At 36.2% G+C, this 72089-nt stretch overlaps 1 protein-coding gene across 1 annotated transcript; it reads right to left on the bottom strand.

Annotated features, from left to right (window-relative positions):
• Nucleotides 1-14049: 14049 nt before the first annotated feature.
• Nucleotides 14050-70104, bottom strand: LOC149784906 (uncharacterized). Its single transcript, XM_089978502.1, has 10 exons — nt 69780-70104; nt 54225-56056; nt 48133-48280; nt 47427-47613; nt 44327-44420; nt 42137-42292; nt 38564-38670; nt 33170-33352; nt 25831-26071; nt 14050-23200 (listed from the first exon to the last, which is right to left on the bottom strand). The coding sequence occupies exons 1-10, from the start codon at nt 70101-70103 to the stop codon at nt 22969-22971; spliced, it is 3504 nt and encodes a 1167-aa protein (XP_089834628.1). The 5' UTR covers nt 70104; the 3' UTR covers nt 14050-22968.
• Between the last annotated feature and the right edge of the window lie 1985 nt (nt 70105-72089).

The raw sequence follows: 72089 nt of genomic DNA, 5'->3' as shown, positions 1-72089 counted from the left end.
TGGAAATAGATTCTACGTGGATGAACATTTGGACCACCTGAAGGAGGGGAAGACGTACCAAGTTCACCTGAAGGAAGGGAAGACATATCAAGTTAAGGTGGGTAAGGAAATCTATACCCAGATGGATGAACTGATGGGATGGATAAAGATGGGATGGACAAACATTGAACTTTGATCCAATTGATCAGAAAACCTGGATGATGTCAAAAGGAAATGAGATCTTTATTTCCTTTGACTAGAATGGAATGGATCATATGTTTCTGGAGTGTGTTGTTCAAATGTATTTCCTTGGAAATAAATGAAGTCATACAGAACAGGGATACAGTAAAGTGGAGTAGTTTTTAATAAAGGCCAATAGAATTATGTTCAAACCAGGTGAGAGCACAAAATTGGTTAATTTATTTGGTATGTTAACAGCAGGAATTTTTGTAAGTACAGATGGATGGGAACATGAAAATATGCATATGGCAGATTGAGAAAGATGCAAATTCATTCATCTGGATACATAGATTCTGAAAAATTTTCACCCCCACCCACTTCTCAATGAGTGTCTGGATATCTAGCCACAAAAGTTTTTTCTTACTAAGTCTGATGGTACTTCCATCAAGAATGGAAAGGAAGAAAGGGAAAGGGGTTGTCAAAATGAAAACCAAAGGACCTCTGAAGCAATGTGGATCACCCACTCACTTGGTGGAAAGAGATTGATCTGAAGAGTCAGCCTTGACTGGATGACTGCTGGTGGTCTTGGACATAAGTCAACGGCAAGAAAGCAGAAGCATGGGGCTGATGGTTTTAGTGCAGAGAGATGAAGTGGCAGTTTCTGGGCTTTTGCAATTCATCTATCTTCCCACCCAAGAGCAGAGGCGATCCAAAGGGAGGTTCTCAGGGTCTGCACAGGATGTGCATTTATGGCTTTGTCTGCAAACCTTAAACATTCGCCAGAGACACCAAGTCCAACAACGAAGACATGGCCACTATATTGCGAATGAGCTTCGAAGTGGTGTGCAGAATATCTTTATACTCTGTATAGAAGCAGGCGAGGTCAGATTGACTGCAGCATAGTTCTTGTTATGGGTCTTAATCCAGCATGATTGCAAAGAACACTGGAAATTGACTCACAGTAAAATATATTATTTGGAATTGTCATGGTCACTGATCTTGGCAGATAGACTCTCTGCAATTTCTTTTATATGTCCTGACTGTGGAGGAAGATGGAAGGAAGAACTTACTTCGTCATCATTAAAAACAAGCTTTGAAGCTTTGCCATTTATGCCAGTGCAGAGGGGGAGTAGAAGACATACTAATTTTGGCAAAAAAACCACATAAATTCCTCTTTTACTGCCTTAAAGCTATACTCAGTCTGCTTTATAGTGGTTTATGATTATGATGAAAACCAATCATTTTACTCTAAGAAATAAAAAAATTAATTTTTTTTTACATCTTAAAGACAAAGTCCCAACATGATCTTGAAAACAACCAATCGTTTTTTAAAATAATAGAACTTGTTTACGATGGTTGCTACAAATTTTGAAACAAGGTCAGGATTTAGATCAACACCTGGTGTTTATAACAGTTAAAGTCAAAAAAGTATCTTCTCTAGTGAAAACATTTACATCACAATATCATGTAATTAAAAATAATAAAAAAACTACTTAAAACTGATAAATTTAAATAAATATATATTAAATCATATATAATTAAATCAAATATACATAACACTTCCCCCCATAAAGAAAAAGAAAGATTTATACATAAAGCTTTATTTTACCACAGCCTAATATTACATGAGGTTAAAAAGAACTCATAAATTACACAGTGTTCATGAAATAATACATTGTTATACACAGGAAAGTGCATCTGCTATTAAATTATCTTTTCCCTGTAATAACAAACTCTACCTTAGTAGTCTTTGATTTTTATTTTTCAACTTGCCAATGAAAGTAAGGGGGTTGTGGTCACTAAATACAATAATCGAAGAAGGAGCTGAACTTAGGTAAACTTCAAAATGTTGTAATGCATAGCAACTGGATGATCAATACCATTTTCATTTTCTTGAATCAAAACTGATCCAACCCCAACATCACTTGCATCAACAGAGAGTTTAAAAGATTGGCTGAAATTTAGAGCTGTAAGAACTGGCGTACTTTTAAGTATGGTTTTCAACTTGTCAAAAGCCTTCTGACATTTTTCAGTCTTAAGGAACTTGTTTTTCTTACTCAAAAAATTTGTCAGGGGTTCAGCAATTACAGAAAAATTGGAACAAAATTTTCAATAGTATCCGGCCATACACAAAAATCACATCAGTTGCTTTTTAATAACAGGCACGGGAAATTAAGAGATAGCCTTGACCTTAGCATCCATGTCCCACGATATGTCCAAGGAAAGTTACACAAGCATGGAATAACTCACTTTTAGAAACATTGTCAAACATGCATCTGTGAGTCTGTCAAAGAATTTTCCAAACTGTTGCTAAATGTTCTTTCCAGGTGTTGTAGATGATGACATCATCAATGTAAGCATCACAATTGTCTAGACCAGAGGTAATCATATTCATGAGATGTTGAAATGTACTCGGTGACCCTTTCATCCCAAACAGCATTACTTTATATTGGTAAAGTCCATCTGGAATCACGAATGCTGAAATTTCCCTTTCTCTTTCTGTTAGAGGAATCTGCCAAAGTCCTTTCAGATGGTCAAATTTGGTAACATACTTGGCATTCCCGATCTTATCAATACAGTCATCTATTCTTGGTAATGGGAATGAATCTGCTTTTGTCACACTATTCACCTTCCTATAATTAGTACCCATACAGAAAGTTTTATCTGGTTTTGGAACAAGTATGCATGGTGAACTCCAGTCACTTTTACTGGGCTCTATAAAATCATTCTCCAGCAAATATTGAATTTCTTCAAGTATTCCTGTTTGAGAGGGCTTATCCTGTACGGGTGTTGTTTGACAGATTTTGAATTTACAATCAACACCATGGAAAATATTGTTTGACTTTGTAGGAACGTCTGGAAATAAGTGCTCATATTCAAATAATAACTGTTTAAGTTCATTTCTTTCTTGCTCTTGCAAATGCGAAAGTTTCTGGTCCATATCTTTCATACTTTCTGAATTCTGAAGATTTGTCACTCCAATGTCAGTAGAATCTGATGATATTCCTTCATGTAAATCTTCAGTGAGTGGGACAGGTACAACTAAATTAATTGCATGTTTAACCTGGCTATCTCTTTCAAAATACTGGTACTACTATAATTTATTTAGATCCCAGGAACACTAATATTATAATTTAACTCATTCGTTTTCTTCTTAACCTTGTATGGGCCATAATATCTAAACTGAAGAAAAATTCAAGAATGAGAAAGAGAGAACTCCATTATTACAAAACTCAAACGTTCTCTCCGCTATAGTTCTGTCAAGCCACAATTTCACTTTTGACTTGAATTGATGAATGCCAGATTCAAGCATAATAGGCTGGAAAGTTCCAGACCTAAAATGTGACCCTTGACCCGATTGGATAAATTTAGAAAGGCCAAATTGAGTAAAAGACTTTATCAAAGCTTTTACTATTATTTTAGATTTTAAATTCCTCAAGGGAATTGCCTCTGCAAGCCTTGTTGATGCACACATAATGGTCAACAGGTATTGGTTACCTCACTTCGTCTTAGGTAAAGGACCAACACAATCTACCATAATTCTACTGAGTGGTTCGTCAAAGGCAGGAATAGATTGTAGATGAGCCTTGGGAATTTTCTGAATCGCTTTTCCTACCATTTGACAGGTATGACAATATCTACGGTATTTACCAACATCACTTTTGATTTTTGACCAACAGAAGTGAGTTAAGATCTTGTGATAAGTTGTGATCCCTAAATGACCAGCCAGAGTTTCATGGGCCAGACTAAGTATTTTCTGTCTGTGAGGTTTCAGAACTAAAATGTGATAGTTCACTGACCATTCATCATCAGCAGGTACCTCGGGAGGTCTCCATTTTCTCATAAGAATTCCATTTTTAATGAAATAACAGACAGGAACTTCTGTAGCTTCAGTTTCACTAATGTCTTTCTGAAACAAACAGGAGATCTCAGGATCTTTTTCCTGTTCGACGACAAGTGATTGTTGTTTGTCACCCTGATTAGAATAAAGAGAATGAGTAGTTAAAAGAGGATCATTGTGATCAATACCTTCTGATTGACCCAAACAAGGAGTGAAAGTGACCTCATCAAAAGCCTGACCAATACATGTGTCAGCTAAAGAAATACATTCCTTGTCAACATCATTCTCAAGAGCTTTCTTTGCCATAGCTCTGGTAATGTCACAAGCTGGAAATACATCGGGGAATTCTTTTTCAATTGGATCGACTTTCTGATCCAAGCAAGGCTTGTCAGTTACAAGTGGATTAGCCACAACGATGTCTCCAGCTAGGTCGCTGCCTAGTAGTAAATGAATGCCCACAATGGGTAAAACAGACTGTTCTAACTGTCATGGGTCCTGAGACTAAGTCTGATGACAAATTTACACAATGGAGAGGAACATTAACAAAACCACAATCTACTCCCTGAATAAGAACACTCTCATTAGAAGAAGACTTCTCAGAAAAAGGCAAAGTACCTGACAATAAAAGATCTGAGAAGCTCCTGTATCCCTTAAAAATTTAATAGGGATAGGATTGGCAGAATCACCCAAGAGTGATATAGGACCTTCAATATGAATGGTTCATAATTCTTCATGATCAAATCAGACTGGGGTTTGTTAGACCCAACAAATATATTGGTTTCAATACACGACCATGACATTGACCTCTTAGAAATAAGAGCATTTGGAATAGGTCTGTCTTGATTCTGATGCCTATTTTTCAATTTGTAGCAATCAGAAATAACATGTCCTTTTTTCTTGCAATAGGTACACTTAGGAAGAGACATGGATCTTGAATCAAGCTTCTCCAAAGTTTGATTTTTAGAAGCTGTGCCAGTTTGAGTTTTAGAAGGGCTTGTATTAGGCTGAAATACTTTTCTGACAAAAGACTGTTGAGTAAAAGTCTTATTTACAAAAGGAACTTTATGAGTTAAAGCATAATTGTCAGTGGCATAAGTAGCATTTTCCAAGGTTTCGATCTTATGCTCATCAAGATAAACCCTAATGTTACTATGGACACAGTTGTTCTTAAACCCTTCAACCAATATGAGTTGTCTGAGACACTTTCGTAATCTTTATTAACCTTTCTAGAGGTGCACCACCTATCAAATTGTAATGCTTTTTTTTGACATAGGTCTGGTCAGCTTTTTTTATAGTTTCTGAATTTTTGCTGATAAGTCTCAGGGACTAGCTCATAACCCATCAAGTAGTGTCCTTAACTACATCATAACCAGCGCTCTGCTCTAGTGACAGTGAATTGTAAATATCACTAGCTTTACCAGTGAGTACACACTGCAATAATAGAGTCCAGTACTCTCCTGGCCACTTAAAACTCTCGACAATTATTTCAAAACCCCACAAATATCTGCTTCTTCTTCCAGAAAAGGAGGTACTAACTTGGTATTTCTTAAAACATCAAAAGAAGGGGTGTTTTCCCTTTGCCAGCTCTAATCCTTTTATTCGAATCTGAAATTCCCTCTCTTTCTTCCTTATCTAATTGCATTTGTTCTTTTTGTAACTGCATATGTTTTCTCTCTTTCTTCTGCTTGCAAATGCAATTGTGTTTCTTGCTCCTCCCTCTCTTTTTGTAACTCCATTAATCTTATTTGCATCTCTTTCTGAAACTGCATTCGTCTTGCATTCCAACTTTTTTAGTTGTACTTCCATTGTTAAAATTTCCAAACACGCCTGAGTAAAATTTAAGAAAAAATTATCTACTTTTGATGATAGTTTAGAAAAAGTTTGTTGATTTCACAAAAATTCAAAATTATCCCAGAAGAGCCCCCAGTTTCTTATGTCACTTGCTTAGGCTTGAATAAACAGCAACACAAAAAAGAGTGAAAACAACAAGCTTTGAAAAAATATAATAATTTATTTCCCTGGAAAAATTCTGTAAAAATGAAAAAATATGAACTTAGGTTTTATAGAATCAAATCCAAAAATAATTTGAGAATTATCCAAGAAAATAATTTTTGAAGTTCTAATAACAAAATGTTCTACTGATATCACGTTTGAATCTCCACGAAGAATTCAGGATGGAAGACGATGATGTATGCTGCTATCTGTAGTGTTGAAGTCTACAGTTCCTTGTAGAAACATGAATTATCGCTCCAGTTTCTGATAGCTGTATAAACTTTTATAAAAACTGTCCTTGTTCCACAATATTACATGAGCACACATATTTTCCAGAAATAGCAAATTTTTAGTAAATTATGTTTCTCCGAGAATACTTACCCGATCACATTAACATTAGGGATATAAGCCTGCTACCTCTCAAAACCAGCCCTACTAAGGTGGCGCTATACAGTTTCGCATTTTGCATAGGGTTAGGAATTTAAAGAAAAAGAATGCCCCCGGCTTTCCTCACTGGTTATACCGGCTATTTAAAAAAGACCTTGTATATCTTAGGTATAATGCAAAGAACCTTTAATTCCCTTTATTTTGGTGTATGATTGATGGGTGTACTATGGGTTATAGAGTATACAGCTTGGCCTTACTTCAAATGTGCACCTTTCAAAAAAGTGCTAGCTCTACTTGGTCATTTTCACTTCCTGAACTTCAGAGGTCAGTTGTATAAAAAAGAGCCGATAACTTTTTTTACATTTTATATATTTGGTAATTCATTCATTGCACTTTCAGAAGCTGGTATTGTCTAGTCTGGCAAAATTCATTTTCCCTATTTTAATAGCCGCTATGTATAGTGTACTTTAGACTAATTCAGACTGATTTTTTAACACAAGGGAGCAGTCATTTTAGTTAGCAGTGTGCTTAAATCGTGTAAAATTTCCAAAAGTACAATATCCAAAAGAAATATCATCCACATTACATTAATGTAGCATAGAGATATGCAAACATTCTCTCCACTGTGCATGTTTTAAATGCGAACTACTTCACCTTACATACGTCACTCTCTCAAAAGTACATATTATCTGGTGAGCGCCACCTAAAAGACGAAAATTCGTCTTTTCTGTCTATCTCATATAGACCAATGGGCAATAACTCTTGCCCCTTACCTCCTCTTGCTACCGCCAGGTGTCACTAGTTTTTTTTAAGCTGAGCGATACATATTATACGAGGATGCTCTCATAGCGGGGTGGTTGGGAGGGTTTTTAAGTAATGTGATCGGGTAAGTATTCTCGGAGAAACATAATTTACTAAAAAAATTGCTTTCTCCTTCAAATACGTTCCCCGATGACATTAACGTTATGAGAATAGGTAATAGGAGGAGGGAATGCTGAGCATCCTACCTCCACCCCGGGTACCTTCTAGGGAATGATGACTGGATTCCCCATTTGAAAGAGAACCCTTTCTCCTAATTTCATTAGCAACACAGCCTAGGGTCCCGTGATATGTGACCCCTACATACGGTTAAGAAGATAGTTAGTGAAATCTTCTTACCTACGAAATTTCACTGGCGAATCCAGCGAAGCTGATAGGCTGTGCTGATTGTTTTAAATGGGTCTGGTTGTCATCTGGGCTGCCGACACCGGACCTACCAGATTCAAGGTTTGCCTCTGCGAAGCCAAATCTCTGAGATAAAAACTGGAGAAGGTTGACTCTGCATGCCAGCCAACAGCTTCTATTATATCTCGGATCGAAACATTGCGTTCGAATGCAAGGCTTGCAGAGATTGCTTTAATCTCATGAGCTGTAATCTTCATGAGGCGACTCTGATCTTGTGAGACCTCAGAGTACGCTGAGCGTATAACCCACTTCAGCCATGAAGCAAGGGCTTGAGGGGTGATATCCCGTTTACCAGCTTTGACCGGAAGAAAGAGGCCCTTACGTGTGTCCCGACACGACTCTGTGCGTTTTAAATAGTGCTTGAGTGCACGAACAGGATATCTATGGAAGAGAGCGAGCGAATGACGATTCTTTGATTGCCAATGGATAGTAACCTATTTTTGGCTACAAAGCCTGGTTGCGTCAGGAGGACCACCGAACCATCTGATCTGAACTGAAGAAAGTTCGGGTCACTGGAAAGGGCATGTAACTCGCTCACCCTGCATGCTAAAGCTAAGGCTATCAAGAAACATGTTTTGTATGATAATAGCTTTAACGAAGTGTGGGTTAAAGGTTCAAATTTGTCCGAATTGAGCCATGTTAAAACCCAGGACAGATTCCATTTTAGAAACAGGGTGAGGGATTTTGGTCGATTGAAATCAAAATTGGCTAAAAGATCTGATAGATCTTTGTTATGCCCAATATCACATCTACCATGATGGCGGAATGTCTCTGATATCATGGAGTGGTAGCCTTTGATAGTAATTGGGGCCAACTGTTTCTCCTCGAAAAGCCAGAGAAAAAAGTCGGCCAGTTGAGGGATTGAGACACTCAAAGGGACGATGTTATTGATATGGCACCAGTCCCTGAAAACACGCCACTTTCCCTCGTAAGCCTTCAGAGTGGAGGGCCTTCTTGCTCTTTGAGATTCTTTCCACAATCGAAGGTTTAAATTATTTGTCTCGCAAGGCTGTCCGGACAAGAGCCAAGCGTGAAGAAGAAGACAGTCCGGGCAGGGGTGGAACACCCGTGACCGCGGTTGTTTGAGAAAATTTGGACTGGTTGGAATCTTCCTGGGGAGATATATCGCTAGATCGAGTAGATCGGTGACCCAGGACTTGTTCCATCTGAACAATCAGAATCATCCGACAGTTCTGACCCCTTAACCTCTGGATTATTTTCGGTACCAAAACCGTGGGAGGGTAGGCGAATGCCCACAACCCCTCCCAGCTGATTGACAGAGCGTCCACGGCCCAAGCCTCTGGGTCTGGAACCGGAGAGACGAAGATGGGCAACTTGCGATTCCACATTGTCGCAAAAAGATCGATCATCGGACGCCCGCAAAGTGTGCAAATCCGAAGAAAGACTGATTGATGGAGTGACCATTCCGTGTGATTGACTTGACCTTTCCTGGATAGAGTGTCGGCCAAGGCATTAAGTCTGCCGAGAATGTGTCTGATTTGTACGTTGATGTGGAGGTTTTCGCACCAACGTAGAAACTGTCAGATCAGAATGCACAGGTATGGCGATTTGGTGCCCCCTTGTTTGAGGAGGTAAGTCACCACCACAGAGTTGTCTGACATAATGAGGACAGTTTTTCCTGAGAGATGATCCTTCCAGAAATGAAAGGCATTGATGATAGCCCTCATTTCTAAAAGGTAGATGTGGAGAGGCCTCTCCCCTGGCTCCCACGTGCCGCTGACTGTAGCGAAGTCCGGCAACAGGTGGGCACCCCAACCGTAGGTACTGGCGTCGGTACATACCGTTATCTCCGCTTGGGGCATCTCCAGAGGAATCCCCGTTTACAGCCAACCGGGGTTGTGCCACTGACGCAGGAATGATCGTATTTCGGGTGTGATCATTATTGTTTGATTGAGGGGACTTGAAAAGGGGCACCATTGTGTCAGTAACGTCATTTGTAAGGGACGCATAAAAAGACGGCCAAGCGGGATCAAGTCCGCCGCTGCATTGAATAATCCGAGGAGTTGCAAGAATTCTCTCGCTGAAATCCACGTCCTGTTGGAAACGGACTCGACGAGTTCGACGATCCGGATTACGCGAACGCGAGGAAGCCGTACCAGATTCAGATCGGAGAGAAACTCCATACCCTGATGGACAAAACGCTAGGATGGACGAAGATCGGACTTTTTCCAGTTCACGAGAAAGCCTAAATGATCTAAAAGTGCTAAAAGATCGTTTCTGCCTTTGAGCAGAATAGAACTTACAATATGTTTCTGGAGGATGTCGTCCAAGTACACTGCCGTCCCTGTAGATGAAGTCGAGCGGAACAGGGTGACGACGCAATCCATAACCTTGGTAAAAGCCCAAAGGCTGATGCTGAGGCCAAAGGGTAGGACCTGGAACTGATAAACCGCGTCGCGATAAGCGAATCGGAGAAATTTCCGTGACGCGGGGTGGATAGGGACGTGAAAATATGTGTCAGTCATATCTAGACTGACGGCATACTCGTCCCGCCGGATGGAAAGACGGATTGATCTCGCCGTTTCCATCTTGAATTTCGGTGGTAAAATGTATTGGTTGAGGCGACTCAGGTCGATGATCGGCCTCAACTTGCCGTTTGCCTCCTGGATAAGAAACAGCCTGGAATAAAACCCCGGCGATTGCGGTTTTTTCCCAATCTCCACCGCCCGTTTTTCTATGAGCGACCGTTATCTCCTGTTGTAGAAAGGTATTCTTCTCCCGATCGGACGGTACGTCCGTGAAAAGGGGAGAGGGGGACAGGGGAGGGGGTTGTATAAATGAAATCCAAAGCCCCTCCGAAATGACCTGGATCACCCAATCGTTCTGAGGAGAAAAGGTGGTCCAGTGGTCCTGAAATTGCAGGAGGCGGCCGCCCACAGGTAGGTTGTCCGCGGGTAGTGGGGAGGGTATGTCAACTTTTAGAGTTAGGAAGCTTGAAGACGGAGAAACTTTGTTTCTTACCGCCTCTGTATGGTTGCCTCCATGCTTGATTAGACTGTTGTCTCCTGGCATTGGGTTGGGATCTATACTGCACATTTGATTGTAAGGATCCCTTGTCCATGGTCCGCCAATCATCCCTCCGCTGTGGCAGGGGATTTTTTCTAAACGCCTGCGAGGGTTGGGCGGCGAGTGGGAGGGGCAGTTCCTGAGCTGCCTGCTTCCGAACTTCTTCAATTTTTCCTCCAAAGAGAAAAGGCGACCCAAACGGATTCATCCGTAAAGCCAGAGTATGATGGGGCTTGAGCGACGTGGACCGCAGACATGCGTCACGTCGTATGAGGTCTAAGTTGGCAGAAGCAGCCAACGCATTAGCCATGGAATGGTGAGCTGCCCTGTTAATAACTCTAGCAATCCGGGCCGTCGCTTCCCAAGCGTGGTCATTGTCGGATTTTCCTGCGAGTCGGAAAATGGCTAATGAAGCCAAGTCTAACATTGAAGACGTAGCGACTACGTTCCGGACTAGCTTTGACGTGGCATGGACCACATTTTTGTCCACTTTATAAAACAGTGGAGCGGACATGTGAACTGCTGCCATATTTTTGTCCAGGGCCGGAAGATCCGTACTGAAGGCGTCTGAATGAGTTTTGTACCAGCGACACGAGAAAGTCGCTGATACTTGGCTTTCTGAAAAGAACGCCTTGGCATTCCCCTGATCACCTATTCGTCCTGATAGACAATCATTGATCTCCTTAATTTTTGCTGACTGGGGAAGGAGCCGGAAGGATGGTGTCTCTTCCTCCCCGTCAAGATCTACAGACGCCTTAACTTTGAAGTCTTGAGTGACGGTAGGAGGTGGAGGGCATTCTGAAGTTGCCAACAACCTTTAAATTTCTTCCACTGCCGCCTTGAAGCCAAACTCAGTCCGTTCCATGGTTGAATCTGTGTACGGCTGATTTGCAGGAGTTTCGTCACCCTCACTGTGTGCCGAGTCGTGTTCTGGAATAGCTTGCATTTCTGGATAGAGCATAGCAGGTGGCATAGATGATGCGATTCCGTCATCCTTGACACTGTCACTAACTCTCCCTCCTCGGCTGGTTTTTCTGGCTTGTGGTCGGCCTGAATGTTGGCGACGGTCCTTCTATCACCGGCACCGGCTGCTCCAATGGCCTGGCGGGACGGACAGATTTCTCACTAAAATCTCCGCCATAGTATTGGTATGTTGCCGGCGGTACAGTTTGATGGACGGATTTATCACTAAGATCCCCGTAAATCATATTTGGTCCGACCGTTTTAGCAATAGGGTCCCCATGCTGGGACAGCTGGACGGCCGGTGACATAGAGGTTGTATAATGAAATGGATCCGGTAAAAACCCCATGTGTCCTGACTTACAGGCCCGAAGGCCATGCTCGGACATGCGGGGGGACTTACGCCCACTGGGCAGCCTAAAATTGGGGGAACATTCCCCCAAAGAGTCAGAAAAAGCTGTGGAAGCGAGCGAGGGAAATAAGGGTAATATCTGGCCTGATGTCAATAGATGCGTCGTCGTTTCCTGGACCAAATGACGCATCTGTTCAAAGGTCGACTGTTGTACCCTGTCAACATTATTTTCCTCCATTGCCGATGATGTTACTGTGGCTGACGGTTGCAAACGACGAACTTTAGGTGGAAGGGGGACCCCAACGTCCCCCACAAGACTCGCAATGGAGGCTGTCTTCAGATGTATACTGAGGACATCAATGCTATCTTTCTTCGACTTATTCCGTCTATCCCTCTTATTCCGTCTATCCCTCCCTTTTGCTGCCTTCTGGACAACATCAGCCCACATTTGCTCTGTCCAAGTATTACACATGCTGCATGGTATAGATGATGTACACTTGGTACATACAATACAAGAGTCATGGTTGTCTTCTTTTGCTTTGAACTTTTTGCATTTCATGCGTTTGGTTGACATTTCTACTGAAACGACACAAGAAAAGAAAACAAAGCACAAATTAGCAATTCAGCATGTTATTAATTCACTAATACCACAACTGTTACTGAGTAAGTGAAATTTGTCAGTGTCGCATTAACTCTTAATTGACAACACGAGTTCAGCGATAGTGTGTGTAACATGGTCTTCAGTAGACGAAATCCATAAGGGTGACAAAGTCATTCAGTTTTGAAAAATTGTTAAAATAATGTATACAACCTGTAGAAGAATGATTGTCCAACGCAATAAATCCAAATTTAACTTTGGATGGTCCAATTTAACGCTAAGATGGCTTGGATTGTTTGGAGGTATAATGTACGTGTTATCAGTACAAGCGAAGCTTAAAAACTAGTGACACCTGGCGGTAGCAAGGGGAGGTAAGGGGCAAGAGTTATTGCCCTTTGGTCTATATGAGATAGACAGAAAAGACAAATTTTCATCTTTTAGTAGGGCTGGATTCGTGAGGTAGCAGGCTTATATCCCTAACGTTAATGTGATCGGGGAACGTATTTGAAGGAGAAATAACAGAATTAATCCCTTTGAATCCAAGTAATCTGAAATAACTCCAAACCAAGTAATCTGAAATAACTCCAAACAGCACAACATACAACTAACAGTTTAACAGCCCAGCTTCTACTGATAATAACTCTCCATAACAGAGATTATATGGTCTTGTAAAACGTAAACAAGGGGTCACATGATCATCTTCTAGAAGTTTATAGAAACTATGTATTTGTTAATGGTCATGTACACCCAGTGTGACCCTGATGAAAACCAATCATTTTACTATAAGAAATATAAAAAATTTAAATCTTTGTTTTTACATCTTAAAGACAAAGTCTCATCATGACCTCAAAAACATCCAATCATTTTAAAATAAAATAGAACTTGTTTACAATGGTTGCTACAAATTTTGAAACAAGGTCAGGATTTAGATAAACTAACAGTCTATCATCTCTAGTGACTAAATTTACATTACAATGTCATGTAATGAAAAATAAAAAAACAATTTAAAACTGACAAACAATTAAATTGAAATAAATATATATTAAATCATATATAGTTAAATCAAATATACATAACAATATTAAAAAGTGGATAAGATCGAAGGATGAGCGAGCTGACATTAATATAACCCCTTCCCCACCTTGTCTGCGGAGAGATGTAAAGAATAGGGTTATACTGATACTTGCAGAAGAGTGCTTGCATGGTATTAGCAATCCTCAGAAAGCATTTTGGGCTTCATGTCAATATACAAGTATGATTGATATGGACCTTAATATAATGTGAAAAATGGTCACGGTGACCTGTTATTTTAGGAATCCCTCAACTTGAATGTATCAAGTTTAATGACAATAAAGAAAATTGTGCAAGAGACATGCTCCAAAATAAATGATTTTGACAATGATAATAACAACAATTATGTTGATGCAGTGACAATAACTGTGATGGAATACTGAACAAACTTTCTGTACTTGTCTACTCATGAGTAATTAAAAAGTAATGACAACTGTACACATTTGGTGACATTATTTTATTACTGTACATACATTATTAAACTAGTATCAACAAGTAAATATAGCAAACTGCAAAATTGCAAAGTAATTTCCGACTATCACACTAATCTGTCAGATGATGAATATTGAAGAAAAACTTGAAAAGGAATTTTAATATGCTCCTTTGCCTTGGTAAGAAAATCAACAAGCTTAGCTTCTCAACAAACTTTGGCCAAACAAGAGATGTCATCCTCATGTATCTCTCAATCACATACTTAATACAATGACAAAGTCATTAGTTAGTTTGAAACTATTATAGTAACTGTACCTGTTACAAGAAATAGGTGCCATACATTTTTTTTTGGTAACCTTTGAATGAATGAAAGCGAGAAAACACTTTATCACTTCTTTCTGCAGTCTGCCAACAAAGCAAGAAATACCATATTAAAAAGATCCAACTGCAAACTGCATCGACCAAGATCTGTCATCACATACTGTATTGGCAGATTTGACTCGATATGGTTTGTTATAAGTAATCAGTGGAACAAGCAATATAGACCATGATCTGTCGATGCATTATGCGGTCTGATCAGGGTCTAAACTGCATGCAATTGGACCTTACCCTGGCATAGATCTCAAATACAAATTAAGTAAAGGTATATTGTATCAGCCTTCTTATCACCTTATCATCAGGTATGCTAATTAATCTAGACAAGTGACTCTCATTTGCCCACCTATTGGTGTTTGAGCAAACAGCCATTGAACATAGCAAACTTCATGCATCAAAATGATTGAAGGAAAAAAGCAAATAATATTCATTAACAGTCTGAAACAAGAATATATTTGTATCATATTCAAATTAAATACAAATCAAAACTATAACAATATTATTGCAAAGAATTAAATCATTTGTCTTTCCTTAATTTAACATTTGTTCAGAGTAAATTATGTTGCTTTAATAGCACTTACTAAATCATATTATTTTAGGAATACATCCATTACCTCACATATCAAGTCTATTAACATATCTTTTGACTTGTTTAAACAAACGAAGTGATAAAAGGTCCTCTGTTTGCCAAGGTGGAGGTAGCAAATCCCATCAACTGTCAGTTACCACTGGAATGGTTCTGTATGCTCCCAAAAGATGTCACTACAGGGAGAGTTGTAGTGTGTGTCTGCATTAAGATAAGGGAATCATGGCTGTGCATATCCTCAAAAGACGCAACTACAGGGAGAACTCTATTGCCTGTGCCTGCATTAAGATCAGGTAATTATAGATGTGTATACTCCTCTAGGGATGTCACTATAGGAAGAACTTTGCAAGGATAAGGTAATTATAGATGTGATACTCCTCTAGGGATGTCACTACAAGAAGAACTTTGCAAGGATAAGGTAATTATAAATGTGATACTCCTCTAGGGATGTCACTACAGGAAGAACTTTGCAAGGATAAGGTAATTACAGATGTGATACTCCTCTAGGGATGTCACTACAAGAAGAACTTTGCAAGGATAAGGTAATTATAGATGTGATACTCCTCTAGGGATGTCACTACAGGAAGAACTTTGCAAGGATAAGGTAATTATAGATGTGATACTCCTTTAGGGATGTCACTACAGGAGGAACTTTGCAAGGATAAGGTAATTATAGATGTGATACTCCTCTAGGGATGTCACTATAGGAAGAACTTTGCAAGGATAAGGTAATTATAGATGTGATACTCTTCTAGGGATGTCACTACAGGAAGAACTTTGCAAGGATAAGGTAGTTATAGATGTGTATACACCTCTAGGGATGTCACTACAGGAAGAACTTTGCGGGGATAAGGTAATTATAGATGTGTATACTCCTCTAGGGATGTCACTACAGGAAGAACTTTGCAAGGATAAGGTAGTTGTAGATGTGTTCACTCCTCCAGGGTATCACTGCAGGGAGAGCTCTGTAGTGTGTGTCTGCATTAAATCAAGTAATTATGTCTGTGTATGCTCCTCCTGTGGTGTCACTGTAGGGAGAACTCTGTAAGATAAGGTAATTATAGATCTGTATGCTCCTGTACTGGCATGTACCTATAGGGAAAACTCTGTAGTGTGAGTCAACATTAAGATAAGGTAAGTATCAGAGGTGCATGGTAATACCAGTATATCATTTTAACATTTTTTTTCCAGTGGTACAGACCACGGTACTTTTTCATTGTACTGGTACATCAGTAGCTTCCTTTTGTAAGGAATGAATGAATGAAAATTCCATAGGAATCTTGTTATGACTACAAAGATTTTTGCAAAATAGTTCAGAATTTTTGGTTCGTTTGACAAAACAGTTGTATCTGTCACAGATTAATGGTGACAAATATAATTGTATTTATGATCCTTTAATTAATCTTTGACACCTGTCATGTATGCCAATGCAGTGACCAAATGAACTGTTGTGAAACAGATTCGGGCAAAATCCAACTTTCAGAAACATATCCGATTAAAACAAAACAAAACAAAATCACATATGTGAATGTGTTAAGTATATGCATTTAAATTTGTTGTAAGACTTCAAATCCTTCGATTTTCAGGAGCAGACTTATTTTCTGTCTAAAGTATGCACAATTTCTCAAGTCCACTAAATATTCAATGAGTGTTTAATGTTTACTGTCCCTCTCAGATAAATATCTTGCCTGGGTGTTCGCATCATAATCAGTTTTTTTTCTGCCTATTATATCAGTGGTGTAGCCAGATGGTTGTAGGTTTCAGTATCAATACTTCCTATTTTTATCAACAGGCTCTCTAATCCCAGCATGATGTCTTTAACAGTATGAGCTATATTGTATCTTAATCATCCCAATTAAGTTACAGCTTTTAGATTGCAACTTATAAAAAAATTAACACACACAAACCAAATTCATCTACTGTAAGGCACTGGCTATTTAATTATGGAGGGGGCCTGTGATTTTCTTTTGAACTGAAATATTTTCTTTTTCTCTAGATAATTAATAATTTTCTTTCCTAATAATATCATGGATATAATGTGGTGTTAATTTGCTATAAACCAGATCAAGACATTTTTTTTTACAGTTATTGACTTTAGGAAATTAAACAATAAAGTGTCAAAAAGGTGCCAGTCACCTGCCCCAGAATACTGAATTCTTGGTCCCTAATATAATTGTATTACACCAATGTAGTATCACAGTACACTGGGAAATAATGTCGTACAAAATTGTTTATGGTACCCAGCTAAGTGTAGATGTATATGTTCCTCATGGGATGTCAATAAAGAAAAGCTATATGTGTGCATTAAGATAAGATAATTATAGCTGTGGTTAGCACAGGTTTTAAGTATGAAAATAATTTAGTCAATATATTTACACTCCAGCAAAGCAAATGGAAGTAGAGTAAGCCTTGACCTTACAAAGCTGCTGAAAAAACAGTCTGTTGTGTTGCTGGTATAGTTCACACTATGTCAAAGGACTGATCCCATTAGGATGAAAGGTCTCCCAGGCAAAACGTTGATAATGCCACGTGTGACCTCCATCCCACAGCTTGGATGATGTCAGTTTGGGAGCCGTTGGACTTGGATACTAGTAGCAACCACCCAAACCTTATTAGTGTGTGTGTGTGAGAGAGAGAGAGACAGACAGAGAGAGAGAGAGAAATTAATCTGGACTTGGGGCAAGAAGACTAAGTTATATCCCATCATATCCAGGACAACAAAGCCTGAGCAGAGATATCTATTCCTACTTTGAGCAGTAAGAAGAAGAGAGGGTTTCCCTCTTCTAAATAGCTCAGTTCACTTCAAGGTACCCCTTAGGAGCCCTGTACACAGACCCTTGGGATGATGGTTCAAAAGAAGAGAGTGCTGTCAAGACAAAGGGCTGATTCCCCTTGTGTGAGAGCCTGTTCATGGCAATGGATGCATGGGCCAACATGAGGGAAATCAAACCATTATGACAAAACTCAAAATAGCTTTAGCTTGACCTAGAATGTCTGTATTTACATTGATTCTGCTTCCTATAGCCATTATAATTAGGAAGCAGGTTTTATATGATAAATGAGACATTAATGCTCTGGAATATGTTTGAAAAGGTTCCTTAATCAACCATGAATGACCTCATCGAAAATTCCATTTCTAGCAAAAGGTGAAAATTCACAAGAAGGGTAGAGAGGTCTTTGTTCCAGCCCATATACTCCCTTGTTTAGGAATTAGTGGGGTACAGAGAAATGCATGTACAGTAAAACTCTTCCAATTTGGAGAAACAAACATTAACTACCCGAACGTTCAGTTCTGCTGCTGGCAAGATCATAGTCAGATGCAACTAGACATTCCATGTCATCACAATGAAGGCTACAAAGGACAGGCACAGTGAGAAGAGATGAAACTGACGAACAAGTGGTGCAATGACTATGCAGTCTAGATCTGCTTATTTTGTTAGGAATGTGGGTCTGCTATAAACTTGAACATGCTGGGGATATGGCAGACCTGAATGGATTTGTTGACAAGGTCACCAACTGAGAAAATACCAAAGGAGAAGGAAGATGGCTGAGGACTTAGTTTTCCTTTATTTTCTGAAGTAACAGATGACAGTTTGTCTGACAAATAATCTCCCAAACCTGTGCTGACACAGTGGTTAGTTTTTCCTGTCTGCACATCAATAATTTTCAGACACTACCTGTAACTGGTATTTTGCATGGTTCTTGAGTTATGATTGAGGGGGCTGTTTGGTAATCTGTACAGCATATTTTTTTAATTAAATCCAATGTCAGACAATATATGTGGAATAACATAACCCTACTTTTTGTCACCATTATTACCAGGTAATATCAGCAGAAAATCAGCTGTTCCATCAATATTGAGGAACAAATTAGACGTGACTTTGCACATTCAAAATTGTTGTTATGGTCATCTGACTCGAGCTTATATGGATTGGTCATGTGACTGTCACATAACAAATATCTTGTCATGTGACCATTATCATGGTCCAACAAAGCATCCAATTACAAAATGGGTGGATTAATTGACAGTGTTCTGGTTATAAAGTAAAATTAGTCTGTATATTTTATAATCTGATGCATTGTTGAACCAAGATAATAACCACATGATGAGATATTTGTTCCATTACTGTCACATGATAAATCCAGACACTCAGTTCACATTACAATAACACACATTTTGAATGAACAAAGTCACATCTAATTCAAGTCTCATTTAAATGACTCCTCAATATTGATGGAACAACTGATTATTTGCCAGTGTAACCAGGACTTTGAAATGGTGACAGTTGGGTAGGGTTGTGATGTTCCACATGGATTTACAAGTTGTCAAACAATGGATTTGATCTGGAAAAATTCTATACAGATCACTGAAAGGCCCATTAACTGATCATACTCATGAGAAATACTGGTAAGTGTCTAAAAGGCAACTGATAGGTGGACTTGTGTTGCAGACAGGTATGTCTGTAATAATTGCAGATTTTATGAATAGTTGTGATCAGACCCCACAACCATCCAACATAGCACAGGATTGGGGGCTGATTCATCAGACTATATGACATCGAGAATGATAATACCATTTAAAGATAACTTGTCCTGCTGTGACTGAAAGACATTCATTATAGGCTTTTTGTTTGGCAAAGTGGGGTTTGACACTATTATTCAGCACAACTGGCTATATATGGCATAAAAGAACCTGAGAAGAACCAACTACCCCATGGGAAGCTATTGGCAAGCTTTCTCATATATCCACTTTGGTTGAACCAAGTCTGAAACCCATACAGTTAATTCGGCAAATTACGGTGACACCTGTAAACAACAAGAGCAAAACATTGGCATGCTGAAATCAATCAAGCATCATGTTATAAACTTACTATAAAGGGGATGCTATAAAGAATTGAGAATACCCAGGAAATGACAGGAATGATCTTTCAACATGTAACATATAACCACTTGAAAGAATTAATATACAAGGTGGCATTAGGGATTGAATGGAAAGTAGTAAACACTTTTGGATAGGTATTTAAGATGGCACCAATAAACTTATTGTATGACAAAGTTAGATCACTATGTTGTATATAAAATTACAAAAAAAAACACAAAATAGCTGAGTACAAGTTACTGCGTTAGAAACTCCAAATATACTCAAATGATGAAAAGGCACATGTGAATTTAGCATTTGCAGGGCCTAAAGAAAAAGTGTGTTTCAAAGGAAAAGCAGACATTGTAAATGACAAGAGATGGAATTTGGCACCAATCCCCATACCAAAGGGGACATCACTCTTGTCTGCTCTCCCCTTGCCCAGCAGAGACCTTTCAAAACTTATGTTGTTAAAACAAGCCATAATATGTGGCAAAAGTTGTATTCAGATATGAAGGACTGAATTTTCAAGGTGGTGGATATACTCCTATGTTATTATGACCAGGTACCATATTTGAAGAAATGGTAAATAGCTATGTCCTCTAAGATAACATATCCAAAGTAATGACATATCCCCATGGTTCCAAACTTTTGTAAAGTGATGACATATCCCCATAGTTCCAAGGTTAAAGTGATGACATATCCCCATAGTTCTAAGCTTTTGTAAAGTAATTGCATATCTCCATGGTTCCAAGTTTAAGTATAGTGACAACATGTCCCCATGGTTCCAAGCTTATATATAGTGATGACATATCCCCATGGTTCCAAACCTTTGTATAGTGATGACATATCCCCACAGTTCTAAGCTTTTATAAAGTGATGATATATCTCCATGGTTCCAAGCTTTTATAAAGTGATGACATATCTCCATGGTTCCAAGCTTATGTATAGTGATGACATACCCCCATGGTTCCAAGTGTATGTAAAGTGATGACATATCCCCATGGTTCCAAGATTTGGTAAAGTGATGACATATTCCCATAGTTCCAAGCTCATGTATAGTGATGACATATTCCCATGATTCCAAGCTCATGTATAGTGATGACATATTCCCATGATTCCAAGGTTATGTATAGTGATGATATGTTCCCGTAGTTATAAGCTTTTGTAAAGTGATGATATATTCACATGGTTCAAAGCTTATCTATACTGATGACATATCCACACAGTTCTAAGCTTTTATAAAGTGATGACATATCTCCATTGTTCCAAGCTTATGTATAGTGATGACACACACCCATGGTTCTGAGTGTATGTAAAGTAATGAAATATCCCCATGGTTCCAAGATTTTGTAAAGTGATGACATATCCAAATAGTTCCAAGCTTATGTATAGCGATGACATGTCACCAAGATTCCAAGCTTATGTACAGTGATGACATATTCCCATAGTTCAAAGCTTATCTATAGTGATGACATATCCCCATGGTTCTAAGCTTGTGTATAGTGATGACATATTCCCATGATTCCAAGCTTATGTACAGTGATGACATATCCACATAGTTCTAGACTGCTCCGGTGGCCTAATGGTTAAAGTATCCACCTCAGATGCAGGAGGTCGTGGGTTTGATCCCCGGCCAAGTCATACCAAAGACTTACAAAAATGGTACTAACAGTTGCCTTGCTTGGCGCTCAGCATTAAGAGGTTAGTGTTAGGACTGGTCGGCCTGGTGTCAGGATAATGTGACTGGGTGGGGTCATCATGTTACATGTCTGCGGCATGATGCCCCAGTGCTAGACATCACTATAAACTGCCACACTGCAGACATCATAGTGATATGACTGAAAAATTGTTAAAGCTATGTTAAAAATCCAAATCACATCACATCCACATAGTTCTAAGCTTTTGTATAGTGATGATATATTCCCATGATTCCAAGTTTATGTATAGTGATGACATATTCCCATGATTCCTAGCTTATGTATAATGATGACATATCCCCATGGTTTCAAGCCTGTGTATAGTGATGACATATCCCCATGGTTTCAAGCCTGTGTATAGTGATGACATATCCCCATGGTTTCAAGCTAATGTATAGCCTTCCACTGAAAGTACCATATGGTCAAGCCCTATCTATATTTATACTAAAGTAACTTATGTTATTAACACATGGCCAAACACCCTTAATTTATACTTATCCTACACTCTGGTTGTATGTAAAGATAAAAAATATCGAATGCAGAAAATTCAAAGGATCAAAACATCTTTCTTGATACGAGTACCAAGTTTGGTTGAAAAACCTTGAATGTTTTGAGGGTTCTACTCCAGAAACAAAACAAATGTTTTATGGGCAGACAGAGAGATTATGGACAGATGGGCAGATAGACAAGGCAACAGTTATATCCATCTTCCATATTAAATACTAGGACAAAAAAAGCAATTCACAGAAAATACAATGAATTACACTGTACAACAATTAAAAACTGTACATCCAATCACTCTGTGTACAGCTATATACAGGAAATACTATCACAATAGGGTAAGATCATATTTATTATGAATTACATACCTTTTATTCTGCCCATGTGTAAGATATACTACTATATTATCGCTGTGTTATGTGTTACTGTAAAGCTTATATTCTGTTGAAAGAACCTTAAGCAAACATATACAGCACACCAAAGGAATCAGATTTACATATTTAAAAGACATCTTTGTTCCATAGTAGTAGCAGTGATTGGAACATATCTGTGTTCTCAATGACCATTAGCTTAAAGCAATATTATATCTACATTTATAAAGATCCAAAATATAATTAAAAGAAAAACAAATTTTGTCAAATAAAAGCCCCAGCAGGCATAATTGATATCGCTTTCATGAAATTATAGTAGCCATAAATCCCTTCAGTCAAATCAAACTTCTGATTTACAAACAAGGGTCCCATGAAGGGTCTGGTGCTCTGCTGCCTGGCAGAACTAATACTATCCAGATTACATGTAAACTATTACTGAGACACTTCATATCCATGAAGGGTCTGGTGCTCTGCTGCCTGGCAGAGCTAATACTATCCTGATTACATGTAAACTATAACTGAGACGCTTCATATCTACTTGAACATCTCCTCCTCAATAGGTTTTGACACCCAAATGCCACATTTGTTTTCCTTGAACTTCATTAACATGGTCTCCTTAGCCTTTACAAAATCCTTTGCCATCCCCTTTGCTTCATGATAATTGTTTGCAGCAAGAAGTTCTTGTTTGCCAAATCTCTCACACACTTTCTTAAAGCTGTCAAACAGGTTCCTCTTGGAACAACGGGAAAAGAACCCTTTTTCAATTCTGCAAAGAAAAATTTGGTACATGCATAAATATAAACTTATTACACAGTCGTTTTGAGTACAATGGTCACCCATTTAAATTAAATACTCAAGAATACCTAATTATAGGTATGGATGCATACAGATGTGTGAAAAAGTTCAGAACATTGCTAAAGGATCTCAAAGGATCTCTTTAAAACTTCAAATGAATGCTATCGGAATGTACAGGACTCAGAACTTCCAAACCTGATCCTTTATTTGATGTGTTTAAGAATAATCATAATGTTTACATATCACAGTAGGGCCCCAAGTGCTGTTGTTGTTCTAGGGTTTAATGCCATTTTTCAGCACAAGATAGGCTATACATGGTGGCCAGTATAACTGGTGGAGGAAGAACCCTGGAAAACCCAGAGAAGAACCACCGACCCACGAGAAGCTACTGGCAGGCTTTCCCATGTAACCACGCTAGCCGAGCCTTGGACTCGAACCCACGCAGACAGAGGTGAGATGGCAATAATCTGGAAGGTTAACGCTTTATGCCACTTGGCCACTCGGGGCCCCAAGTGACTGAGTGGTCTAATGCATTCACTATTCTGGATCACTGCTATCTCACCTGTCTGCATGGGATTGAGTCTTAGGCTCAGCTAACGTGGGTATGAAAGAAAGCTTGCTAGTAGCTTCTCATGGGTCAGTGGTTCTTCCCTGGGTTTTCCAGGGTTCTTCCTCCACCAGTTATACTGGCTGCCATATATAGCCTATCTTATTCTGAAAATGGCGTTTAACCCTACAACAACAACATAAGAAAGTAACACTGTATATTGTTAATATTGTCTCTTTTTCTTGCAAAATGTTGTTTATACTAGTGTATTGTTTACTTTTAGAAGTATGCTATTTAGAATTATATATGAACTTCACGTTTTTGGTATGAGATTAAAATGAGTTGTTCCTACGATCTTTGGTCCAATATCATAGTCACAGTAATTAGTTTAATTGAGCACAAAAGCACCCATACATAGTTGTATTTTCATGTAGTGATTATTTAAATGCTGATAATACCTGGCATTAAGAAAATTACTAAAAAGTGGATGAGGATGCCTTACTGATCATGTCAAACACACTGCTTGCTTTGGATACCTTAGTGCTAATATCAAACTGCGAATGCTTGTTTTGGATGCCTTAATACTAATGTCAAACTGAGACTGCTTGTTTTGGATGCCTTAGTGCTAATGTCAAACTGAGACTGCTTGCTTTGGATACCTTAGTGCTAATATCAAACTGCGAATGCTTGTTTTGGATGCCTTAATACTAATGTCAAACTGAGACTGCTTGTTTTGGATGCCTTAGTGCTAATGTCAAACTGAGAATGCTTGCTTTGGATGCCTTAGTGCTAATGTCAAACTGAGACTGCTTGTTTTGGATGCCTTAGTGCTAATGTCAAACTGAGACTGCTTGCTTTGGATGCCTTAGTGCTAATGTTAGACTCAAATTACTTGTTTTGGATGCCTTAGTGCTATGTCAAACTGAGACTACTTGCTTTGGATGCCTCAGTGCTAATGTCAAATTGAGACTGTTTGTTTTGGATGCCTTTGTGCTAATGTCGAACTTTCTTTGTTTTGGATGCCTTAGTGCTAATGTCAAACTGAGACTGCTTGCTTTGGATGCCTCAGTGCTAATGTCAAACTGAGACTGTTTGTTTTGGATACCTTAGTGCTAATGTCAAACTGAGACTGTTTGTTTTGGATGCCTTAGTGGTAATGTCAAACTTTGCTTGCTTTGGATGCCTTAGTGCTAATGTCAAACTTTGCAATACAGGACTTGTCTAGCTTAGATAACAAAGCTTGACTTGATGGTCTATTTAAATGGTGCATAAATACAAACTCATTCATTCCACTGAAATTCTAAAGTATGGTTGGAGACCATAGCTGAAGAAGTTTCTTCACAGTGTATCAATTTTAATTATTGCATAGTATCAGAAAGTTTCAGATGTGAGTGACTGCTCCAATGGCCTAAGTGGTTAGAGTGTTGCCTCAGATGTGGGAGGTCATGGGTTTGAACCCCAGCAGAGTCTTACCAAAGACTTATAAAAATGATACTAGCATCTGCCTCGCTTGGTGCTCAGAATCAAGAGACTAATGTTAATACTGGTTGGCCTGGTGTCAGGATAATGTGACTGAATGGGACGTTATGCTACAAATCTGGGGCATGATGAACCAGTGCAAGATACCACTATAAACTGTCACATTACAGACATGGTAGCGATATGACTGGAAAATTATTAAAGCTATGTTAAAAATTCACAACACACACAAACGCATGCGCACACAGATCTGAGTGATTAGAATTCTGTAATGTGACTTCAGCACTAACATCAGGTATTCAAAAGAAAAGGGTCAAAGGTCAACATTTAGAGTGAAAGCATCCACTTGTATCAAATGCAATTCAAGTTTCATGTCCAGAGTTCATTTCTCTACTCATGGTCATTAAAGAAAAACAGTTTGAGTATCAGTTTGAGGATTATATGACGATTACTGAACTAGACAAAAATTCAGTAATTGATTGAGAATTATGAAAGATGACAAAATTAAGAAATAGGATACAATTAAACAAGAAATTAAGAAAGAGAATTCAATATTTTTCTCTCCATTGGTTTACCCTGTATAACAAAGACCTAATGATCCATCTGTTACTTCAGGTCTTTCATCCCCTAAGGCCCAGTTGATACTTAAAGCTTTAGTTTTCTGGGTTTCTCTGGCGGGCTCACATGCAGTGACTCTCCCTAACCATGGATGGTTTAACTTGAATTCCACTGGAAGGTGATCATCTATTTTTGTATCTCCCTGTGCCAAACGACAGCAGACTGCCCTTGCAAGATGTCCATGATCATAGAGGAATCCTGATTTAAAACGAAATGTTCATTAGAATAAATATTGTGGTGAATTAAACCAACATCCCTTGACCTTGTGAAAAATATTATAATGGTATTAATCCAGCAACCTGCACCTCCTACAACCACAACACACTTAGCTAAAGTCAACATCACAAAGGCAAAGCTGACTAGTTCTTAAATCTCTACATGTAAAAGATAGCCCTATATATTGCATACAAAGTCCTAAAATTCATGAATCAATAAAGCAGAAAAAAGAGTGAACCTAGAAACAGTCAATTCTTGTTATAAGGGACTTTTAGTAAGTAGGGTATTCATTACCAGCTAGAAACTGACAGTAACAAGTATTTGTCTCCCAACACCAACATTGTTAAGATGTAAATTTCAAAATAAAGTGATCCTTAAGATGACATTTCCCACAGCAGGAAACCAATGGACAAGGTATTAAAACCAATTTAATTATCAAAAACCAATTTCTGATCCATCTGTGTTACTCAGAAATGGCACAATACACATTATCTGCAACATCAGATGCTTTGGTTGGGATAAGCTTTGTCATCATATTTTCCTTCATTTCATTACAAATGAATGAAAAGAAGCATTTTCACTATGTTTTCTTTCATTTAATGCCACAGTTTTAAATTTAAGTTCGCTTTACTGATGTGTTCTAAGACTTAAATTTCCCCATAATTAAGGTCATTGCATACACAATATTTCCACAATGCAAATTGTGTAAGCCAGAGCAAAAAAAGCATTTTTAGCTTATTTTCATGAATAACACCAGTGTTAATGTACCATTTTGTTGAGAAAATCATAAGTTTGGTAACTATAGATGTTGGAGTACCGAAGTGATTGTGTGGTAACCATTTGCCTTCTTTTAGTTACAATGACCTTGACCTTTGATGATTTCCTGTTAAAATTAATAGGCTTCTGCAATATCCCAAGCACAAGCTATCCACAAAAACTGGTCACTTTAGATGCTGAAAAACTTGGGATATTGTGCAGAAACCATTTCCTTTCTTCAGTCATAGTAGCCTTGAATGTCAAGCCTTTAAGCCTGAAATCATTAGGGCTCTTCTACCTCAAGTGCATGCTATCCACAAAGATCAGAAACTGTAATTTGTGGATAACTAAAGTTATTGTGCAGAAACCAATCAGTATGACTGATGGACACAGTATATTCCAATATGTGGATGATGTATACAAATTCAACATATAATGCCATGACACTGACCATCAAGATCATACCCCCAGTATGGTATACAATGCATGCTAATGATGATATGTATATAAATCATGACGCATCACCTAATTTTAAACATGTTAAGAGCTATAAGTGGAAAAGCATACTTAAGAAAATAAAAAATCTTCCACATAAGGAACTATGACCTTGACCATAAAGGTAGAACCACAAGGTGGTCCACAACATATCTTTGAATGATGATATAAATAAATATAGTAAGTTTTATTCCTTAATCTCAAAAGGCTCTAAAATTAGTGTAAAGGAAAATTAAGTTGGATAACTTCCAAATATAGTACTAACCTTGACCTTCAAGGCACTTGACATATCTTCTTATGTGTAAATAAAGTTACATGCCTTAGTCTCTAGAGTCTACAGTTACATGCCTTAGTCTCTAGAGTCTCTACAGTTACATGCCTTAGTCTCTAGAGTCTACAGTTACATGCCTTAGTCTCTAGAGTCTCTACATTTACATGCCTTAGTCTCTAGAGTCTCTCCAGTTACACAGCCTTAGTCTTAAGAGTCTCTACAGTTACACAGCCTTAGTCTCTAGAGTCTCTACAGTTACATAGCCTTAGTCTTAAGAGTCTCTACAGTTACACAGCAAAAGGGAAAGTGTTATGGAAAATTAGATATAAGATATGATCCCTAGAGTGACCTTCAAGTGTTGATGTACACAAAGTCTCATCCAGCAATCTGAAATAGTTCTAAAGCATTTGAGCAGAAGGGACAGTATGATAGAAAACTTAAAATATAAAGCCATCACCTTGACCATCACGGTCGGATCCCCTAAGTGGCATGTAAGACAGCTTCAAGTGATGATGCATAAGCATTACCAAGTTTCATCTCTTACTCTCAAAACATTCAAAGTTATAAAGCAGATGGGAGAATGGGCAATGGAAAAAATGCTTCTGTCCTGCTGCATATGTACAGATCCTTAATTTTTTAAATACCAAATCTGCTTTTCACAGGCACTTTTTCAACATTCCATTTGCATTCTGTCTGTGCTCCATCTGCATTCTGTCTGTGCTCCATTTGCATTCTGTCTGTGCTCCATTTGCATTCTAATAACATTTATATTTCTCCTATCATATTTTTCATTTGCTTCAGACAAACATGCATGAAATTTTGCATTTTTTACTTTCATCCCCCTGTTTCCTTTTGTTTTCACTCATTTAAAATGAAAAAAATTATGCATTTACTGAAGCTGAGTTTTCTGGCATTGAAAAAGTTGAGGGAAGATAACTACAGCTTCTGACTACTATCTTATTAAAAGTGTGCTTTAAAAAAATGGTAAATTCATAAAATAAATACAATCAGAGGATTATCACAAAAAAGGTTTTGATTGTGGAAATTTAAAAGCAGCTTCAAACTAATAGATTTTCATAAAGACACATGAAATTAATCCATATTTTATTCATTTTTCATTCATTTTAATGTATTAATCAGTTAAACTTTTCTTCGTAAAGCATCATTCCCTTAGCATTTTATGTCTGCATTTCATTTGCATTCAATCTGCATTCTGCTTTTGTTTTATTGTTAAATTATCCATTTCAGGATTTGTATTGGTGTTTTAATGGTAAAAGTACCCATTTCAGGATTTGTACAGGTGTTCCACTGGTAAAAATTACCCATTTTTTTCAGGGTTTGTTTCAGGTTTTGTGGATAATTATCATTACCCATTTCAGGGTCTGTTTAGGTGTTCTGGATAATGAAAATCACCTATTTCAGAACTAATATTGGCATTTCAGTGGCAAAATTACCCATTTCTGGGTTAGTAAAGGTGTTTTGGACAACTAAAATGACCAATTACAGGGTTTGTATAGGGGTTCTGGACAATTAAAATTATCCATTTCCGGGTCTGTATAGGTACTCTGGACAATTAAAATGAATCATTTCAGGGTTTTGTAAAGATAATTACACAAGAGACATCAACATCTGCCAAACATTATTTTCTGAACTTACAAAATCTCCAAGCATATCACAGAGCCCATTAGTGCTCTCTTGTATTAGACAACATAGTTATCTCATACCATGTATGGAATGGACCTCTAGCAATCGTATTGATAAAAAAAGATATCTGTGTCTGTGATTTTCATTCTCTTCAGTATCCAGTCAGCATGGAACATAAATATGACCAGATTTTGAAAACATCTTTCCAATGATTATAACAAGCATTTTGATCAAAAATGCAAACTGTCACCATTTTAGGTATAGGAGATTGTGTTCCATAATTATTAATAACTCTCGTTTATTATTTTTTCTGTTGGTAAAGTATTTTTGTAATTTGGTATCATTATACCTCCTTTTCAACTAGAAGCTTCCATGCCAACAATCCATGAAACATGGTCAGCACCTGATGCACTCGACTCACATATTAGAGGTACAAGTCCAATGCCAGGTTAATATATATATGCAAAGGTGAGTTTTAGTCATGTTATCAAACACTGAAGGTTTTTAAATTTAAAATAATAACAACAACATTCAAAATAAGTGATAATGATAATAAAACAACATTTTTAACAGCTTGGTAGTGGGCTAATTCAATTGCCAAAGAACACATCATCATGTTACGTATATCTGGTTTAATATATATATATATATATATATATATATATATATATATATATATATATATATATATATATATATATATATATATATATATATATTTTAATTTAATTGTTTGTTTGTCAGCTTTAAATTTTTATTTTTCTTATATGCTATTGTAATGTAAATTTATTCACTGGAGATGGTATTTTTTTCAGGAAATTGGTTGACCTGAATCATTCTTTTCATAAACACCATGTGTTGGCCTGGAAGCTGACCTTGATTCAAAATTAGTAAACAAAGTTCATTTTATTTTAAAATGATTGGTTGTTGTCAAGGTCATGATGGGTCTACGTGGGTTAAGAAGTAAATACTTTTAAAATTTTTATTCTGGGAATAAATACATTGGTCTAATCAAGGCCATATTCTGTGTACGTGATATAAACATGATCACGTGACCCCCTCTGATTTCGCAACTTGCAGGAATTTCAAAATTGCGTCTTATGATACAATATAACCTTTGCTTTAGAGACAGATCTCTCAGTTTGGGGGCTTTTTATACTAATGTCAAGTTAGTTTGTTGTAACCAGATTTTAAGTTATAATTTTCTTCAGAACAGTTGGATTTCAAAAGGATTAATCATTTTTTCTCTGGGAATATTTTGAGGAGTGCTCACACATATAAATTTTGGAAAGACATTGCTTACAAATAATAATTTGGATTTCCAACACTGGAGTGCCATTATCTGTATTTCTACAAGGAACTGTAGATAAACACAGTACTGACTACAACATACCTCGTCATCCAGCTTGCATTTTCCATCAGGATTTGAACTCAAAATTATTAAAACATTTATCACTAGGACTTTTGCAATTTAATTTGTGGATTATTCTTAGGTTATTTTTGGATTTGATTCTTGAAACCGTTAAGTTCTTCTCCTTTTTTCATTTTTACAGAATTTTCCAGGAAAATAAATTAACTGCTGAAGTTTAAAAAGCTTGTTGTTTTCACTCTTTCTGTGTTACTGTTTATTCGAGCCTAAACACGCAACAATCAATATCTGGACAAATTACTATACATTTGTGGTACCATCAGAAAATGAATGCTTAAATCTTATGAATAATTTATCCAAGAGGAAACTTTTAAAGAATGATGCTGCATTCCTTGCTTTTGACAAAATTTCCTTGCAGATGCCAATTATCAAAATAGTTCAGTGAGATCTTCACATTTACAGCCAGTAGTATCTCTGCAGTAACAGCAATAAAATAAAAATGACTGTACATTCAAGCCTAATAATGCAAATAATTTACTCATATACAGGCCTCTTCTGAAAAATAATGTTGATTTTTTCTGCTAATAATTTTTTTATTCCTTTAAGTATGGTATTTAATAAACTACCACACATAAGATGTTTCCAGAACACATAAAATACCTACCTGCCTGTGACCTCAAATCAAATTTTACCTGGATAATAAATATTCATAATTAAGCAATCTTTTCTTGAAACCTCTTGTAAATTTATAGTTGTCTTGCAATTACTACTTTGAAGATATTGAAGAAACTGATAGCATTTTCCAAAAAGAAACCAAAGTTTCCCTCTGAAACATCTTAATATATCCCAAAAGAAGTATTCTGGTTTCTATGTGGCTCTGTAGTAAATATCTTAAGCAAAATAAACTGCAATACACACTGAACATGACTCTGATAAAGGAAGGAAAGCCAGAATTGTTACATATACTCTAGGTCCATATACAAAAAATTCTAAATTTTGCATTTCTCAAAACATTTTTTTATATCACTGAATGTACTCACATAAAGTTTTTATCATTAGCCTTTGTCCATTTAGAGAATACTGTCTGGCAAATGTTTATATGAAAGAGGGTGTGTGTGTGTGTCTACAGTAACTGCAGAAAGGGGAAGTAAATCTTGGAATGAACTGCTCTTTCTTCACCAACTTCAATTTTCACCATGTTTAAGAAACCAAGCAGTCAGTTTCAGTGTTAAGGAATTCCCAAAACAAAATATTTCATTAAGTATGCTTCCTTAACTGCTTGTATCATTGTAACTGAGACAGAGATCCATATATAAATAAGGGGCCATGGTTGCATCATTGCAACTGAGACAGAGATCCATAGATAAAAAGGGGCCACGCTTGCATCATTGCAACTGAGACAGAGAGCAATAGATAAATAAGGGGCCATGCTTGCATCATTGTAACTGAGACAGATATCCAAAGATAAATAAGGGACCATGCTTGCATCATTGTAACTGAGACAGAGAGCCATATATAAATAAGGGGCCACACTTGCATCATTGTAACTTAAATAAGGGGCCACATATGTTTGAGTGGTCTAAGGTACTCATCTTTATAGATCACTAATATTTCACCACATATACTGGATACCATGTATAGCCTGTCATGTGCTGAAAATGGTCTTAAACCCACAACAGCAACCCATAATAAAATCAGTATACATCTGTGAAAATGGATGAATATTATATTTTAAACAAAGCAGAACCAATTATCATAAAGACACTGTGAAGTTACTGGTGCAAAATAAGGCATATAATGGATAGTGACCATGCAACCTCATTTTAGTGGACTGGTTTTGACTGTGCTGATACAACCAGTTTAACAAAATATGAAAACTTTTTAGTATTCTTATACAACTTTAGTAGAAAAACTGTACATTGTTTATCCCTAGACTTTAATAAAAGCATTAAAATAGTTCCACTTTCGAAAGCCAGGAACTGTCAATGAAACATTTATGCGCTGAAATTTATTTATGACAGAGATTTTCAGTGACATATTATCAACAGAGCTGCTGAAAAAATGCATTACACATCATTTCATTATGCATGCCTTTTTAAAATCCAGTGTGACAAAACAATGTAGGGCACAAACAACAAATTCAAGTCAGTGTTAATATCTGGCCAAATTCCTTCAATAGTAAGATTGGTGAATCATCCTATCTATGATCTATCCAGGAGGAAACTTTTAAAACAATAAAAATGATATACTGCATACCTCATTCTGGCCAAAAATTTCTTGAGGTGCCCAGTAAAAAAATTCAAAATTTAAGCCAACTATTGTGTACAATTTACCAGCACACTGGCTTCTTCTAAAATATTAAGTTAATTTTTTCTGGTTTTTCATCCGATATTTTACAATCATTCTTATAAATACAGTATTTAACATATCACCACAGATAGACTGGTTCCAAAACTCATATAATAAGTAATAGCCAGTGACCTAAAGATAGCTAAAACAACTTGTGACACTGCAAGGTAAAGGTTTTATTACAAGAATCATTTACCAAGAGTAAGAGAATCCAGATAGATCGGCTCAAGGAAGTGACTTAACAAAGCTCCTTGCATTCCTACAACATTCCATCGACAAATCTTGTCTGTGCATGACATCGTTCGTAGCCTTTCACCTCTCTGAATGCCATCCCATGTCTGTCCATCAAAGTTCGGCTCAATAGGAATTGTTCCCTCACCTGGTGAATAAAAATGTTTTTCTCTTGTCAAGAACATTAGATAAAGTTCTTTATGAATACAAGTAAATGTGCTTAACAGTTGCAGTACAGTGTCATTAGATAAAGTTCTTTATAAATACAAGTAAATGTGCTTAACAGTTGCAGTACAGTGTCATTAGATAAAGTTCTTTATAAATACAAGTAAATGTGCTTAACAGTTGCAGTAAAGTAATCATTAGAACAGGACATGCAACACAGTATCATGAGAAATTCTGAGTTCAAGATTATTACCAAAAAAGTCACCTGACCCAGTCAATGCTGTGCCTATAAAGGATAAGATTTATTTCATGCATTAGAGTACCTTGTCTGAAAGACTGAGTGAATCAGTGTTTCAAGTGATGACAGTTATTAGTAGATAATTATATCAGCATTACTTATCAGTAGATTAAGGTCATTTTGGTGTTCAAGATCAAGTAAAGATAATAGTTTTAATGTCTGCAGTTTACACAGGCAATCAAGGCAACCCATAAAATTAAAGGTATGTTCATAGTTGTAAAAATTATGAAAAATGTACAAACTGTGGTTGGCATTTATTTGTATTGAACTTTAATTGCTACATTTCTTGTGTTTCTAAATTTCACTGGACTGCATAAAGTTTTAGTGAATATTAATTATCATAAGTGAATATAAATATGTGCTTTTGGAAGTAAAGGACACAAACAGTATGTGTGTGTGTGTGTGATTTGGATACTTAACATAGCTTTAACAATTTTTCAGTCATATCGCTACGATGTCTGCAGTGTGGCAGTTTACAGTGATGTCTAGCACTGGGGCATCATACCACAGACATGTAGCACGATGTCACACCCCAGTCACATTATCCTGACACCAGGCCAACCAGTCCTAACACTAACATCTTAATGCTGAGCGCCAAGCGAGGCAGCTGTTAGTACCATTTTTACAAGCCTTTGGTACGACTCAGCCGGGGATCAAACCCACAACCTCCCACATCTGAGGTGGACACTCTAACCAGGAGGCTACCAAAGCGGTAGCAACATTCATTATTTTAGTACAGAGCTTTAAAGTTGGTGAAATTATGCATGCAAATCAATTCATAATCAGCCAATTTCCTTTTTTCCTCATCTTTCATAATGTATCATGAGGTATGTTTTACTCTCTACTATAAATATCACTAGTATTAAAAACAATGAAATAAGTGGTGCTTTTACCATCACATACAGCAACAGTGGGATGGGTGGGTAGGTCTGAATATGTTGAATATAAATACTGGGTCCATATTTTGTTGAGACTTTAAATCAATGGTCTAGCCTGACTACAAAACTTTATACCTCTTGAATTTATAGTCTTTGGATATTCCATCTATTATTATAAATCGTTGAAAAGTAAAGTTGGGTGATGTACAACTGTTGATGATTGGAGATACAACAGAAAATAACTTGGAAAGTATAAGATAATACAAATGTTTAAGCCAACATGGCACAAATTAAATAAAAAACAACAAAACTGTTAAACAGGGTCAGTAACTCATTCAAACTTTGATGGAAAAGGGAAAATCAAATCGGAACTAGGGTATTATTGTTATTGATCTTCATACCAAATTAGGTAGCAATCCATGAGGTCCTTAGAAAGTTAACTTATTGACCTACTGAGTGGGAATGAAATTCACAATGCTGTGGCAAACTTCCAAGTCAAATAGTGGACACAACTTTGACAATACACAAAAAGGTGATATTCAGATTAATATCTTATATACTTTTAACCTATGAAGTTCTTAAAAATGAAAACAAAATTCACAAAGGTCTAAAGTGCATTGTTTTCCCAATCAGTGCCATCTAAACTTTGTCCATGAGGGTTCAAGTCTCAGGCTTGGCCAAGGTGGATATGTGAGAAAGCTGCCAGTAGCTTCCCATGAGTCAGTGATTCTCACCAAGTTTCTTTCAGGTTCTTCCTTCACCAGTTATACTGGCTGCCACTTATAGCCTTTCGTGCACTGAGGAATGATGTTGAGTCCAAAACAACAACAACAAAATGACCATGTACTGGCTCTATGAATGCCCACATATATAGTTATTAGTAATGCTACATACTGCCTCAACAGATGCAGTTTAATAGAAAACAAAAATTCCATGAAATACAATGTTGTGAAGGCTAACTACACTACAGTATATGACTTCATAGACCTTCATGGTGTGTCATAATATATTTCATAACAGGGGTCCCCTCAATGTGATAACCAAGTAAAGTCTATTCTTGAGCTAAAAATTTAGGGTGGAAATCCCATCTGATTTTAAACAAGAGTCCCATGACATGTTTAAAAGTCCTCTATGTAAATAACCAAAATCTGTGTGGAAACAGTCACAGTGACCCTAAACATTTAACTCCATAATTGTTAGGGTACTTCCTTACCCCAAGTACAAGCCATCATTAAAGTTTGATAACTGGAAAGCACATGGTTGGAAAGCTCATGTTCAGAAAATATTTTTCTGATTTCAATCACATTGATCTTCACTTCTAAACTTTTTACCCCAAATCAATTAGGTTCTTCCTACCCAAGTACCACTGACAAAGTTTGGTAACTGCAGATGGTGGACAAATGAAGTTACTATGCAGAAACAAAATTAGCAACAGATAAATGGACAGACAGACAATGGACAAAATCATAACATACTATGTTCTGCCTTAAGGCAGACATATGACAGAAATGGAGAATTTTCTAAATATAGGAGAGATATTTTTTTAAAAATCATGTAGGGCTTACAAAAATTATGCATGAATTATGTTCATGTTTTGGCACTAAGTTTAAAGAATTAGCATAATTCCCAGTCATACATCATAGGACAGACGTTATCTCCACTCTGCTTAAGAAGAAAAGCCCAATATTCATGTTATGTTGAGGATGGACAGCAGATGACCCTAGGTCACATAAATATAAATATCAAATCAGTCTTATCTGGGCTATGAAATCCATCATACACATTGTTGTATGATATGGAAATCCCATTAAAGGATTACAATCTGTAGACAAGAACAAGACTTACCAAGTTCCTGCCCACAAATTCTGACATGACAATCAGAACTATTATAGCCATATTATATGATGGATTATTTTTCTTAGTTCTCACTAGAACAAAGTATCCGAGGAAAAAAAAGATGGGCATTGCTGTTATTTACATAAGTTCAGAAAGAAACTATGCTATAAATTTTTTTTTACATCACTAGAAAAAGCATAAATGTTTAGTTTGCAACCAAAAAATTTTTTTTAAACAAGCAATAATTTTTGAATGGCTGGCAAAATGTGTCCATTTAATATTAAACGGGGAAAAAAACATGGGCTGACAAATTCATGACATCCTAAGCACATGGATTTCTCACCCATGCAACAGAGAAATCGAGCTGTTTTGCTAACCTTACTTTTCTTATATCAGTCTAGTCATCTCAGACCAGTCGTCTCAGTCAAGGTGTCCACGTGCTCAGAACTACTTTTAAAATATGAAACCCTTGTTGTCTTCTGCTGTGCCTGATTTAGTTGTTCTAAAATCAAACAACAACAACAACAACAACAAACAAAAATATGAAAAAACATAGTAACTTAAGGTCAATCCATCTTTGAGAACACACCATACAAAAACATTTCGAGAGAAAGACACACACATATGATGTCAAGCTTTTTGGTATTATGCTAGTTTGTTCCATACAGCACAGTCAATTTTATCCTATATGCAAGCCTAGCTCAGTACATTTTCAGGTCAGGGTCATTAAATGTAGCTAAAGCTACCGAACAAGTTTTAAATACCTCATGTGAAACAAATTATATACTGTTAGCTAAATTTAACAATGCTGACCTGAAAATTAACTGTGCTACAGATAGGATAAAATCCACAATGCTATGTGAAGTGAACTATAACAGAAAATACTGATCCATGCATATAGACTATATACCTATACACTTCATTGCCTCCAAACTCTTTTAACAACTAAGGAAAACTTAGTAACAGCCAGAAATGTGTGATGTTAAACATGCTTTATTCTAATTCTGTTAAGCATCTCCATTGTGCCCCAGTTGAATAAAAAATATACCTACAATATCTAATGACAAATAATGTAATTACCAGCCAGAAGGACTCATTTATCCATCAACACATTAATCCATAAGCAAATTTCACTGTAGCACTTGCCATATTTCCATGACAGAAAAATAAATTTTCAAAGAATCCGTGAACTTTTAAGTTTAGCACATGGTTATCTGCTAGGGTCTGTATTTGGAAGGTCTTTTATACATAGGGGTAATTTCACAATCAATATTAAGGAAAACACAAGTATGTCACAAACAGTTTCACCTCCAAAGAAAAGGAGAGCTATTTATGATAGTAACACAGATCACTAACCCATAATCTAATGCAACATGTTACTCTTTGTTACAGCTTGTTCTAAGCAACCATAACTACAGTAGAGTTGAGTACCCAGTATCGTTTCATTATTTACAATATAACTTTTCAAAATTGAAACTGATGAAAATGAAACAATTTTTTGTAATAAATATTATTTATTGTCAATTTCATATAACATCCATATATTAAATGTGATAATACCTCATTACTATTTAATATTTTATGTTGTTTAATTTTTTTTTGCTCACGCATATAAACTGTGTACTTCGGATGCAACGGTCACACCACAGCCCTCATTACATATTTGTATTAATAAGCCACATGTAAACATTTGCATGTGAACTATATTACACCAGTGAAGAGTTCTTTTTACTTTAAAGGAAAATATTGGGTGAGATAAATAATGTATGTTGGGGTTTGGACCGAGACAAGGAAATCCCAATTGCGGGGTTTCATTATATGTCTATCCATGAGGTTTGCCTTGTGGGGAGACAAATAATGTAACCCTTTGACTGGGATTTTCTTGTCTCTGTCCAAAAACCCAATATAGATTCTATATATCATATACAGTGTCAATCAGTGCATTTATATGAGGCTGTTTGGAACAATCATGACATTATATTTTTCACACAATATTTTTGGCTGACTGACTAATTAAATTAATTATTTCACTAAGCACTTTTAGGTTACATAGACTGGTGACAGTGACACAGGGCATGAGTTAAACTGATACTAAATCTTTCAGTATCTGGGTTTTAAACAATGGGAAAAATTGTTACATATATGAAGATTAATAAAGTATTTTTCATTGTTATAGACACACCTCCTTCCACCTTGGTCCTGAGAAGGCCCTGCACATTGCTGGTGATTGTGGGATTGTGTTCCCTATTATTCAGATTCTGAAGAGGGGCATTGTTGGAAGCCGTATCCCTGTAAAAAATATTGTATATGTAAAGCATAAACTGGTTAGTATATATACACACACCGTATAAGAATCTGATCTATTGCAAGCATCATGTCCACCTTCAATATACTGCATTAAATTTCTTCATGCCCTCATAAATTTACATACAGTGTAACTGGAAAAATGAATTTTAGTTAGAATTACCAGAAAGTTCACATATATAAATTTCTTATCTAGTCTGATTCTGAAAACAAACAACATTTGTCCACAAAATATTTTGGTGTGTATGCTCTGGAAACCAGCTGAATGATTATAATGTTCTTGACAGAAAATAAAAAGAGGGTCTTGAGCTAATGTGTTCAGACCAGACAGAGGTTTCATGACAAAAGTTTGTTTACCCATGGAAGGTAGCCTGTTCTTGGTAATGGAAGAGAATGTGATCATGAGCAAGACTGACTCGTCGTGTCAGAATTGCATGTAACTCAGGTTTTCTGATAGGGCATGTATTCATTAATTCTGCCCACCATTGCTAATGCCAGGTGTATGAAAGGTGTGCCAGAGATGCCCTTGAGAGTGGTTCAAAAGGTGTCTTGTTCAGCCAGGATAATACCCAAGATAGATTCTGCTTTGGGCACAGGGATAATATTTTTGGGCATGGATAATCAAAGATGGAGAAAATTTCATGTAAGTCCTTGTATTGTCTGATATCCCTCCTTCCATGGTGACAAAAGGTGTCAGTAATCATGGAGCAATAACATTTTATTGACTTATTGTAAATTTTCTCTCTTTGAAAAGCCAGAGGAAATTTGCTATTGGCAGTAAAGATGCCCAGAGAGGTATTATGTGTTCGCTTGTGCAACACTGGGTGAAAAAGTGCCATTTGCCTTTCTATGCTTTTTCAGAGTGCAGGGCCTTCTTGCATGAGCAATTCTCTCCAAGACTGGTTGTGAGAATTGTTTATTTCTGACGGCCTGTTTAATGTGATCCAGACGTGCAGGTTCAAAGGTCTGGGTAGGAATGAAATGACTGCTGTTGTGGTTGGTTGAGTAGATGAGGGAAAATCTAAATTTTCCGAGGAGTTTCCATTGTGAGATTGATGAGGTCACTGATCCATGACTTCTCCCATCTGAGTGGTGCAATAAGGATAAGGCGACACTCTGATTCTCCTGCTTTCCATATCACTAGTGATAGTGCAGACTTGCCAACCCTGACAAGTCTGTCTCAGTAAGGCAGTTGATTGTTTTCCGTAAGACTGACCAGTTTTCAGGAAGGTTTAACAAAATATCAATAACTGCTATTGTAAAGCTGGAAAACGTAATTAAAAGTTTGACTCATTGACAATAAACATTATGTTCAACTGAAAAGTTTGTAAAGTACATGCAGACTTTATTTATGACTAGTACTGTTGCACAAATTAGTTCAATGGCTTGATGCTATCTCTCAACTTGACATAATTCTTGAAAATTCTTTTCCATTTCACATGATGATGGAAATCATATCTCCTGTCACAAGACATACTCAAATTATAGACTGGTTCACTAACTAGCTAGCTTATCAATAAAATGAATCTGTTTGGCAAATATACAGTTGCTATAAATAGCAGATAAGGAAAGTACTCTTACTCTATTCTTATGCAGCCGTCAACTCATTCGACCCCATAGATTTTTGTCATTTTCACCTGAAATGTGGGTAGGAAATTCATTTTGGAGGTTAATTCTGAATACATCCAAATACATCTGCTTCCAGAATGCTTCACTTTGAATGATGCCTAGCTGAGCTAGAAACATCATTTTTCATTGGCTATTTAGTTCGCACATGTTCAGAAGGGTAAAAGTTGGGAGTTCTTTTTTTTTTTGCTTATAGGACCCATCATTTTTGTCTCCTGGCCACTTCTTACTCCCAATCCCCAACTTATCCTACTTTTTACAAATGTTCACATGTTTGTGTGCAGTTCTGACCAGTCTGCCTTGAACCACAGGTCAAAAAGTCTAAAAGCTGGATGCAACTTCCTATTCTGACAATTGGCAAATTTCTGGTGCAAAAACAAATCAGGTCTAAAAATATTGTTTTTCCCTCTGCATTTTGTAATGCGACTAAAAGTCCAGATTATTTGGTATCATTGTTGAGCTACATCTGTCTGCTTGTTTGTAATACCACTCACTTTGGTTTATCTTAAATGACCTTGATGCTACAGAGCTCAGAAGTAGGTTACAGTCTCATCATGCCTACAGGAGGAATTAGGGCTGAATGACTAATGAATATTCTCAAATGTATAGAGTGGAATTAAAGAGATGACGATAAAAATAGAAAAAACTAACTTTTTATTGCTTTATTTTTATTTTATTTTTTAATGTACCAAAAATAAACCATAATCCATATGCAGTCTTTTGTAAGACATAATTTGGTGGAAAAAAAGTGTAATGATTATGCCAAAAGCATAATGGTTGGCAAGTATGCTTAGATGATACTTAGATAATGAGGACACCTCTCCAAAAGACAGGGACACCCTTGAAAATCCTCATATGTTAAGTTTTTATATAGCAGATAATCAACTCTAATTTCTGGTTCAAATTGCTGTGTATAATGGACATTAGTTACCTAAAAATTTGCAGATTTGTCTCCCTTTAGCTCACAACTTTGTTTTTGTCCATTAAGGTCCAACTGGCTTTGACAATTACTCTGTACATTATACTACCCATCTGCTAGTTCCATATCGTGTCACCTTTGATGATAAGTGTGTGGATAATTAACTGAAATAGGGTGTGTGGAAAGCAACTATAGAGTTTGTTACGATTGATCTTAAGTTCATATATTTCCCCCAAGTAATAGCTTGTTCATGGAGCTTTGAGATCTAGTAATGTTTTGTTTTATAAGACTAGTGTTCCATATAACAGATGCATGTTAATAAAGCAAATTTTATCTTGTCCCTGAGTGATCAATTATGTACAGGTTTGACTGCGTATTACTTAAAATATTGCTTTACAATATCTGGATAACTTCCAGCCTGTAGGACACACGGTACTAATTATACGGAAGAACTGTGAACCAGTCTAGAAATGGGTGAAGAAATAATAGAGTATTTACAGGTTTGGTGGTCCATAATTGGTTAATAATGAAAATTAAAATTTTAGGAAAAATATCTTTTGAGAGCTTATCCTATATGTAATGTAAAAAAAATATTGACAAATTTCTACTGATGCAATTTTAGCATTTTTACAGGCTTGACTCAGGAGTACTCAATACTGAAAGTAGCACCTGATTCATTTGGTGCAGAATCAATAACACGTGTTTCATGCACACGTATGTAAACAAATTGCCGCGGGTCATATGGTGTTCTCCACAGATAAGCTTGCACCAAGGTTTGATGTGCACAAAAAATTATAGGTGTCATTATCAGCACCCATAAATTTTAAGTTATTGAATTTTGAATATGACAGTATTTCCATATGTTTACCATTGGAGTGGAATTAGTACCGTGAGTCCTGTATTTACCTTGGAGAGAAGAGGGCCCCATCTCCACACGGAGCTGTAGAAATATAGAGGTGAAATTTGATGCCATCTCTGATTCTCAGTTTGCCTGTGGGTCCCATCTCAAACATCTGACTAGGTTTACTGGGGTCATACTGCAGAAGGTGCTTATAAAAAAACCTACAAAGGATAACAGATGAAACATTGGTAGGTGTTTTATTAGTTACCACATTTGTTAGTCAACCAGTATGGAATGATACAGAATCAATAGGAAACTTAGCAGATAAGGCACTTGTAATGAAGCCAGGTAAGCTTCCTAATGACTGATTCATACCATACTTAGTCACTAACAAACCCAGCAACATTTTAACCTCACCTCAACCATAACATCCGATCATTACATTGTTTTCATATCTTTTCATTGTTCAGGCAAGCTTGAGAATCCTTTAGTCACTTCATAATGACATGATGTCATTCATGAAGTCACAATGACAATGATGATGTATTTTTCCTACTAACCAGATATGGTCTCTGACTAATTTTTTTTTTTTTTTTCATTGGTCACAGTGAGTCACCAGAAGCCCAACTGTCCGCTGAGATTCACTGCAAAGTCATGAACAGCCGAATGTGTCAAAAATTTTTGCAACTTCTTTAATGATGAGAGGGACTCGGTTTCTGAAGGAAGACACTTGCTGGAACACATATTTTACCATTTAGTGTAGTGTGACAGTTTATAGTGATGTCTAGTACTGGGGCATGCTAATGATGAGCGCCAGGTGAGGCAGCTGCTAGTACCATTTTTACAAGTCTTTTTTACAAGTCTTTGGTTTGACTCTGCAGGGATTCAAACCTGAGACCTCCTACATCCAAGACAGATGCTCTAACCACTAGGCTATCAGAGCGGTCAGAAAAAAATAAAGAAAAGTAAAGTTATTACAGAAGCAATGGTAGATAACAGGTGAACACTTCTGTTAAACAAGACCAAAATCTGGAACAAAAAATTCACCAAGTGGAGCTTTTTTCAGGTGAACCAAGCATGAAAACATGTCTGTGTTTATGGCCATTTGCATGCTTGATATTCATTTCAATAAATCTGCAGCTACTTTCCAGCAATTTTCTTTGTAATTCTGAAATTATGCATGTCCCTCAGATATGGAGGCCCTGGGAAACACAGTGTGTGTCCCCTAGATTTTGAGGCCAGGGGGATACAGAGTGTGTGCCTCAGATTTTGAGGTCAGGGGAACAGTGTGTGCCTCAGATTTGGAACCCATGGGCAACACAATTTGTGTCATTCAGATTTTGAGGTCATGGGTGACACCATGTGCTTCCCTCAGATTTTGAGGCCAGAGGGGCACAGTGTGTGTGCCTTAGATTTGGAGGCCATGGGGTCACAATGATTCTGAGGATATGGGGGCACAGTGTGTCCCTCAGATTCTGAGGCCAAGGGGACACAATATCCAATGCTTGTTGAATCCTAAGTGCAACACTACTGAGTTCTATACCTGTCAGCCACCCTAAGTTGGTCATTTTCTCACGGTCCTCATGCTTTTCTTCAGCACGATATGGCCAATTATGTGTCGTAACAGCCACACGATATGGCCAATTATGTGTCGTAACAGCCACACGATATGGCCAATTATGTGTCGTAACAGCCACACGATATGGCCAATTATGTGTTGTAACAGCCACACGATATGGCCAATTATGTGTCGTAACAGCCACACGATATGGCCAATTATGTGTCGTAACAGCCACACGATATGGCCAATTATCTGTCGTAACAGCCACACAATATGGCCAATTATGTGTCACAACAGCCACACGATATGGCCAATTATGTGTCACAACAGCCATATGATATGGCCAATTATGTGTCACAACAGCCATACGATATGGCCAATTATGTGTCACAATAGCCACACGATATGGCCAATTATGTGTCACAACAGCCATTAAAACCAACCATCCAACCAACTAATAACATTTGCTAACACAAAGGCCACCTCATAAAGTACAAGTTATTGACAGTTACTAAAGTTGCTATAAAGTTTTGCACAATGGACACAAAGTTACTTAAGTTAAATGATCTACAACTGTTTGAGAATTGCCTACAAATACGAAGTGATTACAGATGCAGGGGATAGTAAAACTGTTCTTTAATTCACAGAGATGAGCTTAAAAAAAAAACACAAAGTCAAAAATATTTCAGCCTACCTTAACAATCCCCTTCTTGTAATTATTTCAGCATGTGAGTCATTTACAGTGTTACCCTCCAAACTTAGCTGTGGTCCTGTAATGCAGCGATTTCCTGAAAAAGGAAGAAAACACTTAAATTTGCTATCAAAAATTGGGTAAATACTAGTAACCTAAGGGGAATACGATATACTGTCAGTGTTAAACTATTACAGACAAACCGTTATTTAAAGTATCACCAACAGGCAAGGTTGTACTGGCATTTAAAAATTAAAATGTTACAAAAAACTGAAGCATTGGCATTTAGTTGTTGTTGCATCGTATCCCTCTTGATGTTAGAGATCCACTACATGCGAAGTACCTGAACTAAAGTTGCGTGCCTCATTTTGCATTTATTCTTATCAGTTTTAATACTGAGAAACAAATTAATTCAGATCGTCTGAATCAATCTCATTCATCTTTTTTCCCCCCTCCTTACATGCATAGCTTGATCTTTAAATAACAGTCCTGAAAATATCTGATAGCCTGATGCCACTCTAACTTTAGATCAGACCTCTCCAGTATTTTAAGTGAAGTGCCCACTGGCCTTGTGGAAAAGAAAGTCTAATTTGCCTTAGAAAGCTTTGACCATGCTGACGAAATGTGTAATTTTATACTCAGTTTTTGGAAAGACTAGTGAATTTGTAATATTTATCCCCATGTATGCCACTTACTGTTATCAAGATCATCTACTTCTATCAAAAGCTGTAAACAAAGTGAAGCATGTTACCTATGAATGAGGAATAGATTGCCTGGTTTACCTATAATTAGTGTTCACTTGACTTTTAACATACACATGCTTCTACAGGTGCTAAGCCTGGTTTAACTGTAATTAGTGTGTACTTGACTTTTACACAGGCATCTACAGGTGCCAGGACAAAAAGAGTTATTATGGCTGTCTACCAGACATACCATTTTATTGCTGAAATTTACTGCTTTTCAAAATGAATAATTTTCGTTTGTTTTAAAAGCTGGAAAAAAGAAAAAATATTCCTCCTCAAGTCATTGCAACTGTTGCAATGACAGTGCAATGATGCATGTCTGAGTATTTGGATTAAGGCTAACATTTGTACATAACAAGCTCTTAATTGATTACATTACTGTTGTAACCTGGAGAGTTTAGGCCAAATGTGGTATTTTTTTCTTCAGGTGTTTAAGTAATAATGGTAACAAAGGTGGTGCATGGTGGCTTTTGATACTTGGACTAAGAATCAGCTGTCCTCTGGCAGTGGTGAGATAAAAAGGAAAGGCCAACCAAGAAATGATTTTGGCAGAAACAGCTGAGAAAGTACTGCAACACTGGTAAATCATATTAAGTGGTATCTATGAACAACATCAAAAGCGTAAAGAGAAACTGTATAAAGCAAAAAACACTTCAGCTGCTAATGAACAACAACACTTCTGATTCAACAAGTAAGGAGGACACTGACAGAACAACTGCTGATTCAACAAGTAAGGAGGACACTGACAGAGCAATTGCATGATAGATGACATCAGGACCTGAAGCAAAACATTGAATTATGTGAAACATCAAGATCTGAATAAAGACACAAGTCAGTTTAACGTGATTATCCTAATTTCTTTTCATATTTAAAGTATAGTGATTGCAACATTCTGTGACAAATAACAGTTAAAAGAATGGCTCTCTTTTGGGTACATGGAACTGGAGTCTGGGTTTGTGGACACTGACTCAGGGGATGTGTTTTTATTAAAGTCAGAGCTCTGGCCTTTGTCTGAATTTTTTTTTCATGAGCACAGACAGTTGAGAGGCACCAGTGAAGATTTTAAAAGGACAGAGTGGTATTCGTTCAGTTCACATTTTATTGTTCAACAAATCTTAAAACTGAAATAAGCCAGTAACTTAGAAAGATGAGTATGATAGATATCCAATTAGTTTCCAAACAAAATATAATGAAAGATTAAAAGATTTTAAGCTCAATCTGCTGCAAGTTCTTCCATCAAGATCCAAGTGAATATTTATTACTCCTGAAACAAAACTACTCAATCCAGAAAAGCAAGTATATCTATGAAAGTTTCTGCAAGTTGATCTTTCCTTGCATTGTTACAAAATTAATTTCAGAAATAAAGATAAAATACAGTACAGTGTAGTATCCCCAATGTCAAGATAAAATACAGTACAGTGTATTATCCCCAATGTCAAGATAAAATACAGTACAGTGTATTATCCCCAATGTCAAGATAAAATACAGTACAGTGTAGTATCTCCAATGTCAAGATATTTTGTTGTTGTTGTTGTTGTAGGGTTTAACGCCATTTTTCAGCACGCAATAGGCTATACATGGCGGCCAGTATTAATGGTGGAGGAAGAACCCGGGAAAACCCCAGAAAGAACCACCGACCCACGAGAAGCTACTGGCAAGCTTTCTCACATACCCACATTAGCCGAATCCGAGACTCGAACCCACGCAGACAGTGGTGAGATGGCAGTGATCCGTAACGGAGAGCACTTTAGACCACTCGGCCACTTGGGGCCCCCAAGATATTTTGTGAGCTATCACTTAAACAATGGGGTGAACAGGTTAACAAGGTCGGTTGGTAAGGCCACTGTTTGTCATGCAGGAAAATGCAGTCAAATTTCTGCAACAGGATTGAAATTTTGTAATTTTCTTCATAATTTTAATCCAAACCTAAAGACAGCTTTAATTTTCCAATGAAACTTTAACCACTTGTAAGCTGACTTGTACATTGGGATATTCATACCTAACTCATAGGTGTAAGTTTAGTCCTTATTCTTTTAAATGAATTGTAATATACTGCTTCACATCATGAAAATGATAAAATATTGTTTTAAATTTAGTGAAAAATTTATGGACATCACTAAGAAATTCATGGAAAAGTTGAAAAAGGTTAATCTCTTTTCATCATGCTATTTCCATGGAAACTCGGATAAAAATACAAAATTTATGTTTGAAATTAATTAAAACCACATAATAAATGTAATACAGATCACAAGAAGAAATCTACAAAGGGAGGGGACACTCTTAATTCAGAATAGTGTTTTAAAACAAGCTAAATTAGCTAAAATTATATTCCCAATAAAACCATGTGCTTGTTGTAGTACCTGATCCAAGGCTGATCAGAATCCCCATGTCATCAGGTGACCTGGTCATTACCATGCCAGCAATCACTTTTCGTCCAGCAAAGTTCTCTGCAATACTGGCTATAAGCTTGTTAAATCCCTGGTGGGTGAGTGCAGCAACCCTGTCAAAGTGGGTCATTTTGGACAGAGAAACACTTAGCTTCGTTGTCTGTTTGAAGAAAAAAATGTTCATTTTGTTCAAGCAAAGACTTGATATTGCTCTCTCACTTACTCTCTCCCTCTCTCCATCTTTCATGCTCTGCATATTTAAATATACAATGGTTTCAAGATTCGCTCAAACAAACTAGCAATATGCTAGAACTAGACATTTTTTTACATTCCCACAATCTGCATACTTACTGGATTATTTTCTTAGCAATGGACTTAACAGTAAGTCCCTCTGGTAGAAGCAGTCACCGCTGGTAGAACCTTCAGTTTTCAGCTTCTAGTTCTGGACTCGCAGGTCTTAAAATCTAGTCAACAAATTTACACCGATCGTAATCTCAGTTTGAGATATATTGTCCTGACCCATGTCTTAAAAATCTGATAGAAAACTCTCAGTTACAAAACAAGAACCTACAGTCTTCTATAAACTAGAATTCTAATTTGTTTCTTTTTTTAAAAATGTGGCATGGATTGCAGTTTTCATCTTGTGACTTCAATTCTAGTGAAGGATTAATGGTCTTACCACTGCCGTGTTCTGGTTAGTCTGACACTGGTCCTCTGCATTCAACGTTCTTAAAGCCAAATCTGCAGCCTCCATGCGCCCATCTTTCTTGTTGCTGCAGGTGATCGAGGGAAATTGACGATCTCCCACAAATGCCGCCATTATGAACCTACAGAAATGTTTTATATAATAATAATAATCCAAACTTCTGCATCTATTCAATTACAGTATGGACTTGAGTCAATACAATGTAAGAATGACAAGTAAAATAAAACCTGTCATAGTGGGACATCTCTGTACAAGGGCACCTGCTCATAACTGAAAATATTTTAACCTGCCTCCCTTTCTTCCTAATTTCATTTAAGTATTCACTACATAATGGATAGCTCTTAAAAATGACAAAAGAAAAGAGAATTCCTTGAATGTCAGGTATGGACAGGTTTCTCCAAACATGTAGCAGTCATAATGATTCTATACTGTGGTCAACTTCTGTAATTATAGTCTACCTAATCTGGTATATGTGCTCAAAGTATTGAGAATACTGATCACATGGATGATTAGCATAGTATGGTACACTGGACAGGATCAAACAGATGAATATAAACTGTGAGAGATTGATAATAATTTTCCTTTCAAAAGCCAATGTTGTTGTAACTACTTATATTCTGAACTGTAAATGTTTTATTTCTTTTCTCCTCTTTTTCTTACTAGAAAATTATTTATGAAATTCATAAAATATTTTGAGCAAATAATTAAGCAAATTACCTTTATGAGAATTTTATGCTTAAATGATTCTGTACTAAGTAGTACAGAGAAGCAGTCAAATTTTTCAAGGTAAACACCAACAAGTCTGATCATTTCTGCTGAGGACCAGAATTTGCATTATGTCCCTTTACATTGCTTCACTGCCTTTGCTGGCTTTCCAGGCCACAAGAGGCAAATATTGAAAGTGCCTCATTATTAGAAACATAAACTATTCTTATTAACAGAGAAAGCATGCTATAATCTTTGGAGGACTTAAAAAATGTTAATCATTTAGATTTTAAAATCACATCTAAAAACCATCAACCTATGAATATAAATATTCAAACCACATTTTATTTATCTACATCAAGTAGCTTTTACTTAATCACAATAACAAAGCTATTTGTCAAAAATGAGTATAAAAATTAAAAATGGCTGAAACTGCCAGACAATCTAATCCAGCAGGGACAGAAAAAAAACACTTCTTATATCCTTGGGGCAATTTAATTTTAGCTTTGGGTAACAAAGTGTTTCTGCCACAATCACATACTGACACCACCCAGCCATTTAATAATATGATGGTTATGGTTTATGAGACACCTGATTTCTATCATTGAAAAATCAACTATGGGTCTATTTGTTTTCTTACGTAAAACAACAACTACTATGGTAGAGTTATACGTCAGTTTCTTCACTTTGTGGGTTTTAACAGCACTTTTAACATATTAGTATCAAGCCGAGGAAATTGGAGCAAAGTGTCTTTACGCCATGTCTTAATTTTCACAATAAGATCTAATATATACATGCATAATAATCCACTTCCCACCATCACTCAGTAGTTCGAGATCAAGCAATCCAAATATTAAGCTCGCTGTAGAAGTCATGCTTACTCTATGTGAGTGTGCCCACATGCATGTGCGTGCGCTCATCATGTTCCACCCTGTCACATAATCCTGACACTGGCCCACCAGACCTATCACTAACCTCTTAATGCTAAGCGCCAAGCAAGGCAGCTATTAGTACCATTTTTCTGAAGTCTTTGGTATGACTTGGCCAGAGTTCAAACCCACGACTTCCCATTGTATGTTAAGTGTAGCTTTTCTTTTCTTACAAGATGCAACATAATGTGAAAGAAGATAATTTAAGCCATAACTTGCAGAACATGGGGAATTATCTGCCATAACAGGAATTAAAAACAAATAATGTATAAAAAGTCATATAAAATATAAAATAAACATATGGCATGAAAAATGAAACATTTATGGCATGTGTCTAATAATTACAGCAAAAAAATCATATAAAAACAGTAAAAGTATTATCTTGTAAATTATCAGCAATACAAACAATATACATGGAAAGATCTGGATATATATATATATATATATATAACAATTATTTTGGCAGCCATATTGGATGTATGACTGGCACCATTTTCATTTAGGACCAACATGGTGTCAAAAGAAATCTATTGGTGAAAACCCCATGTTGATATAGCCAACCATTTGGCGAGGAATAAGGATAATTATATTTCAAAGATGGCTGCTAGGGTGGCCCAAGTGGACATGACAAGTCTTTTTGTGAATACCATGTCAATATGACTTTATGTCCAAGTAGAGATGTGATAACAGATTTTCAAGATGGCGTCCATGATATCGGATATTAGATCTTTACCATTGTTACTTAGGGCCAGCAAGACCTAATATGAACTCTTTTAGTGAAAATACCATGCTCATACAACTATCGATGCAAAAGAAGCAAAAACAAGATTTTCAAGATGGATGATACGGTGGCCATAATGGATGTTAGATTTCATTTAGGACCAACTAGACATAATAAATAAATATTTTTGTGAGAAACCTATGTTGATATGACCATCCATTCAGAAGGTGAAGTAATAAAAATTGTTCAAGATAACTACCATGTCAGCCATAATGGATGTCGGGCTGGCACCATTTTTTATTTAGCACCAGCTAGACATTATGAGAAGTCTTTTAGTGACAACCATATTTTGATATGACCCTTCCATTAAGAAAGAGGAGAAATAACAAGATTTACAAGATGGTGACCATACTGGATGTCATATCCACACCATTTTCAATTCGGAGCAACTAGATATCAAAACATGTATTTTTATGAAACCCATATTATAATGACCATTCAAGAGGAGTAGAAATAACAAGATTTTCAAGATGGCTGCCATGGTGGCCATATTTGGCATCAGATCAGCACCATTTTAATTTAGATCAATTAGACATCTTAAGAAGTCCTGTAGTGAAAATTCAATGTTGATATGACCATCCATTCAGGTGGAGTAGAGATTCTCAAGATGGCCACTATGGTGGCCATATTGGATAAGCGAGCTGCACCATTTTCATCTAGAACCAACTAGGCCTGCCAACCCTGATGAGACTGTCTCAGTAAGGCAGTTGATTTTTTCCCATAAGTTTGACCAGTTTTCAGTAAGGTGTAACAAAATATCATAAACTGCTATTGTAAAATAGGAAAACATATTTAAAAGTTTGGTATTTGAAACATGCAGTGACAGTAAACATTATGTTCAACTAAATGGTTTGTAAAGCAAATGTATACCTTATTTACCACTAGTACATTTGCAGAAATGTCAGTTCCAAAACCTATGCAGCTCAAAGGCTTGGTGCTATTTCTCAATTTGACTTAAGTATTGTTTTTGTTTTTTCCATTTCACATGCTGATGGAAATCATATCTCCCACCATGAAACATACTCAAATTGACATGTGATACCCAATAAACATAACTGTGTCCCTTTCTGTTTTTATTCACAAGAATTTGAATATTCCTTTTTATTATTTGTGTTGATTATCAATACTTTTTAAGAGGCTTAATTAATTTCCATTTCATCTTCAACATGCATTGCTTGCTGTACGCCATTTTTAAAAATTCTATAATCAACAGTCTAATCATGCAGATGTTTCGCATGAAAAAGTATGTGCAATTTAAAGCATCTGAGGTACTGATGTAAAGTTACTCTGGTTCTCTGACTAATTCCACTATTTCTCATGAAAACCTGATCCAAAACAAACACGAATAAACCAATTACCCCGATTTTTCAGCAACGATCATTTTTCTGTAGTTTTTGCTTTTATTCCTTAAGTCCATATTTTATGGGTCATTTTCACATGACTTACGGAAAATCAAAGAGTTGGCAGGTCTAAAATGTGTGTGTAAAGTTACATGACAATCCTCAAAGTAGTTTAGGAGGAGTAGCAATAACAAACCTGTGCCAATATATGGACGACTGACAACAGACTGACAACAGACTGACAACAGACCATCCTATAAGCTTTCATGATATATGACCAGTACAGCTCAACATTACTAAAGTAAATCTATAAAGAAACTGTAATATCATACTTTGACCAAAACAATTGACAGCTGAGATCATAGCATCCATAGTTTTGTATAAAAAAATGACAAATTTTTTTAACAAAAGAACAAAATACATACATACATACATACATACGTACGTACATACCATATAGTTATTTGCAACATATTTAACCTTTGTTTTGCATGAAATATCAAAATCCTAAGCTACAACCGTGTGATGTCTCTATTTTCTGGCATGCTGACCTTCCAGTGACCAATACTACAAGTGGATTAGAAATAATGCTCACCCCAGAAAAGGCACATAACTGAAAGACATTTCAAACTATCGCTGTTATAGATTCATCTGCCTATGTATGACCCTTTGTCAGGCATAGTAACTAGAGCTGCTTTTTCCACAATTTCTACTTCAGAGGAATTTGTATGTTCATTACATCCTGCATCGTCAGCAGAGCCGACCTTACAAACATTTGAAACACTTGGACTGATAAAAGTATTTTTCAGCTTGTCCTTTCATCGCATTCAATGTTCTGTCATATATCAGTCACAAGAACTAGTCCCACTATTTGCTGTTGAAAATGGATTAAAATTTTCCTATCAATCACCTCTATTTCTCTTATATATGATGGTAAATGTTAAGATAACTCTATTTGCTTTATTGATCTTTACTTTCCGACTGCATTTTTACTTTATTTAAAACAAAGCCACAATGGTATTTATTGTCATAACAATCTGAAACAATTAAAGTGAGGATTCTGTTTAATGCTGGACAGAATGCATCCTACTACAGATGGCACTGTATGCCTCAATCTGTTTTGATGGTAGAAGTGCAAAGCCAGGGTTGGGAAGCAATTACGACCGATGCTTGTGGAAGCCTGTCATTTTTCATGTAAAGATTTTCCATGCTAAACTTTTTTGTTTTTCAAATAAGGGACTTGAGATAATTCACATGTACAGTTGTGAAGTTAAATCTAAGCAAAATAATAAAGTTTATTTCATAACTATAAATGTCCAAAATGAGTATTTTACAGTTAGTCAAAATATCATTACCATCTGATATGTCTGGAATATATATGGGTTTCCGGAGGCTTGATATGTGTGTTTTTGTCGTTAAAAAAAACTGATATCCAAATTAAGATTGATTTTATAACTTTGAAGTCGATTCCTTTACATTAAAGTTTGAGTTCCTTTGTGCTCTAAGTGCACATTGAAAAACTAACAAATCATTAATTTGTAAACTTCTGGTGTTGATTAAACCAAACAATTTTTATATCATTTAATGGCCAATTAAGTAATAGACTGATCAGACATCTGGCAGCCAAGTTTTGATTTACTTTTGAGTAATCATTTTTACTTTAACTGCAGAATGGAATTTCTGATTCAACAGGTGGATAACTTTGTTAGACAACCATATTTTACAGTTTGGTTGTCTGGTGGGCAATCATACTTTTCAAAAAAACTGTCATGCATATCAGGTCATCTACATATGGATACAAATATGCTGTATTTGTTAACATTGATCATTTCTCACATAAAATCACAAACAAGCTAGGGACAGACAGGTACAGGTTAAGATGCAGGGGCATACTAGTATATTAAAATCGTGCCTTCTAGATAACACTAAATTGGAAGAATACAGTACAAACAAGTTATACTGATCATTTTCCAACCATTCCAATATAGCTATTAACACTAACTACACTGTATAATATCCAGGGCATAACAGGCAGATTCTACTGTGCTGTGATGTGCATTGACTTTACATGATTTACGACCCACTAATTAGCTATTTGCTATAAATCTTTAATGACTTGTAATCTACTGTTCAAGACAATCCACAAGCTGTTCAAGCAAATCCCATTTGTGGCTGCGAAGTTGAGTGTAATTTACATATGGTGAGTTTAATACAGCAAGTAACCAAACTACACTCAACTTCACCCTACCCCCAAACAAGTGTAACATGTTCTATCCACTTTGTGTGTAATTTAATCTTACTGACACTTACACTGGTCGGTGAGAAGCACCTCGCTGACTTAGAACTTCTATCCTGGCAACTGTATGTCTTGACTGAGCATACTCCATAAGAGCACTCACCGGGTTTTTGTTCAACGCTTTGAAAAAATCATCACTCAAACCAATACCTGCATCTGGGCCTGATAGAGTCCGGTATGACTGCAGAGGAAAAGGTGGCGAAAGGTTTAAAGACAAAGGCAGAGATGAAAATTTAGAGGATTTCTGTTCCATCTGGGAAGTTGGCAGAAAAGGTAATGACTGTGGAGCTGCTAATTGATGACTTATGTCAGTTTGTTTTCTTATCAATTCTAGTGGAGGTGGTGGAAGTCTGAAGGGAGATGAAGATACATTGTTTGGAATACTTAATGATCCCTGAACAGAGTTCACTGATGTGGCATTCAAAATTGAGAATGATGAACCTGAAGAAAAGTCAGTCTGATTTACTTTTGAAGGATCAAGAGCAGTATTTGCAGAAGTTGAAGAAGTTTTTAATTTAAAAGCTTTCATCAACTGTGTCATTGGTGATGAGCTGGTGGTTGGTTGAGTTGACGTTATTTTAAAAGGTTGTGCTTGGTGAACACTGACTGAAACTAACTCTGTGGTTGGTACATTTGGTAAACAAGCAGGTCCTGAAACATAATGACCTTTAGACTGCAATAATGCATGGGGGGATGGAGGTGGTCCCTTGAAAAGTGTACTCCTAACTGGTGGCTTATCTGGAACTTTTACTATAGAGCTGATTCCTGTTTTACTCTTAATGTACTTCTCTCCTGCCGGTGTCAATGTCCACACGGGTTCTACAAAGTCTACATATCTGTCATTTTTTTTGAGGTCATGTAGAATGGATTCAATTCTCTCCTTCCTCAAACCTAACTTGTCCACTAATACAAATAAAGCTGCTGAACATAATGGGCAAGATGCAAGAGACTGCATAACTCTGTCAGATTCAGAGAGATCCAAATCTTGTGAAACTTGTCTAACTTTCAGAGAATACTGATCTGCAGACTGACCACTAATATTTGAACTATTTGGTCCATCTCTACTATTGTCATTCCCAGCTACAGCTGAATTTTTTAAATACTCATCAAACATTTCAATATTCTTAGTGTCATATGGAGTGCTAATATTTCTTTTTGTGCTCTTGTCTTCAACTTCATATTCTGTTTCCAAATCTTGGCAATCTATCACAGGAAGAGAATTTGGAGTCATGTTTGGCAAAATAATATCAGCCATGTCATTATAGTCTGTGTCTGTATCTGCATCGGCTACATCACATGATATATTTAGACTGGTACTCATTTCACTTAGAGGATCTTCTGATTCCTCTTCTACTTCCACAAGATGACTACTAGACTGTCGTGCAAGTGAATCCATAAAATGTGACGAATCAATGGGATGACTGGAAACAGCATGATCACTCTGTAATGTAGGATTGTGGCTCACATCCAAAGTTTCATCATCATTACTCAAGGATATATTTGACATGCATAAAAAACTATCAATACTTCCAGAGTCTGAGATGTTGGATGCTGGTGAATCAACAAATTCAAATCCCTCCAGTCTAGCCTGTGGTATTCTAGAAAGTGTCTCCTCCAAGAACTCTGGCTTGGAAGCCAAAGTTTTAAGGGACCATGTTGGTGGATTATCTAACTCTTTATTGATAATATTTCTAGACTGCATAAAATACAAGGTTGGATTGATAACACTAGCATTGCGAAATCCCAAACCTTTGACGATATCTTTGGTTTGCACAGGATTTTGATTCTCTGACAAATATTCATAGATCTTTCTTATGGTATCCTTGTTCAACTTCGCTCCCGAATCCTGGAATAAATTGAAATGTTAAAATAAAAATGTCAGTCTTCATGGAAAGCAAAATGAAACAGCTGAGACAATTTATCAGAATGGGAAAAAGTGGACAAAACCGTGATGTGTACTCGAATTTTAAGAATAATTTAAAAACAATAACGTTTGTTTTATATTACATATCAGCGAGTGGTTTAATTTCAAGGATTTTGAGGATAGTTGGAGATGTCTGAAATCTAGTTCAATCATTCAATATTTTTAATTTACAACTTCAAAGATAAATATTAGTTTGAAGTTTCTTTTCTGTTTTTGTTTCCTTGCCACTTACCAAAGAAATATTAAACCTGTAACTATATGTACTTGCTTATAAGACAATTCTAACTGCAAATTGCACAGGCCCAGATCTGCTGTCACATAATGCACCAGCAGATCTGGGTCTGTGCTGTTTATTAGGAGTAATTAGTAGAACAAACAACACAGACCTTGATCTGCAGGAGCATTATGCTAAAGCGGATCAAGGTCTCTGTTGGTTATAATTTGACTCGACATATAAGTGAATATATATGGTACATGTACATCAAATACATGTAAGAAGATCTATCTTAAAACTAAATGATAAAACTATCACAGGAGTCCCTCATTAAAAAGCCCCTTAGCATGCCACAACCTCTAAGAACTGAGAATACAACTGGTTCCGTTACAAACAAAAGGTACATCCAAAGTTTAACTACCAATAAATGTGCAATTCAGGGCTTCCAAAAATATACAAATGTGCCAATTCTTTTCTCCAAGATGTTTAGAATCAAACTACTGCATGATCAAGGGACTTCCCTTTCCTGGGTTCAATTTTTCATGGGGTAAGAAATTTCCCTCCAAAGTGCCTATTGGCAGCAAAAAAGGACCCAAGAAAATAAAGATTAGAAGGGCTTTTACAACTGATTTTAGAATGAAGTGAGCACATCCCAAGTTTACTGAAGAGAGTACGCTCATGGCTAAAGATGCATAAGATGACCAATTCATTTCTGTCAAATTGTCTTACTGATTTCTAAAGATGCATAAGATGACCAATTCATTTCTGTCAAATTGTCTTACTGATATCTAAAGATGCATAAGATAACCAATTCATTTCTGTCAAATTGTCTTACTGATTTCTAAAGATGCATAAGATGACCAATTCATTTCTGTCAAATTGTCTTACTGATTTCTAAAGATGCATAAGATGACCAATTCATTTCTGTCAAATTGTCTTACTGATTTAGCTTTGGCAGTTAAACATCATTGCTAGAAACTATAAGAAGAAATCATCAGTGAAACCATTGTTGCATTTATTTCCAAAGTGGTGCACTGGAAGGAACAAAAAATAGACTCAAATATGTCTGAAAATAATTCTTTATAGAGGGAAATGGTTACTCGAACATGTGGAATTCAAACCCCAGTAAGAAAGGCTAGCAACAGGAGAGGCTAATAGTGATCACAGATACTTGAGTAAAGGGCTTTAAATTTATGCAATAAATCATTACTTCTCCATCATAATAATATGCTTTGAATTAGTCACTGTAGAGTAAGACTATAGCATGGTGCGCTACCATTTCCATGTTAACTGAAATAACCATGACCTGAACAGTGGACTCCATAACTATAGTGCACAGAGATATTTTAGAAACTGTTTTGTACTCTGACACTCCAACGACTGATTCAACATATATAATGCCATAGACTGATTCTACAGTGACTGGTTCAAAGTATATAATGCTGTAGACTGACTCTACACCGACCAATTCAAAGTATATAATGCTGTAGACAGATGCTGCAATGACTGATTCAAAGTATATAATGCTGTAGACAATTCTACAGTGACTGATTCAAAGTGTATAATGCTGTAGAAAACTCTACCATGACCGATTCAAAGTATATAATGCTGTAGACTTACTCTACAATGACAGATTCAAAGTATATAATGCTGTAGACAACTCTACCACAACCGATTCAAAGTATATAATGCATTAGACTTACTCTACAATGACTGATTCAAAGTATATAATGCTGTAGATAACTCTACAATGACTGATTCAAAGTATATAATGCTGTAGACAACTCTACAATGACTGATTCAAAATTTATAATGCTGTAGACAACTCTACCGCGACCGATTCAAAGTATATAATGCTGTAGACTTACTCTACAATGACTGATTCAAAGTATATAATACTGTAGACAACTAACTCTACACTGACTATTTCAAAGTATATAATGCTGTAGACAACTCTACCGCAACCGATTCAAAGTATATAATGCTGTAGACTTACTCTGCATTGACTGATTCAAAGTGTGTAATGTTGTAGACAACAATGACTGATTCAAAGTATATAATGCAGCCTGCAGATTTACTCTACAGTGACTGATTCAAAGTGAATAAGGCTGTAGATTTACTCTACACTGACTGATTCAAAGTATATAATGCTGTCAACAACTCTACCATGACTGATTCAAATTATATAATGCTGTAGACAGATGCTACAATGACTGATTCAAAGTATATAAAACAGTAGACACTCTACAATGACTGATTCAAAGTGTATAATGCTGTAGACAACTCTACAATGACTGACTCAAAGCATATAATACTGTTGAGAACTAACTCTACAATGATTCAAAGTATATAATGCTGTAGATAACTCTACAATGACTGATTCAAAGTAAATAATGCTGTAGACTTACTCTACAATGACTGATTCAAAGTATATAATGCTGTAGACAACTCTTCACTGACTGATTCAAAGTAAATAATGCTGCAGACTTACTCTACAATGACTGATTCAAAGTATATAATGCTGTAGATTTACTATACAGTGACTGATTCAAAGTGTATAATGCTGTAGACAACTCAACAGTGACTGATTCAGAGTATATAATGGTGTAGTCTGATGCTACAATGACTGATACAAAGTATATGAAAACAGTAGACACTCTACAAGTCCCAGCGATGTAATCATTTTCCTTTGCAACAATCTGGACATCATGGGTAAACTGTTGTGTCACCAATATCACCATATATACTTGTCTGTAAGTCAAGTCCAACTGCAAATTGTACAGACCCAGATCTAATAATAATAATAATGAGGACATTGTATAGCGCCTAATCTTTAGAAGCTCTAAGCGCTTTACAACAGTAGACAACACCCATAACATAAAAAACATATATAATGACATGATTACAAAAACAAACACCATGAAATTATAAAACATAAAAAACATGCTGAAAATATTTAAGGTAGGAAACATTATTAGGTCTTTAAGTTTGTTCTTGAAGTCGAAATAAGTGAGTTTTAAGAGCACTCTTGAATGGGATCACTGTAACTTCGTGTCTAAGTTCAGTGTTCAATTTATTCCATGTTGCTGGGCCCTGGTATACAAAATTTTGCTGTCCATATGACTTTGTTTTCATGATGGGAATAATAAGTATACTAGTGTCAGAAGAGGAGCAAAAGTATCTTGCTGGTGTGTACACATGGGGTGAGGTTGGATAGGTATGTTGGACTGGAGTCCGTCAGTGAAACGTAGCAGAGAACAAATTTTGTGTTTGATTCTGGATTGAATGGATAACCAGTGTAGGGTACAGAGCAGTGGTTGTGGTACTCTAAGTATGATCCGAGCAGCTGTGTTTTGAACTTTGTGGAGTAGATATTGAGATGAACCAGGCAGAATTGAGTTACAATAGTCTAGTCTTGAAAGTACTAATGAACAAACAAGTGTTTTAAAGGCATCAACTGAAAGATATTTGCAAATGGAGCTGATGCGTCTCAGCTCAAAATACGCAGCCTTGCATATGTTCATGACATGTTGGTGCAATGTGAGAGTACTGTCCAGAGTAACACCTAGGTTTCGTACTGATTGTGTGAATTTAATGTTAGCGTTGCTGATATTTATTGTTTGAGGTAAAGGATGTGAATGAGAAAGTCTTTGTGTTGTGCTCAGAATGGCCTCAGTTTTATCATCATTCATCTGCAGCTTGTTACATGTCATCCATGATTTCACATCAGAAATGCACCTCTCTACACCCTGGATGGTAGCATCAACTTCAGTTGGGTGGCTAGCTTTGTATATTGGGGTGTCATCAGTGTACAATTGGTGAGACACTGGATGATGATCTATGACACTTGAGAGCAGCTGAGTGTATAGAATGAAGAGAATAGGTCCAAGAACAGACCCCTGTGGAACACCACAACATAGAGTGTATTCTGTTTGCAGACACAATTTGTGTCCTGTTGACCAAGTAGGACTTGAACCACAATAAGGCTGTATCATGAATGCCAAATACACGCTGGAGACGGTGAAGTAATATATCATATTTCATCGCATAATGTGCCAGCAGATCTGGGTGAATGCAGTTTGTTATGAGTGATCAGAAGAACAAGCAACACAAATCATGATCTGCAGGCACATTATGCTGCAGCAGATCAGAATCTTTGTTGTTTGCAGTTTGACTCAACACATATGTGAGCATATATGGTAATATCCAAATAGTGACTGTTTATTCATAGTGAAATATTTAATATTATTATACTGTACAACAATGAAAATGTAAGGCAAGTGAGAGTTGTAATTATGATATTACAAGTATAGCAATTCTCACTGACTTCATAATGCAAATCTTTGTGTACTGCCTTAAGTATCAAAGAAGACATTAAAGTTTCTGATCTACACTAATTTATTTAATTAAATTCCATTTCATCTGTAACTGACAATGTAATTTTTTGCAGCAGAATATTCCAACAACACTTAAAACAGAAACATTTGTGGTCCCATGGAAAGTCAGATTCCAGTTTCCATTACATATATTTTCTTAGGTGTCCTGTTTTCTTTATCAGAATTGAATTCATTATCAATTTCTGTCAACACGAGAACCAGCTTCATCTGTGGCATAGAAAGTATGCAATACTGCAAATTGGAAAAACAATTTCATAATTGTTGGAAAACAAAGAACATCTCTGCAAATGACACTGAAAAACATTTGATTTTATGGCTAATATATGACAGTTCTTAATCCTCTAATAAAAACATAAATCAGTAATGTTATTGCGAAGAATGCCAATTAGTCCATATATTTCAGCACTATTTTTATAAATATGGAACACAATAAATGAGAATGTTTCCAATATCTCTGAAGGATTTAAAGTACTGTGTTGAGTGGCATTTATAAAAGCATGGTTTAAAAGCACACACATGTAATAACGAATCAAAGTGACATCAAGATATCTACAGTTGTTTTAATTTACTTTTATACTAAAATCTGGTGAAAAGTTTCATTCAACATCCAAACATTTCTTTCTCAAAATGAGATTTTTCTTATTGCTTCTTCTGTAACAATGACCATTTTTATTCCACAGAATATTCAGCAGGTATCAGGGATTAAACTTTATTTATAAAATCTTTCTTTTCCTTAAATGAGTCTTTATGTGTAAAGAAATTTTGAGGAATTCCCATAATTTAAATAATTCCTCAACTTTATTTAAAGAATAAAAAGGTTATTTTTGATCCTTTATAATACCTTTACATCTGACATAATACTGATTTTGTCTAAGTTTCATAACTAAGATAATGTAAAATCACAATTTGAGGAGGGCTTGATATATGCAACTTCTGAGTCCCTTTATAATCACTTGTGTTCTGTGTGATAACCCATACTCAATGTATCTGATAGTTGCTTTATATAAACATATCAAGCAAAAGACATGTTCAGTGAAACAAACACTTGTGTACTCAGTACTTTATATTTTGGATGTGTGACTAAGCAATTTGAATTTTCATCAATCCAAAATGAAAAATATGCTTATATTTATGTACAATTTGGTATCCAGGAGAAGCTTGTTAGAGTGTTTATATTAATGTGATAATATAAATGCCTTTATTAATTGTAAACACAATACTATTATTGTTATTATTATTATTATTATTATTGCTTGTAAACTTCATACTGTTATAGATGTACAAAACTCTTTTCTTTCCTAACTGTGGAGTGACCTTAATTGTAATTACAAAACTTTTAGAAGAAAATTATTAATCACTATGGACTTTTGCAACAGAAACCAGGCACTAAAGAAAAATGAATACAAGGTCCAAACTTTACCAGTACATGGTGTAGCACCTATTTAAATGAGGCCGACCAGTACAGGGTGTAGCACCTATTTAAATGAGGCCAACCAGTACATGGTGTAGCACCTATTTAAATGAGGCCAACCAGTACAGGGTGTAGCACCTATTTAAATGAGGTCAACCAGTACAGGATGTAGCACCTATTTAAATGAGGCCAACCAGTACATGGTGTAGCACCTATTTAAATGAGGCCAACCAGTACAGGATGTAGCACCTATTTAAATGAGACCAACCAGTACATGGTGTAGCACCTATTTAAATGAGGCCAACCAGTACAGGATGTAGCACCTATTTAAATGAGACCAACCAGTACATGGTGTAGCACCTATTTAAATGAGACCAACCAGTGCATGGTGTACCACCTATTTAAATGAGGCCAACCAGTACAGGGTGTAGCACCTATTTAAATGAGACCAACCAGTACATGGTGTAGCACCTATTTAAATGAGGCCAACCAGTACAGGATGTAGCACCTATTTAAATGAGACCAACCAGTACATGGTGTAGCACCTATTTAAATGAGACCAACCAGTGCATGGTGTAGCACATATTTAAATGAGGCCAACCAGTACATGGTGTAGCACCTATTTAAATGAGGTCAACCAGTACATGGTGTAGCACCTATTTAAATGAGGTCAACCAGTACATGGTGTAGCACCTATTTAAATGAGGCCAACCAGTACATGGTGTAGCACCTATTTAAATGAGACCAACCAGTGCATGGTGTAGCACCTATTTAAATGAGGTCAACCAGTACATGGTGTAGCACCTATTTAAATGAGGTCAACCAGTACATGGTGTAGCACCTATTTAAATGAGGCCAACCAGTACATGGTGTAGCACCTATTTAAATGAGACCAACCATTACATGGTGTAGCACCTATTTAAATGAGGTCAACCAGTACATGGTGTAGCACCTATTTAAATGAGGCCAACCAGTACATGGTGTAGCACCTATTTAAATGAGACCAACCAGTACATGGTGTAGCACCTATTTAAATGAGGTCAACCAGTACATGGTGTAGCACCTATTTAAACGAGGTCAACCAGAACATGGTGTAGCACCTATTTAAATGAGGCCAACCAGTACAGGGTGTAGCACCTATTTAAATGAGACCAACCAGTACACGGTGTAGCACCTATTTAAATGAGGCCAACCAGTACATGGTGTAGCACCTAATTAAATGAGGTAAACCAGTACAGGGTGCACATATATTTTCCAGTAAAATGTACTTCATTGTGTCATAGCATGCTACAGTCAATCCGGTTTATACTGGATAATAATTCCTGGTTGGCCTCATTTAAAACTGACCACATATATTAAACAAATGATTTTGTCTGATTTATTTCTTAAGGTGTAATATAATCATCTTGCAAATAATATTTACACATGTAGCTAATTTACTACATATATTTAAATTGTACTATGATCTTGATCTTTATGAATGAGAGTAGAGGTTTGGCCTACAACACGTTTTGCTTTCCATATTTTTGTCACAATTATAAAAAGTAAACAAGATGTTTATTAAAATTTAATTTAAAGGACTAAACTTAATTACAAATTTGATGGAAATGTCAATTTAAAATGACCCGCATTCTGGGCATTCTATTGTGTCTTAGATCAAGTGAAATTAGTATATATGGGTTTAGTAAACAAGGTATTCATTCCAGTTTTAAGTTCTGTCTAATGGGATCACGTACAGTTGTGTTTAGATATAATTTGAAAAGAGTCAGTTAAATTATTCATTGGAATTACAAAATGCTCTTTGACTTTTTGGACAAAAACACTACTTTAGGAAATTTGTGAATTCATTCAAAGACATTCTGGATCATATCACTGAGATACATCAAGACCATTGGTACATCAGCTCACTCAAGATTACTGAATTCATTATGAACATTCTATGATTTTAGACTTGTGATAGGATACTTAGGATTATATGGGATTTAATTCAAAATAATGTAAGTTCCTCTGAAATGTTCACATTGTATTCTAAGGAAACAAATTGTTTGTTGAAGTTTACAATACTCAATGGTTTCTATTTTCTTTCTATTATTTAGTTTAAGATCATAGAGTCATAACAAACTGAAACAAGAGTCCACAGAGGGACAGATCTCTAATGTCTGAAAAAAATTTCCAGGATTTCAAGATACAACCATTTCTTCCTCTCAATTCTGAATGTTGATACCATCTCTGATATTCTTAAGCAATATGATTTTCAAGTTAACCAAGGTGGCAGCCATAACAGATGTCATCGTTGCTAACCAAAGTTGTTGATCCTCTTCATCCCACATCAACCCGAAGCAATATTTAGTTTGCTGAAAATGCATTTTACAACAAGTGCCCCTTATGGATAAAAGAGTTCAAGCCGACACCAAGAAAAATCAATTAGTCAATGAAAGAGTTCATTATATGATCTATTAGGTATTGAATAAGGTGACTGGATCATACTGAATAGAATTGCAGTAAGATTTTCAACAAGGTAGTTGTCTGGATCATATGGAAAGAAATCACAATAAGATTTTCAACAAGGTAGTTGTCTGGATCATATGGAAAGGAATTGCAATAAGATTTTCAACAAGGTAGTTGTCTGGATCATATGGAAAGGAATCACAATAATATTTTCAACAAGGTAGTTGTCTGGATCATACAGAAAGGAATCGCAATAAGACTTTCAACAAGGTAGTTGTCTGGATCATACAGAAAGGAATCGCAATAAGATTTTCAAAAAGGTAGTTGTTTGGATCCTACTGAATATAAATGCAATAAGATTTTCAACAAGGTAGTTGTTTAGATCATATGGAAAGGAATCACAATAATATTTTCAATAAGGTAGTTGTCTGGATTATACAGAAGGGAATAGCAATAAGATTTTCAACAAGGTAGTTGTTTGGATCCTACTGAACAGAAATGCAGTAAGATTTTCAACAAGGTAGTTTTCTGGATCATACAGAAAGGAATCGCAATAAGATTTTCAATAAGGTTGTTGTTTGGATCCTACTGAATAGAAATGCAATAATATTTTCAACAAGGTAGTTGTCTAGATCATATGGAAAGGAATAGCAATAATATTTTCAACAAGGTAGTTGTCTGGATTATATAGAAAGGAATAGCAACAAGATTTTCAACAAGGTAGTTGTCTAGATTATACAGAAAGGAATCGCAATAAGAGTTTCAACAAGGAAGTTGTTTGGATCATACAGAAAGGAATCGCAATAAGATTTTCAACAAGGTAGTTATTTGGACGATACAGAAAGGAATCGCAATAAGATTTTCAACAAGGAAGTTGTTTGGATCATACAGAAAGGAATAGCAATAAGATTTTCAACAAGGTAGTTGTTTGGATCATACAGAAAGGAATCGCAATAAGATTTTCAACAAGAAAGTTGTCTGGATCATATGGAAAGGAATCGCAATAAGATTTTCAACAAGGTAGTTGTCTGGATCCTACTGAATAGAAATGCAATAAGATTTTCAACAAGGTAGTTGTCTGGATTATACAGAAAGGAATCGCAACAAGATTTTCAACAAGGAAGTTGTTTGGATCATACAGAAAGGAATTGCAATATTCAACAAGGTAGTTGTCTGGATCATACAGAAAGGAATCACAATAAGATTTTCAACAAGGTAGTTGTCTGGATTATACGGAAAGGAATCACAACAAGATTTTCAAAAAGGAAGTTGTTTGGATCACACAGAAAGGAATTGCAATATTCAACAAGGTAGATGTCTGGATCATACAGAAAAGAATCACAATAAGATTTTCAACAAGGTAGTTGTTTGGATCCTACTGAATAGAAATGCAATAAGATTTTCAACAAGGTAGTTGTCTGGACCATACAGAAAGGAATCACAATAATATTTTCAATAAGGTATTTGTCTGGATTATACAGAAAGGAATCGCAATAAGATTTTCAACAAGGAAGTTGTTTGGATCACAGTGAATAGAATCACAGTAAGATTTTCAACAAGATAGTTGTTTGGATCACAGTGAATAGAACTGCAATAAGATTTTCAACAAGGTAGTAGTTGTTTGGATCATATGGAAAGGAATCACAATAAGATTTTCAACAAGGTAGTTGTCTGGATCCTACTGAATAGAAATGCAATAAGATTTTCAACAAGGTAGTTGTCTGGATTATACAGAAAGGAATCGCAACAAGATTTTCAACAAGGAAGTTGTTTGGATCATACAGAAAGGAATTGCAATATTCAACAAGGTAGTTGTCTGGATCATACAGAAAGGAATCACAATAAGATTTTCAACAAGGTAGTTGTCTGGATCCTACTGAATAGAAATGCAATAAGATTTTCAACAAGGTAGTTGTCTGGATTATACGGAAAGGAATCGCAACAAGATTTTCAACAAGGAAGTTGTTTGGATCATACAGAAAGGAATCGCAATATTCAACAAGGTAGATGTCTGGATCATACAGAAAGGAATCACAATAAGATTTTCAACAAGGTAGTTGTTTGGATCCTACTGAATAGAAATGCAATAAGATTTTCAACATGGTAGTTGTCTGGATCATACAGAAAGGAATCACAATAATATTTTCAATAAGGTATTTGTCTGGATTATACAGAAAGGAATCGCAATAAGATTTTCAACAAGGAAGTTGTTTGGATCACAGTGAATAGAATCACAATAAGATTTTCAACAAGGTAGTTGTTTGGATCACAGTGAATAGAACTGCAATAAGATTTTCAACAAGGTAGTAGTTGTTTGGATCATATGGAAAGGAATCACAATAAGATTTTCAACAAGGTAGATGCTTGGATCATAGTGAACAGCAGATCAACACAATTTTTATTTTAAAATTACACAACACCATGAGAAGTCTTCTGGAGAAAAGCTCAGGCTATTACTTTCTGTTATGGAGGAATAGGGATAAGATTTTCAAGATGGCTGCTGTTGTGGCAATATTAGCAAGTAGATTAGCACCATTTTCATTTAGGACCAACTATATATCAAAGAAATCTTTAATTAAAAACCCAATGTTGATAAGACCATCCATGCAAGATGTAACTTGCAGCTTCCATATTGGATGCCCAAAAAGCTAAAATGACATCAATAGATGAAATAGTAAATTATCCATGCCTACATGACCTGTGTGACTTGTACTATAGGGGATAGTATGGAAGTAAACTAAATAAGCAAATCCTATGATGCAAGATGACGACCCTGAAATACTTGATGGGAGCATGGGGTGAGTGGGTTAGGTTAATGTCCTGATTTCTGAGCAATTGCCCTGTATAGCATGTTCCAAAATAAGTTGAAATCAGAACTAGAGGTAAAACTTTTAAGAATATCTCATATTTTGCAGGTCATATTGATATTGTTGCTGAGAGTATAGTCTAAGGGCTTTATTCATAATATTATACTTCAGGGATTTAAACATCAACTTGCCCAACTCCCAGGGCAAACTGATACTAGGCTCGGAGAAGCTAAACATTCACAGAAGACTACAACATCAAAAAGATTATATCTGATTGAATGGCAATGGTCAAGGTAAAATATAATAATTCTGTGTGAGCTAATTTACCGACAAGGCATTATGTTCCATTCTTAATTATTTATGTTCTGAAATTGTTATACCCTGCGATATTGCTACAATACATTTATTAGCACCTTCATTTATAATGTATATGTAGCACATGTTTCCTCTGCATACCTGGCTTTTATCCACTGTATGTATCATTTCTATCAAGTAGACAATGTCAAGGCCAGTCTTGAATTTTCTCGTGCAGACGTGATGGTGAGAATATTTACTATTTAAAGCAAGTTTTGAAAAATAAGGAATAAAGATTTATATTTTAATTTATCAGTTATATTGTAATCATAACATTTGTACAAATCTGGGATTTGCCCACTTTCTGGTTCCAGGTCAGAATCAGGCAGCTTGTCAGATTGTCAACTGTAAACAATCATTTTTCAAAGCTCGTTTTGATGCACATCACCAATTTAATGGGAAGAAAGTGTTAATTGCTAAAACTACAACTTTCTTTGACAGGAGTATGTTTGGAAATAAAAGGCATTCACCTCCAACAATAAACTAAAAGGAGAATTTTGTTCAAAGTGTAATTGATGTTAGGAAATGGTATCACCTACAAATGGAGTTTAAGTTTTTTTTACATGATAATCGCAGGACACTCGATACATACTTCTTGGCAAACTGAATATAACTATGCACAATGTATTTTGAAAAACCCATTTTCAAGCTGTAACATTAACTTCTTTGGATTTATCATGGTCTCATTATTACATATTTATATTTTTTCCATAAATAAACGCCAGCTGTTCAAAAATTGAAATCCAACAATAACTGGCTTTTAAAAGTTTTGACTTTTGGAGATGAAGATTTTTCCTCGACAAATGGGAATTTGCAAACATGTAAAAAATGGAAACATTTTTTATAATACCCTAAACTAAATAAATGTTAAGGTAATAATAAATTTATGCGAGCCAAAAAAAAAAAACATTTAAAAAATGTATTCAACATTTCTTCTACATACAGTAATTGGAGCAAATTGCTAGTGATTGTGCATTAGGATTCACATTGTTGTGATTTACTCCAAAATATTAGCATAATCCAGGTGAATCGAAAATGCAAAATGTCCGTTAATATGCATTGTTTCAATTTCACCAATATATGTTCCTAAACGCCGAGTAGCAAATGAAAAATTGAGACAATACTTAATGACACTTTGGCAAGATGGTGAAGGGTTAAGTCATATTTATAACAATGTAGGTTGGCACTGAAAATCGCCAAAGTGGCAGTCCAGTTTGTAAGCTGGTGATCAGTCCTGTTAAAACTGCATATGCAGTGTTTGGAAAGTTATGAATCTGTCATATGGTGTGCCGATTTTAGTCAAAAACTTTATATAAATTTGCAGTGTAATATTTTCACACCTTGAGAATAATGTCACTAAGTACCATTCTGTCATGCTGGTAGTGCATATTCCAGTTTGGATTAATATCTGACCCACTTAATTCAAAACTCAATTTCATGCAAAGCACAGCAGCTGAAATTTTCGCACAAATCTTAAAAAATAGTAAAATCGTTGCTCTTTCTAGAAATGTATGTGTAGAGAGCATACCTGGCCGAATCAGAGGATAAAATGCAATCTAAATATTTAATAGTGCCCTTGCTCTCCTTTAAATGTGCGCTAAAATTAAAATAATGCCAGATACACAAGATTTGTTTTTTTTATTTAACATAAAACCCAATAATTCCATGCAAGACATTATCACTTTAACACAGAGTATGGTGCAAAAAGAAACCTGTTCTGATCTCCAGGCCTAACGCTAATTTTCAAAAGCATATTTGAGTCGAGTTATCCCCTCCTTGCTTGTGTATAGCTACTGAATAGGCAATTTGGTTTAACATAATGTGATGGCCACAGCATACTTTCTAAAGGGGAAGTTCTAAATGATCCAAGATAATGTCTATGTCAAAGGCTGTATATCTAAATAAGCAGCAACAGACTACTTCTGTTTTCTAACAGTACAGTAACTGTAAGCGAGTTCTTGAGCAAAAGCATATAGTGAATAGCAGATTATACAAAATATACAGATCTAGCGACCTTCCGTTTTTGACCTCTTCCCCGGCCGCGTGAACCGACTCTTCCTTTTCCACTGCCTCGTCCTCGGCCTCTTCTGTAAGAGACTCCTGTGGCTGATTTGCCTGGTCCGGTGTGAAAAATAGCCCCGCCAGCATTAAGTGACCAGACAGGAGGTGTCTCCTGTAACTTTTGGACAATATTTTCCCTCATTAACTTGTAAAGTTCTTGGTTCACTGCTTTTTTGTTGGTTTTAACTGATGCCACAATTGTATGTAGTTTCAAAGAGGGTCGTGTTTGGAGTAAATTCAGTATTTGTGAACGCAAGTTCTGCGAGTTGGTCGCCATATTTGTCACGTGATCTGGAATTTACTTCATGTTGGCAAAATGCTTATATTATTGCTTGTGCGGATATTGCGAGCGTTCATATAATGTGAGAACTTTTCTCTGAAGAACGAAACCGAAAGTAAGACACAAACAAACTAAACAAGCAAATGTTTCCTTCATCTTTGAGAAAATGAAGAAAACCAATAAAAGAAACGGAAATTAAATTTGAATCAATAAAATAAGCCTATTTCCATCCGCCTATCCCAGTCGTTAAATATTAAGTGTTGCATTACACTTAATTCCCATTTTTTGACTTTCATTTTCACTTTTAATAACAAATTAAAACTGGACATTACATCATGTCATCTAATAGATTTGCGAAAATACAGATAGCTCTATTAGATAATATTCCTTAACGTAACCCAATAAAGAATATGGAGGAAAGGTGCTCACTAAAGAATCCTAAGTTTTTATATTAAAAAAATAATGAAAGTAGCTTAAATAATAAAATCACACAGATCAGGCTCTCTTTCAGATGTTGCAATCTATTTTAATTAAAATTTTATACATACAAATTTCTTCGATCAACAAATGCATTTATAATTCTGCGACATATTTGGCTGAAAAGGACGGTATCATTTACTTGGCCTTTTTCCTTGTTTCCTTTCATCAATAATTAGTACGTGGCTGTTACAGACACGTGCATGAAATTGTGGCAAAGGAGCATAGAAGGTGGATGCTATTTATTAAAGCTACCAGTATACAGCCTGTTATAAAGATGATTCTGTTTTTCTGTAACTTTTAGAATTTTTATATGTCACTAAGATAGATTAATTGTTATACGTATGACGCTGATTCTTAAGAAATGCATTCCACTTCTGTGGTCTTGTTTTAGTTTAACAAGGTTTCATAGCTATCTATTTTGTTTCATTTTGTTTCTACCTTAGGTGCAAATGTAGACAGAGTTAATGCAAAACAACTACACAATCTAAAATTTTTGAGCAGTCTCGCAAAAACGAAAAAATGCAAGTTAATTTATCCTTATTATGCTGTGTGCTTTCACAATAAGCATAATCTTGAACATGAGAAATTACACAAAACTTTGGTATAAAACTCACCTGCCGTGGAATATACCTGATGCAACTTGTTAACTCTTCTCCAGATAAAATATTTATTTCAAGCCTTTGAACTTTGATTCCTTTCGAAAAAGTCTTTTAGCTTTAAAGTTTTATAAATTATATATCAGAAACACTGATTATTTTAATGATATCTGCAGACTGTTTGACTTTCAGGGTCTTCTTGTAGGCAAATTAATAGAAGGTTACTGCGATATATACCAGAATTATTGGCCAATCAGTTTACTTCACCAATCACCTGCACCATTTACCCAAAACCGATAGCGATACTTATGAATTACTCCTACCATATGAAACTTTGCTTAGTTGATTTGATACATTATCAGATTCATAGGTTATTAACCTAAGCGACATTTCATTCCGACCTTCCCTAAAATTATTGATGTGAGCTAAATGCACTTTACGACTGTAATCCAAAACAGCTCAGTCTAATCCGACCATGGTGTGCAGGGGGCGATGAAGATACACTTTCAAAAGGAGGAGGGTATTTATGTAATATTAGTGAGTTAGGCGAACATGAGATGATCATCAACATACAAATATATACGTTGCGAAAACTTGAAGGTCGTGAATGCAATGTGCTAAGCATCATACAGTAGGGGGCTTGGTCAGAAAAAATGGGGATAAAAAGGGGAACCGACGCCACTTTGGTAGATTTAATATTGGCACACCTATATTTCTCAAGAATCTCACAATGAATTCGTAGGATGCACTAGCAATAACACAACTAATAAATAAAATCAAACGTTGATTCCCTCACATACTGCATGACTTTGTGATTCGATTTTTGTTTTGTATCTATAATTTTTAGTAAAACTAGGGATTAAAAAACATAGGAAACTATTAAGTACGCCTATCCATCCATCCATCC

Source organism: Sinohyriopsis cumingii, chromosome 13 (assembly GCF_028554795.1).
Source record: "Sinohyriopsis cumingii isolate HCF-2022 chromosome 13, ASM2855479v2, whole genome shotgun sequence".
NCBI lineage: Eukaryota > Metazoa > Mollusca > Bivalvia > Unionida > Unionidae > Sinohyriopsis > Sinohyriopsis cumingii.
Note: the sequence above shows the minus strand (reverse complement) of the source record. Positions and strands in the feature narration are given on the sequence as shown.

Excerpts from the sequence above, each read along its gene's own strand:
- LOC149784906 (XM_089978502.1), bottom strand. The coding sequence starts at position 70,103 with ATGGCGACCAACTCGCAGAACTTGCGTTCACAAATACTGAATTTACTC. Across the intron at positions 56,057-69,779 it reads GAAGAGGTCAAAAACGGAAG|GATTCGGGAGCGAAGTTGAA; the intron begins GTCGCTAGATCT and ends AATTTATTCCAG. Across the intron at positions 33,353-38,563 it reads CAGGACCAAGGTGGAAGGAG|GTGAGGGAACAATTCCTATT; the intron begins GTGTGTCTATAA and ends TTTATTCACCAG.